Source organism: Hypanus sabinus, chromosome 5 (genome assembly GCF_030144855.1).
Source record: "Hypanus sabinus isolate sHypSab1 chromosome 5, sHypSab1.hap1, whole genome shotgun sequence".
Classification (NCBI taxonomy): Eukaryota; Metazoa; Chordata; class Chondrichthyes; order Myliobatiformes; family Dasyatidae; genus Hypanus; species Hypanus sabinus.
Genome location: NC_082710.1, coordinates 83499502 through 83571590, shown reverse-complemented (window position 1 = coordinate 83571590; position 72089 = coordinate 83499502).

Sequence of the window (72089 nt, the reverse complement as noted above, 5' to 3'; positions counted from 1 at the left end):
TCACAAGGCAAAAGTGATGGAATACTATGTGATGGAATATTATCCCACTTGCTCGAATTTGTGCATTTGCATTTACCCTGAAAACCCTGAGCATCATCAAGAATGAATCAGTCCATTCAATTGACACCCCATCCACCATAAGCAATTCTTTTCCTCCACTATTGGAAAACAATGATTGCATTGTGTATTATCTACAAAATACACTACAGTTACTCACCTATTTATTGCCTCTCAAACCCTTGACCTTTACCACAGAGTATTGTAAAATATTTAAGTCCATGAGAACCTGCAAATTCCCCTGTAAGATGCACAGCTATCCTGAATTGAAAGGCATCACTATTTTGCCATTGCTATCATGTATAAACCTTTAAACTTCTTACTAAGAGCACTGTAGGAATACTTCCACCAAAATAAAACACAACGCATTGAACCTGGTTAATCATAAACCTCTCAAGGCAGCTACCCATCACCTTCCTTGGTGCCCCTTCTCTTTCTTTTTATCCCATTGTCCACTGTCCTTTCCAGTAAGATTCCTGCTTCTTCAGCCCCTTACCTATTCCTCATATCACATTCCAGCTTCTCACTTCATCCCCCTCTCCCAACCCACCTACCTTCCCCTTCATCTGGTTTTGCCTATCATCTTCTAGCTTGTACTCCTTTCCCCTCCCCCCCTCCCCACTTTCTTATTCTGGCTTCTTCTCCCTTCCATTCTAGTCCTTATGAAGGGTCTCGGCCTGAAACATTGACTGCTTATTCCTTTCCATAGATGCTGCCTGACCTGCTGAGTTCCTCCGGTATTTTCTATGTGTTACCCAAGGCTTTTAGGGATCTCCAGATCTAGAAGAGTGAATTTAAAAAAAAAGGTTTACTCAAATGTGCTCGAATTAAATATGTTAAACCATTTTTCATTAAAGGACCATACTTTGTGAATCACAAAATTAACAATTGTTTCAACTTCAGATATAATTTGTTGTGAAGGATCTGGCACGTTAACATATTGGCTGTACAAGCAAACTGCTTAGCCTATTAACATTTTCTGAATGTTTTCACATACTTTTTTGAATCTGAGAGGAATTAAAATGCTCCATATCCATCAAACATCTGTTTCGATGTGAGTGGATAATATTCTCATCTCTCTTTCTCCAGTTTCATGTTTCACCCCAGAGATTTGACCACAAACATTGAAGCAAATATTTCAATAGAGTGTGACAGAGTTAAAAGAACCAATTTTTGATGAGATGTTAAAGCAGGGACCACTCCACACCCTCAGGTGACCATAAAAGCTGATGCTAGCTTAATGTGCAGCAGTTAGCAAACAGCATAACCAACTCTATTACCACTTTGCTCATTGTGAGAAGTTGTGCACAGGCTGACTACAATGCTTCTTAGTTTATAACAGTGAATACACTTCAAAAGAACTCCACTCACTGCAGAAGGCCTTCATCATTTGGGATCAGAGATGAAGATCAGAAAGGGCAAGAATAGCATAGCTGGGGGATCTGATGAAGTACTATGGACCTGAAATATTATCTGTTCCTCTCTTCACTGCTGCTGTCTGGCCTGTTCAATGCTTCTAGCATTTCCATTTTATCTCAGTTTTCCAACATCTGAAAGTTCAAAGTACGTTTATTATCAAAGTATGTATACCATATGCATAAACCTTGAATTCCATCTTCTTGCATGCAGCAACAAAACAAGAAAGCACAAAAGAAGCCATGAAAAGCCCTACATAACAAAGACCATCAACCATCCAATGTGTAAAAAAGAGCAAGTCATGTAAACAATAAAAAAACTTGAAAAGATAATATAAGACCGTAAGCCCATAACACATATGAGCAGAATTAGGCCATTCAGCCCATCAAGTCTGCTCTGTAATTCCGTCATGGCTGATCCCAGATCTCACTTAACCCCATACACCTGCCTTCTCACCATATCCTTTGATGCCCTGACCAATCAGGAAACTATCAACTTCCATTTTAAATATACCCACAGACTTGTCTTCCAGAGCAGTCTGTGGCAGAACATTCCACAGATTCTGTACCCTCTGGTGAAAAAAGTTCCTCCTTACGTCTATTTAAAAATTTTGCCCCTCAATTTTGAGGCTGTACCCTTTAGTTCTGGATATTCCCACCAGAGGAAACATCATCTCCACATCCACGCTATCTAGTCTTTAAACGTTAAGATTTCAATGAGATCTTCATGCATTCTTCTAAATTCCAGTGAGTACAGGCCCAAAGCTTCCAAATGTTCCTCATATGTTAACTCCTTTACTCCCAGAATGATCCTCATGAACCTCCTTAGGACTCTCTCTAATGACAACAGATCTGAGATATGGGGCCCAAAACTATTGACAATACTCCAAGTGCAGTTTGACTACTGTCTTATAAATGCTTAGCATTATTTCCTTGCTTTTATATTCTATTCCCCTTGAAATAAATGCCAACATTGCATTTGCCTTCTTTACCACAGTTAGCCTGTAAATTGACCTTCTGGGAGTCTTGCATGAGGGCTCCTAAGTCTTTCTCCACCTCTGACACTTGAATTTTCTCCCTATTTAGATAATATTGTTACTTTTACCAAAATGCATTATCATTATCATACATTTCCCAACACTACTCCATCTGCCACTTTTTTGCTCATTCTTCCAATTTGTCTAAATCCTGCTGTAATTGCATTGCTTCCTCAGCACTACCTACCCTCTACATATCTTCCTATTATTCTCAAACTTTGCCACAAAGCCATCAATTCCATTATCTAAATCACTGACAAACAATGTGAAAAGTAGCAATCCCCATACTGACCCCCGAGGAACACCACTAGACACTGGCAGTCAACTAGAAAAGGTCGCCTTTAATCCCACTCGCTGCCTCCTGCCTGTCAGCCATTCCTCTATCCATGCCAGTATCTTTTCTGAAATGCCAAAGGATCTTAATTTGTCAAGCAGCCTCCTGTGTAGCAACTTATCAGATCCCTTCTGAAAGTAACTGACATCCACCCTGCTTGTTACTTCCTCAAAGGACTCAAACATATTTGTCAGGTAAGATTTCCCATGACAGACACCAAACTAATACTTTATCATTAGTCTCCAAGTACCCCAAATCCTCATCCTTAAAAATAGGCTCCAACTCTTTCCCAAGCACTGAGGTTAGGTTAACTGGTCTATAATTTCCTTTCTTATGCCTTCTTCCCTTCTTAAAGAGTGGAATGACATTTGCAATATTCCAGTTCTCCAGAACCATGCCAGTATCAAGTGATTCTTGAAGGATCATGACCAATACATCCATTATCGCTTCAGCAATCTCTCTCAGGACTCTGGGATGTAGTCCATCTTGTCCAGGTGACTTATTCACCTCAAAACCTTTGAGTCTGCCCTGCACATTTTGATCTGTCATAGCAATGGCACACACTCTGGCTCCCTGACACTAATGGACCTCTGGCATACTACTAACATCTTCCCTAGTGAAACCTAATGCAAAGTACTTATTAAGTTCATCTGCAATAACTTTGTTCCCCATTTCTACCTCATCAGCATCATTTTCCAGTTGTCCAGAATCACCCTCCCTCTTTATATAACAGAAAAAAAACTTTTCATAACTTGCTTTATATTATTGGCTTGATTGCCCTCACATTTCATCTTTATCTTTCTTACTGCTTGTTTTTTGTTGTCTTTTGTTGGATTTTAAAAGCTTTCCAAATATACAACTTTCCATTCACTTTTGCTCACTCATATGCCCTTTCCTTGGCTTTTATGCAGCCTTTAACTTCCCTTGTCAGCTATAGCTGCTTACCTCTGCCATTTGAGAACTTCTTCTTCTGTGGGACATATCTATCCGGCAGTTTGTGAATTATTCCCAGAAACATCAGCCACCTCTGCTCTGCCATCACCACTGTCAATACTCCTCTAATCCACCTGGGCAAGTTCCTCTCTCATTCTCTCTCTGTCATTCCTTTTATTCCATTGTGATATTGATACATGTGCCTTATCTTTCTCTCAAATTGCAGAATGAACTTAATTATATTATGATCACTGCTTCCTAAGGCTTCCTTTACATTAAGCTCCCTAATAAGATCTGGGTTATTAAACAACACCCAGTCTAAGATAACCTTTTCCCAGTAGGCTCAAGCACAAGCTGCTCTAAAAAGCCATCCTAAAGGCATTCAACAAATTCCCTCTCTTACAATCCAACATCAACCTGATTTTCCCAATCCCCTTGCATATTGAAGTCTCCTATTACAATTGTGTCATTACCCTTATTACATGCCTTTTCCAGCTCCCTTTGCAATATCATCCCCTCATCTTGGCTACTATTTGGAGACGCATATATTATTCCCATAATGTTCTTTTTACCCTTGCAGTTTATTAACTCCACCCTCAAAGACTCAACTTTCTCTGACCCTATGTCACTCTTTCTAAAGATGTAATTCCATCTCTTCCCAACAGAACCACATCTCCACCTATGCCTTCCTGCCTGTCCTTTTGATACAAAGGAAATCCTTTGATGTTAAGCTCCAAACTATGGCCTTCTTTCAGCTACGACTCAGTGATGCTCACAACGTCATACTGACCAATCTCCAGCTGTGCCATGAGTTCATCCATCTTATTCTGAATACAAAGCACATTTAAATACAGCACCTTCAATCCTGCGTTCCTCACACTTCTATACAGAACATGAGCTGCAAAGTGGAAATTGAGTCACATCTATGGAGCCAGTTCAGCACTGAGGCAGTGGAACTGCTCCAGGATCCCGACGGCTGCAGACTACACAGCCTGTTCAATGTGGATGCAAGTGAAACTGGCTCAGGAGCCCGATGGCTTCAGGGCAAACACTGCTCTTGAACATGATGACATTGAGCCAAGACTCCTGCACCTACAGACTAATGAAGAGAAGAGAGGGAGACAGGTCAAATGCAGACAGTTCTTTATTTTATTTTCACCATGTTTATTTAAATTTCACCATTTTATTTTAATAACATTTCTCTTAATTTTACTAACACAAAATGTTTTAAACCCAGAGTTATAAGTGCTATCAGAACTAGTTATGTTGAAATGTCCTGCCATGGAGGAATTATCTTTTTTGTCTCAATGTCTCTCTGACTTGTAAAGAAGATATGCTGTGTTATTGGTAGTGATTTGTTCTTGTCACATGCACCCAGATACAGTGAAAAGTTTTTCCTGCATACTGTTAGAATATTACTCAGTGTTCTGAGGTTGAACAAGATAAAACCGTAACAATGCAGAATAAAGCGTAACAGCTACAGTGCAAGAAAACAATAAGGTGCAAGATCATAATGAGGTAGATTGTGATGTCAAGATTCCAATTTATTGCACTAGAGATCTATTTAATTGTCTACAGCAGTGTTATAGAAACTGTCTTTGAGCCCAATGGTACATGCTTTCAGACATTTGCATCTTCTACCTGATGGGAAGGGAGAGAATAGAGAATGTTTGGATTAATTTTATATATTGGTGAGACCTGACGCAGACTGGGAGACTGTTTTGCTGAACACCTATGCTCGGTCCACTAGAAAAAGCAGGATCTCCCAGTGGCCACACATTTTAATTCCACGTCCCATTCCCATTCTGATATGTCTATCCATGGCCTCCTATATTGTCAAAATGAATCCAAACTCAGGTTGGAGGAACAACACCTTATATACCAGCTGGGTAGCCTCCAACCTGATGGCATGAACATTGACTTCTCTAACTTTTGTTAATGCCCCTCCTCCCCTTCTTACCCCATCCCTGACAGATTTAGTTGTTTGCCTGTTCTCCATCTCCCTCTGGTGCTCTCCCCCCTCCTTTCTTTCTCTTGAGGCCTCCCGTCCCATGATCCTTTCCCTTCTCCAGCTTTGTATCACTTTCGCCAATCACCTTTCCAGCTCTTAGCTTCAACCCACCCCCTCCGGTCTTCTCATATCATTTCGCATTTCCCCCTCCCCCCACTACTTTCAAATCTCTTACTATCTTTCCTTTTGGTTAGTCCTGATGAAGGGTCTCAGCCCGAAATGCCGACAGCGCTTCTCCCTATAGATGCTGCCTAGCCTGCTGAGTTCCACCGCATTTTGTGTGTGTTGTTGCCTACAATTATTGTATTAATTCCAAAACTAAACCAGCCATCCCGACTTGTAGAAGCTTTTGTTTGATCATTCTGTGGATCAGCCACTCACCTATTTATATGATGGGACCTTGAAATTTTCCAGTGACTGCTGAATTAAGAATCTCAGAGTCATCCTTAATCAGATTGATTATCTTGCAATCAAAAATGTCTCAAAAAGAATAGGATTATTTATGATTTCACGAAGGCAAATTTGGAAATGCCTTCACTTGAAATAAGGATTGTTATATATGTGGGAATAAATGACTCATCTGAAAGGAGATAAATTTAGATATGAAGAAAACTTAGCAGTGCATTCAGGTTACTATAAGGATTCAAAGTAATTATTATGTGCATGAGTAAAGCAATAAAATGACTGATTTAAGTCCTGATGAAATGTGTTAGGCACAGGGAACAAAGCTGTAATGTACTAATGACTCTGCAAAGATGACCATGGTCTGCAAATCCCACACTTACTGGACCAGACACAGGGAGCTCATCCCATTGGCTCGCCGAACCCTTGATTACAGTAAGGAGCTCTCAACAATGCCTAGAGTACAGGCAGTATACAGAATAGTTTATTTTCGGCTTTGATATCAGATAAAGATTAAAGTTGTCATTAGTTTTAACAATCTCTGAAAAAAATAAAAAAATATAGGTAATACGTTGGTCAGAAGATGTTTTATATTACTGCAGCAATGCCATTGGGTATTTAATTTTCTGCAGCTCTTCTGTAAAATGCAGTGAGTTCTGCTAATTAAGCTTCACAGTCCAGTATTCTGGTTTCTGATAAGGAGTCAGTTGATCCACTTGGGAATTCTGTGTTGTCTTGATAACTTTCTATCCAGTGGGATGCCGTTGAGCATTCAAGAGAGATTGACGGCAGCAGATTTCCAGGTTTTGGGTTTTTGGGGAGCTGTTGGAAGAAGGATGTGCAGAGAAAAGCACAAGGGAAGTTGCTCGCAGAACCCCACCTGAAGGACAGGCACTGTTGTAATAAGTTCTTTGTATAGACAAATGGTTCCATGGAGGAAGTGGCAATACTGTACATCTGAGATAGCCAGTTAGTCATAACCAACTTCGAGCGAAGTTCAAACTGTGTCTGTTGTCTTTCACACAGACACCGCCATGGCTAATTAAAGTCCAGCTACCCAGCAATGAACAACGTTTATGTGCACATTATATTCCGATTTAACTAATGGGACTTTTTTTGCTGTTAACTATTGGTTCAAGTTGACATATCTGTAAATATACTTCCACTTTAAGTTTATGCCAGTGTAAGTTGCTGTTATTTCCTGGCAAATGATAGGGCAGCATTTACCAGCATTGCCAATAAATTCTATTCTCTCAATGGAACATTGGTGTCAGGAGTGGGATGCAAGACCGACGATGGGATTGAAGAGCTACAACGTAGGATAGAGTGCCTTAAGACCCGGGGATAAAACCCTTGTACCCACGAGCTGGGCTCATGAAGATCAGATCTGGAGGGAGGGCCTGTTAACCGAGCATTGTGCTTTCCCAAGGAACCCCTGATGGAGTGAGTGTACCCAGTCTCCCCAACCCATGGGATAGAGCGGTGCGCATCACTCGCCCCCGTCACGACCCGCACCTGAGAGCACAAGACACTGTAGCCATGGCGGATGGACACCATGACAGATGCTGCTGGAGCAACAGGAAGACCAAAGGGACTCCACAATTTGCGCCTCAGAGATCACCCTGCAGCTCCCCAGATACAACGGTACTCGCAGTGGGGAATGCTGGAGGTGGCAGTTGTCCAATTGTGACAGACATCTCCTGCAGCTGGTGAACCCCCGGGGGCTTCGCGGTGCCCAGGCAGATGGGGGGGCCAGCCATCTCGGAGTTGCAAGGATGTTGGGTAGGCTGCATGAATGCTTCTTCTGGCCTGGGTACAGGCAGGCCGTAGAACTATTCCTATACTGCTGGGACGCTTGCATGTCCTAGAAGAGGCCGGGTCACCAGCCTAGGGTGCCAGTGCAGCAGTATATGGTGTGGGCCCCAGTATGGGTCTGCTGCCCCTCTCAGAAGAAGGGACGATCCTCCAGGCTTGGAAGCCACTGGAAGGGGCCGGGGGAATTGCTCGACCGCATCTCAGTATATCGGGTGGTTGCCTGAACAGCGGAAAGCAATCGTGCTGCATCGGGATTGGCTGTTATCAGTCGGTTAATCACCACTGACCCAGCGAGGCTGAAGGAAGGGAGTGACACTCCGGGTGCCCTGCCTCTTCCCTCACACAAACAGGCGGCAGTTTCAACACCTACTGGGCATTTTGGATTTTGTTATGGACTATGGGATTGCCGGGGACAGCTGATCCATCAGTAGGGACAGTGTGCTGCTCTGAGGGAGCATGGTCGATGACCCGCTCCTACATTTCTAATGAGCAGCACTGTTTACTGTTCTTGTGTTAAAATGCTTTTGTGGGATTATGGTGGGAAGCTCCAGTTCATGTATTGTTACATTTTAGCTTGGGTTATATAGATATTTGCTTGTGTGTTTGTGGGTCACCCTGACTGTAACTGGGGTATGTGACGGTCACTTCCCCCTCTATATGAATCTGGTTGGGTTCACTCTCCGGGTCATGATGCCTGGTCTGTTTCGCATCAAGTCAACCATTATCACAATAAAACGGTTGTTGAGTTAACGAGCTTCCTAGCCTGTCATTACGGAGCAAATGCTTGCCGAATTGGCAAGCAATAACATTGCATTGGGCAGCATTCACTGTAAATGTTGTTCCTTCGGTGGAACATTCCGACTTTCCTGTTTGGCTGAACCCTGATCATATCAACCCTAGATGTGTGTTGCTTATTGAAGATGGCCGCCTCACTATTATCAATGCAATGCTGAGTCATGTGGCTGTTAGCCTGAGATAGTTTATGAGCCTAATTTGTTATGAACCACCGTGGGAGGGTTACATATATTATAATTAAATTATGTGTTCATAATTTATATAATTTCAATATAAATTATTTTAATATACAGCCAAATTAATCCAAATAATTAGTACATATCAGGTGAGCCAAATAATTAGTACAAAACATAGACAAAATGCTGGAGAAGCTCAGCAGGTCAGAAGTGAAATAAAGTCACCATTTCAAACCGAGATCCTTCAGGAAAGGAAGGGGTTGAAGCCAGTGTAAGAAGTTGGGGGAGGGGAAGGAGTACAAGCTGGCAGCTGATAGGTAGGACCAGTGAGGGGGAAAGTTTTTGGAAAGGAGAGGCTGTGAGGTAATAGGTGGAAGAGGTAAAGGTTTGATGAAGACAGAATCTAAAAGAGGACAGCAGAACATAGTTCTTTCTTTGAGGAGGAGGGGAACCAGAGGAAGGCAATGGTTAGGCCATGAGGATGGGGGGGGGGAGAAGAGAGGATAAATCAAATGGCTATTGATAAAAGAGAGAAGGGAGAATGGGGAAACAAAGGGGTGCCACAGTAATGTAGTAGGTAGCACAACACTATTACAGCTTAGTGCATCGGAGTTCAGAGTTCAATTCCGAAGTAAGGAGTTTGCATGTTCTCCCCATGACTACATGGGTTTCCTCCGGGTGCTCTGGTTTCCTCCCAGATTGCCAGATTCCCAGATAACCATTAATAGGTTAATTGGTCATTGTAAATTGTCCTGCGATTAGACTTCGGTTAATTAAGTGAGTTTCTGGGCTGTGCAGAAGGGCCTGTTAAGTTAAAAATAATAAATAAAATTTACCAGAATTTAGAGAAATTGTTGTTCCTGCCATTCAGCTGGATTGCATTAACGTGTATAGACATAAACACAGACCTTAGACATATGCATTGTACAGCACAATGCCAGCCTTTCAGCCCCTGATGTTCCGTCAACCTTTTAGTCTATTCTAAGATCAACATAACTCTTCCCTTTATTTTACTTTCATCTAGATATAGCAATATATTCAACTTCCTCTTCCCTTCATTTCCAAAGTTGCTATCAAAGACCAGATGCAGAGTGAAGCCCCTTGAACGAAAGAGTCATGGAGAAATAGAAAAGGCAAACATTCCCTTCAGTCTATTCCCAACACAGGCTATCAAGTACCTATTTTTATGCTAACCCTACACAGCCATATTATTCCTCCTGCATTGACATCTTTGTTCCCATTGCCCTCTAAAGTCTACTACTGATCTTCACACTAGAATGTTAGAGAAGTTTGGCATGTCACTGAACAAAAACTAACTTCTACAGAGGCACAATAATAAGTATTCTGACTGGTTGAATCAAATGTGTAGGAACATAAAAAGCTGCAGAGAGTACTGTGCTGAGCCGAATGCATCACAGGCACATCTCTTCCCACCATTGGAAGTATCTGCAGGAGGTGCTGGCCCAAGAAGGCCACATTCATTATCAAAGTTCCCTACCATCTGGGCGATATCATCTTCTCACAGCTACTCAGACAGGAGGTACAGAAGCCCGGCCTCCTACATTGTTGTGTTCATTATTGAGGGATAGTGCAGAGCACACCAGGATGCCAGCATACAGGATACACAAATGAACTTTATTGATAACCCTCCTTGTGATCTCCTCCCATTTGGGAATGGCTAGCCGAGTGTCCTTACATAAGCATAAAAAGTTGCCATAATTATAACTGTATTTATTTTTGTTTTAATAGTCGTTCACTCTCTTTGTTTTCCTCCTATTTTCACCAATTCATTTTTTAAAAAGTCTCATTTTGTGAATTGTTTTCAACATTAGATTTAGTGCTTTTTCAGAGTTCTAATGGAGGTCAGGGTAGATTACCTGAACACTCCAACAAAGTGAGAGGATTATTTTGCATCTTTATTCACTTGCCCTAAACTATTAGATTGTACAAGGGCACTTGGTGAGGGACAGTACCAATGGAGGCATGATCAGGTCCTGAAGACCATTGCTGAAGCCGTCAGCGCAGGAGTGGAGAGGGCGAAGTGGTCCCGACCCTCCAAGCAGACCATTGCCTTTGTCAGAGATGGGGGGCAGCCAATACCTGCCAAAAGAACATCGGCAGGTATCCTGACCTCTGCAAGAGACTGACAGCTGTTGGTGTACCTCGAAAGGCAACTGAGGTTCCCCGACCATATCGCAGCCACCACCCTGTGACCAGACATTGTCCTTGTGTCTGAGTCTACAAAGCAGGGGGTGATGCTGGAGCTGACAGTCCCATGGGAAGATCACTTGGAAGAGGCCTTTGAAAGGAAGCTATCTAAGTACGCAGCAACAACCAGCAGGCTGGATGGAGAGAGAGGTGTCCCCCAGTGGAAGTTGGTTGTAGGGGATTCGCAGCTCATTCCTTAGCCAGATCCTCCAGCATTTGGGTATCAAGGGAGAGAGGAAGCTATCCGCAGTACCACCAATGCAGCAGAGAGGGCCTCAAGGTGGCTGTGGCTCAAGAGAGTAGTTAGCCATCTGGACACAAGCTGGGGTCTGGTCAGCCCTGGCTGGGTCACCTGGAGGAGGGTGTATGATGTTGAAAGACCCGAAACACCCGATGATTCCAGGAACATCACTGATGATGTGTCCAGAAGCATCAGTAGATGTATTCACACAGCGACGGCTATGAAGTCTATCTATATGGTGGGACAGATAAATGACTGATCTGATATAGGTTCCAGGAAGTGTTGGAGTGGATAGGATAGCAAACACAGTATTCAAGGTGTTGTATCTAAATGCGCGTAGTTTAAGAAATAAGGTGGGATGATCTTGTTGCAATATTACAGATTGCCAGGTATGATGTTGTGGCCATTGTGACTGAAAGATGGTAGTAGTTGGGAGCTGAATGTCCAAGGTTACACATTGTATCAGAGGGATAGGAAGGTAGGCAGAGTGGGGTCGGATGGCTCTACTGGTGAAGAATGTTATCAAATTCGTAGAAGGATGTGCCATAGAACCAGAAGATGTTGAATCATTGTGGGTTGAGTTAAGAAACTGCAAGTGTAAAAGGACATTGATGGAAGTTATATACAAGCCTCCGAACAGTGGTTGGGAGGTGGACCACAGATTAAACAGGAAATAGAAAAGGTGAGTCAAAAGTTTACAGCAGAAAGAGTTGGATGCAGAGTTTTGCCAAGGAATTTTATTTCCTTTGACTGTAAATCCTCCAGGAAATAACATACTCCGGCTGGGATCAGCAGCAACAACGTGGAAAATATTTAAGTACAGGAAAGAAAGCCTCTCCCAAGCGACTGGGTAAAACTTTGATCTTTTGCATTACTACTTCTAGGAACTGCTTTCGCATTATCGCTTTAAGAACTTTTCAAGCTGCCGCACAGCAGCTGACTTCCAGTTAAGTTAATCGTTTGTTTACTTTTGGTTTTTTTACAGTGTTTAATAAATGTTTTATTTGTTATAAAGAAAACTGTCTAATTATATATTCATTGTTGCTGATTTGTAACAAATGGGGGCTCGTAGGATCTGAAACTTTTTTTGAGTTTAAATGCTTGTTAAATTTTGAATCGGTGTTTTGGAAAAGGGGAATACTCGATTCTTTTGTTTGATTGGCTTGTGAGTGGTATTCGGCAACAATGAATATTGATGACTTTCTGGCTTTGCCAAACACAGAGTTATTAGTGAAGGTGAACAAAAATGTTGTATTTGAGATTGCTTGTAGGTTGGAACTTAAAGGTATTTTGAGGTCTACATCAAAGACTCTAATACAGAGAAAAGTCACGTCACACTATAGACTTGGATGATTTTGATGAATCGGTTTTAGATTTGTTTCCAATGAATACTCTAGAGATGCAGTTACAAATCGAACAAATGAAGTTGGAACAAAGTAAAGCAGACTTGGAGCTTTGTAGGTTAGAAGCTGAAAATAAAAAAAAGGAATCTGAATTTGCGTTGGTGGAATTAAGGTCTGAGAATCAGTGTCCTGGTTCTAGGAAAACATTTGTTGTTAGTCAGGAAACTAAATTGGTGCCTCCATTTAGTGAAACAGAATAGAAAAATATTTTCAACATTTTGAAACTATTGCTCGGATGTCAGAGTGGCCGAAAGAGAAACGGTCAGTGTTGTTGCAGAGTGTAATTAAAGGCAAAGCACAACAGGCGTATATAGCTTTAACTGCTGAGCAAGCACTTGATTATGATATTTTAAAGCAGCAGATATTGAAGGCATATGAGACGGTCCCAGAAGTGTATAGAGAAAGATTCAGAAATTTGACGAAATCTGTGGAGAAAACGCCTGTGGAATTTGCCTACGATAAAGTTGTGTGTTTTCAGAGAGGGGTTTCCTCTAAAAATGTAAATGGGGACTATAATAAATTAAAAGAGCTGATTTTAATGGAGCAGTTTAAAAGGAGCATTCCTGATGAGGTAAGGACATATTTAAATGAGAGAGACACTGTTACATTGCAGGACTCTGCTAAATTAGCTGATGAGTATGCTTTAATTCATAAGAATAAATTTTCTTAGGGTTGAACTTTTAAAAGGGAAAAATAACACAGTGAATTAAGGTAAATCAGAAATTAAATCAGAAGTTAGTGAGAAAGGTAAGGAGGAAGCAAAACCTTTGAAGGAAAGACAATTTGGTCCCATTTGTAATTATTGTAAGAAACGTGGTCATTGAACAGCTAATTGTTTCCGATTGAAAAAGAAAGAAAAGGAAGCAGTCCCAGATGCTTGTGTGCAACATACTGAAACACCTGTAAATCCACAGGGTTTGATAAACACAAATTAGGTTTTGTTAGAGTCTGACCAAGTTAAAAGGGGATACGATCATTTTATAACTGAAGGGTTTGTATCCTTGAAAGAAGGATCTACTCCGGTGCCAATAAAAGTCCTTAGGGATACTGGAGCTTCTCAATCACGGATGTTAGACAGTGTGTTAAAGTTTAATGAAGAGACTGATACTGATGAGATAAATTATATACAAGGTGTTGGGAGTGCCCTTATGCCTGTACATCTGCATAAAGTGAATTTAAAGTCAGGGTTAGTTACAGGATTTGTTAAAGTGGGATTACAGTCTAGCTTACCTGTGAAGGATATTTCTTTATTATTAGGTAATGACTTGGCAGATGGAAAAGTTTTTCCTGAAGAGCATTTGACAATAAACTTAGAGGAACTACAGATGGATTCTAACACAGATTCTTCCTGTGTTGTGACTAGAGCTATGGCTTAAAAGATTGATGTGCAGAATGAGGTTGGTACTCATGACTGTTTAACTCAGGATTCAAGTTTTGAGGATGTGTCAGACAATCTCTTACCCTCATTGTTTGAACAAGATTCTTGGAGTAAGTCTGACCATGAAGATTTGTCTCTGTGTTGGAAGGAGATGATAACAGAGCAGAGTAGAGACCCTGAGATTATAAAATTAAAAGAACAAGCTCTACCAGATAGTGAAATTGAGAAGGTTCCAGTAGGATATTATTTTGAAAAAGGAGTGTTGATGAGGAAGTAGAGATTGCCTACAATTCCTGCAAGTGATGAATGGAATATTGCTTATCAGGTAGTTATTCCTAAAGTTTATCAAAATGAGATTTTAACTTTAGCTCATACAGTGCCCTTAGGTGGACATCAAGGGGTAAGGAAAACTGTGGATAAGATTTTAAAACATTTTTACTAGCCTGGTTTAAGAAAAGATGTGGCGATGTTTTGCAGAACATGTCATACTTGTCAAATTGTGGGTAAACCAAATCAAGTTACACCAGTGGCCCCACTGCAAAATATTCCAGCATTCGGTGAACTGTTTTCTAAAATTATTATAGATTGTGTAGGTCCATTACCAAAAACAAAAACTGATTATCAGTATTTGTTGACTATTATGTGCACTGCGTCTAGGTTTCTAGAGGCAGTACCACTTAGGAATATAACAGCTAAAATGGTAACAAAAGCTCTTATAAAATTCTTTACTTATTTTGGGTTGCCTAAGGAAATACCATCTGATCAAGACAGTAACTTTATGTCTGGATTGCTTCAACAGTTAGTTTATGAATTGGGAGCTAAGCAAATCACTTCATCTGCATACCATCCGGAATCACAAGGTGCCTTGGAGGGGTTTCAGTCTACCCTCAAGAATATGTTTAGGACATATTGTGTGCAAAATGATTGGGATGAGGGTATATTCTTACTTCTATTTGCAGTAAGGGAATCGGTTCAAAATCCTTGAGTTTCAGTCCATTTGAACATGTATTTGGGCATAGAGTTAGAGGACCTTTAGCCTTATTAAAAGAACAATGGATTAATAAAGAGGTACACACTAATTTGTTAGACTATGTTTTGAAATTTAAGGACAGATTACATAAAGCTTGTAGCTTCGCCAGGGAAAATTTAAAATTAGCTCAGGAGAAAATGAAAACCTGGTACGATAAAGAAGCTAGGATGAGGATGTTTAAACCTGGAGATAAGGTGGTGGTTCTTTTCGCAATGCAAATGAATCCTTTACAAGCTAGATTTCATAGTCCTTAAGAAATTGTGTCTAAAAACAATGATGTGGATTACGTGACTAAAAACTCCAGATCATAGAAGGTCAACACAACTTCGTCGTATAAATATGATAAAGCCATATTATGAGAAACAGTCTGCTACTATGACTGTTGTGGTCAATAATAATGAGTTTGATATCACTAGGAACATTATGGATAATTCATCTGAAACTAATTCTAAACCCAACATTATTTCTGTCAGGTTACCAAACTCAACCATTCTGGAAAATATTGATGAGAAATTAGCACATTTACAACCAGAACAGAAACAGCAAATGAAACGATTAATTTTTAAATATGAGGAGATGTTTCCAGACATTCCTAGGAGGACCACTGTAGCTTCACATGATGTAGATGTTGGAGATGCCAAACCTATTAAACGACATCCATATAGGATGAACATGGAAAAATGTGAACTTGCTGAGAAAGAAATTCAATATATGCTAGAGAATAATATTATTCGACCTTCTAACTTGAATTGGAGTTCACCTTGTGTTATGGTGCCTAAATCAAATGGCAGTATTAGGTTTTGTATGGACTATAGGAAGGTGAATGCTGTGACAAAAACAGATGCATATCCAATTCCTAGAGTAGATGATTGTGTAGATAAAGTGGGAAAAGCAAAGTTTCTTACAAAGATTGATTTATTGAAAGGGTATTGGTGTGTTCCATTAACAGATAAAGGTAGAGAGCTATCTGCATTTGTAACTCCATCTGGATTATATGAATATAATGTTCTTCCATTTGGGATGAAGAATGCCACAGGTACTTTCCAGCAGATGATTAACTCTGTGATTCAGGGATTAAATGATGCAGATGCTTATATTGACGATTTAGTTACAGGAAATGATACTTGGGTAGCACACATTATTGTGGTGGAGAAATTGTTTGAAAGGCTTTCCAAAGCTAACTTAACTATTAACTCAGCTAAAAGTGAATTCGGACATGCCACTGTGACTTACCTTGGTTATATTGTGGGTCAAGTTAAAGTAGCTCCTGCTCAGGCAAAAGTTCGGGCAATTTTAGAGATTCCCACTCCAACTGGGAAAAAAAAACTCTCAAAAGATTTTTGAGAATGGTGGGATATTATCGAAAATTTTGTAAGAATTTTATCATATGGCTCTTCCATTAACTAACCTCTTGAAGAAGAATGAAAAGTTTATGTGGACAGTGCCTTGTCAAGAAGCATTTGAGAAATTGAAAACTATGATATGTCAACAACCTGTGCTCAAGGCACCTGACTTTGAAAAACCTTTTTCATTAGCTGTAGATGCTAGTGATGAGGCTGCAGGAGCAGTATTATTGCAAAGAAATGAGGGTGATGAGGTTGATCATCCCATAACTTACTTTTCTAAGAAATGTAATAAGCATCAAAGGAACTATTTGACAATAGAGAAGGAATTGTTGTCACTTGTTTTAGACTTAGAACATTTTGACGTATTTGTTGGTACAACTCAAAAGCCACTTATTGTTTACGCTGATAATAATCTGTTAGTGTTTCTGAGTAAGATGAAAAACAACAACAGAAGGTTATTAAATTGGAATATAATGTTACAAGAGTACAATATTGTGATAACTCATATTAATGGTAAAGATTGCTGATTGTCTATCTCAATATTGAATGTACAATGTAATTTTTTAATATGGTGTGATGTTTTAACATTTGTAACCCTCCTGTGTAATAATTTGTAAGTTGATGTATGATAATACTATGTATACTGTGTATGTTGTAAATTTTATACATTTGTATTTTTTATTTGTAAATAGTTAATTGTTAAAATTTTGGTCTTGACGGACCAAAATTTTTTTTGGAGGGAGCTGTTATCTTGTATCTTGTACCTGTCACGCGACCGTGATGTAATTGAGGCTATGCTGGACATGAGGGGAAGGTCTTGTGATAGAGGAGTGACGTCATTTTCCTGCCAGTGAGAGGTCATATGATAGGTTTTTTTTTAACAGGGTATACAAGGAGAATCCTTCCCTGTGATGCAGGGCAATCGGTGGTTGATTTCACTAGTGACTCTGCATTGCTGCGTATTTTGATGTATGATGCAGTTTTATTTTAAAGTGAAGTTTTATTTTCTGCCTTAAGTCTCAAAGGTTATTGCCAGCAGTTCTGCTCCAATACTGCCAGTCCAGACCGTGGAGAGTGAAGATCTTAAAGGACTTCAGAAATCCCGAAGGATTGGAGAAGTTAATGTCGACGGTGAAACAGATTCAACCGTTGTTTAATCTTCGCATGAGGAATTAGTAACCTGTGTCCATGTTAACTCCTGCTTTGCCAAAAGAGAGCAGAAAGAGTTGGATGCAGAATTTTGCCAAGGAAAGGTCAGTGCCTTTAAGCCATTTCATTTCCTTCGACTGTAAATCCTCCGGGAAATAACATACTCCGGCTGAGATCAGCAGTAACAATGTGGAAAAGATTTAAGTACAGGAAAGAAAGCCTCTCCCAAGTGACCGGGTGAACCTTTGGACTTTCGCATTACTACTTCTAGGAACTGTTCCCGCATTATCGCCTTAAGTACTGACTTCCGGTTAAGTTAATCATTTGTTTACTTTTGTTTTTTTTTACAGTGTTTAATAAATGTTTTATTTGTTATAAAGAAAACTGTCTCAATTATATATTCATTGTTGCTGATTTGTAACATTACAGTGAGCAACTAAAAATATCAGCAGGGAAAAGATGAAATGTAGAAGCAGACTAGCAAATAATATCAAAGTGGATAGTAAAAATTATTTCAAGTATGTTAAAAATTAGAAGGAAATGTGAGTGCATATAGGATCACTAGAAAATGAGGCAGGAAAAATGGAGACAAGGAGATGGCTGATGAACTAAATGAGTATTTTATGTCCGTCTTCACTGTGGAAGACACTAGCAGTATGCATAATGTAGTGTGTGAAAGAAGAGAAGTGGGTACAGTTACTGTTACAAGAGAAAGGGTGCTCAAAAAGCTGAAAGACCTAAAGGTACATAAGTCACCCGGACCAGAGCATCTGCACCCTAGGGGTCTTAAATAGGTAGCATTAGAGATAGTGGTGGCATTAGAAACGATCTTTCAAAAATCATTGGCTCTGGCATGGTGCCAGAGGATTGGAAAATTGCAAATGTTACTCCACTCTTTAAGAAAGGAAGAAGGCAGCATAAAGGAAGTTATAGATCAGTTAGCCTGCCCTCCATAGTTGGCAAGGTGTTAGAGTCAATTGTTAAGGATGAGGTGATGGAGTACTTGGTGACACAGGAAAAGTACTTGGTGACAAAGTCAGCATAGTTTCCTTCAAGGAAAATCCTGCTTGATGAACCTGCTGGAATTCTTTGAGGAAATTACAAGCAGGATAGATAAAGGAGATGTAGTAGATGTTGTATATTTGGACTTTCAGAAGGCCTTTGACAAGGAGCCACTCATGAGGCTGCTTACCAAGTTAAGAGCCATGGTATTACAGGAAAGTTATTAGCATGGTTAGAGCATTGGCTGATTGGTCAGAGGCAGCGAGTGGGAATAAAAGGATCCTTTTCAGTTTGGCTGCCAGTAACCAGTGGTGTTCCACAGGGGTCAGTGTTGAGACCACTTCTTTTAATGCTCTATATAAATGATTTAAATGATAGATTAGGTGACTTGTTTCCAAGTTTGCAGATGAATATGAAGATTGGTGGAGAGGCAGGTAGTGTAGAGGAAACAAGTAGGATGCAGAAAGACTTAGACAAATTAGGAGAATGGCCAAGAAAGTGGCAAATGAAATACAATGTTGGAAAATACATGGTAATGCACTTTGGTTGTAGAAATAAATGTGCAGACTATTTTCTAAATGGGGAGAAAATCCAGGAATTTGAGATGCAGATCGACTGGCCAGTCCTTGTGGAAAACATTCTGAAAGTTAACTTGCAGGCTAAATTGCTGGTAAGGAAGGTAAATGCCATGTTCACATTCATTTCAAGAGATCTAGAATACAAGAGCAAAGATGTGATGTTGAGGATTCACCTTGAGTATTGTGAACAGTTTTGGGCCCCTCATCTTAGAAATGATGTGCTGGCATTGGAGAGTGTCCAGATGAAGATCACAAGGATGATTCTAGGAATGAGAGGATTATAATATGAAGGACATTTGATGACTCTGGGTCTGTACTCACTGAAATTCAGAAGGATAAGGGGGGATCTCATTGAAATCTTTCGAATGTGGAATGGCCTAGATAGAGTACATCTGGAAAGGCTATTTACCATGGTGGGGGAGTATAGGACAAGAGGGCACAGCATCAGGATAGAGGGGCGCCTTTTCAAAACAGATGCAGAGAAATTTCTTCAGCCAAAGGGAGGTGAATTTCTGGAATTTGTTGCAACAGTCAGCTGTGGAGGCCAGGTTGCTGGGTGTATTTAAGGGAGGGATTGATAGGTTCTTGATTGGACATGACATCAAAGGTTATTGAGAAAAGGCTGGGAACTGAGGTTCAAAGGTTTTAAAGGTACATTTAACATCAGAGAAATGTATACAATGATTTTTTCTTTGCAACCATCCACGAAAACAGAGGAGTGTACCCAAAGAATGAACAACAGTTAAATGTTAGAACTTCAAAGCCCCTCCCGCATGTAAGCGGCAGCAAGCAATGATCCCCCTCTCCCCACTGGCAAAACTAAGGCATTGGCACCCGCCACTGAGCACTCAAGCATTAGCAAGACAACGGCAAAGACAGACTTTCAGTACTCCAAAAACTACATTGTTCACCCAGCATTTGACATACCACAGGCTCTCGGTCTCCCTAATAAGGAAGAAAGAGGTTTCTCTGTTTCACAGTGAGAGGGGAGACATAACAAACCATTGGTTTATGATGTTAAAAGTCCATTGTGTCACTTTTTCTGAGTTCTGTGCCCAAAGATCTTGGGTCTCTTGGCACACAGCCTTAGATCTTCTATCTCCCCCAACACACTGGTCTTTCTCTTGGACACCGACTTCTGATCCCCCTGTCTCCAGAGCCATGAAAACTTGGTCTTCCAAAGGCAGTGGAGCTCTTAGGTTGAGCCCTTGGCATGCTGAACAACAGCCAGTTGTGAAACCCCGAGACTGGGTCCCATTCCCACAAAGAGCCGTAGTCAGTGTGTAACTTCAGGTCAGGATCTTCAAAAGAACCCTAAAAGGGAAGAACAGATGTATTAAAGATGGAAATAGAGCTGTTACTGAAGATGCAATCAAAGGAGTTGCCATTAGGTGCCATTAACCTTTGAAGAAGAGATTCAGAAGGATCAGCCATGATTGAATGGCTAAGCAGACTCAATGGGCCAGATGACCTAATTCTCCTCCTATCTCTTATGGATGGAGATTCTTGAACAGTGCATCCACCTCAGATAAATGTTCCTCATCATAAGTATCAGGACACTCTGTTTCTTTCTCTTTCTTCCATGGCCTTTGAAGGTGTACGAGCACACACCTGATCTGCCTGATTTCACCTTGTGATGTTCTGATCACAAACGATCATGTATGTGCTGCCAGACTATTGTTCCTTTGGTGAACTGGTCTGAAACCCAAACAGCTTCACCACTCCTGAGCAACGACAATGTTTTTGCTCCGTATCTGAGATCATGCATACTGTTTATTTTCTCACACTGTTGTGTCAAAATTTCTCAATTTGTCTAAGTGCAATAGGTGAAGTTGGAAAAGGGAAGAAAGGATGGGCAGGCTTGTTGTCAGTCTCCGGCCACTGACAGCTCTGATGGACTGTAGCCATTCATAAGTGATGTACAGTGATGAGGTCTAACAGTGCTTTGTCAGGGTCTTTAGACTTCAGAAGGAGACTGTTAACAATTTTCATTGCTCTTTCCACTTCTCCATTTGCTCATGGGTACTGTGGACTGCTTGTCTGGTATTTGAACTCAGACCCTAGCAAAGGTTTTGAACTTGTAGCAGTTGAATTGCAAACCATTGTCTGTCACAAGTGTCTATGGTATTCCACGGAGAGCAAATACAGCTTTCAGGTGCTGTATAACTGCTGCTGAGTATGTGGAGGACAGCTTGGGCACCTCAACTTTCTGTAAGTTGTAATCCACAGTGAGAAGATAATTGTTTCTTTTAGATCGAAAGCACCTGTGCCTGGAATTTGCCATGGAAAGTCTGGGAATTCTGTGGGACAGAGAGGTTCAACATTGTTTTTGTTCTGTATGCTTCAAGTTGCTTTACACAGTCTCCCAGTGGTGTGCTCAGACCATGACACCACACAGATTGCTTTGCTCTTAGGCGATATTTTTCGATGTTTTGATGTCCTTGGAAGATTTGACTGATGATTTTGATGTGTACAGAAGTAGGAATGATGAGTCTGGAGCACTTAAGCAGGAGATTATCATAAATGGTGAGTGTGTCTCTTTCAAGCCAGTAAGGTCTGAGTTTAGAAACATTGAAAAAGCACAATACAGCCTTTCGGCCCACAAAGCTATGCCAAACATATCACTACCTTAGAACTACCTAAGGTTTATCCATAGCCCTCTATTTTTCTAAGCTCCATGTAGCTTTCCAGGAGTCTTTTAAAAGACCCTATCGTTTCCGCCTCCACCACCGCCACCAACAGTCCATTCCATGCACTCACCACTCTCTGCATAATAACTTACCCATGACATCCCCTCTGTACCTACTTTCAAGCACCTTAAAACTATGCCCTCTTGTGCTAGCTCTTCAGCCCTGGGGAAAAGCCTCTGACTATCCACGTGATCAATGTCTCTGATTATCTTGCACACCTCTGTCAAGTCACCTCTCATCCTCTATCACTCCAAGGAAAAAAGGCTGAGTTCACTCAACCTGTTCTCATAAGGCATGCTCCCCAATCCAGACAATATCCTTGTAAATCTCCTCCGTACCCTTTCTATGGATTCCACGTCCTTCCTATAGTGAGGTGACCAGAATTGAGCACAGTACTCCAAGTGGTGTCTGACTAGGGTCCTATATAACTGCAATATTACCTCTCAGCTCTTGAACTCAATCCCACGATTGATGAAGCCCAAGGCACCATATGCCTTCTTAACCATAGAATCAAGCTGAGTAGCAGCTTTGAGTGTCCTATGGACTCAGACCCCCAAGATCCCTTTTGATCCTATATGCTGCCATCATATTTGACCTACCAAAATGAACCACTTCACACTTATCTGGGTTGAACTCCATCTGCCACTTCTCAGCCTAGTTTTGCATCTTATCAATGTCCCACTGTAACCTCTGACAGCCCTCCACTTCCTTATCCAGGCCATTTATAAAAATCACTAAGTGTAGGGGTCCTACAAACAGATCCCTGAGGCACACCACTGATCACCGGCCTCCATGACCTATCAACAACCACTCTTTGCCCTCTGTGGGCAAGCTAGCTCTGGATCCACAAAGCAATGCCCCCTTGGATCCTATGCCTCGTTACTTTCTCAATAAGCCTTGCATGGGATACCTTATCAAATGCCTTACTAAAATCTATATACACTACATCTATGGCTCTGCCTTCATTGACATGCTTAGTCACATCCTCAAAAAATTCAGTCGGGCTCATAACACACGACCTGCCTTTGACAAAGCCATGCTGACTATTCCTTATCATATTATGCCTCTCCAAATGTTCATAAATCCTGCCTCTCAGGATCTTCTCCATCAACTTATCAACCACTGAAGTAAGACTCGCTGGCCTATAGTTTCCTAGGCTATTCCTACTCCTTTTTTGAATAAAGGAATAACATCCACATCCTTCCAATCCTGGGAACCTCTCCTGTCCTCATTGATCATTACCAGAGGCTCAGCAATCTCCCCCCTCTCTTCCTGCAGCAGCCTGGGGTACATCCCGTTCTGTCCCGGTGACTTATCCAACTTGATGCTTTCCAAAAGCTTCAGCACATCCTCTTTCTCAATATCTACCTTCTCAAGCTTTTCAGTCCACTGCAAGCCTTCTCTACAATCACCAAGATCCTTTTCCGTAGTGACAGGATTCACTGAAACAAAATATTTATGAAGTACCTCTGCTATTTCCTCCAGTTCCATACACACTTTTCCATTGTCACACTTGATTGGTCCTATTCTTTCATGTCTTATGCTATTGTTCGTCACATACTTGTAGAATGCCTTGGGGGTTTTCGTAATCCTGTCTGCCAAGGCCTTCTCATGGCCCCTTCTGGCTCTCCTAATTTCATTCTTAAACTTCTTCTTGCTAGCCTTATAATCTTCTAGATTCATATCATTACCTAGTTTTTGAACCTTTTGTAAGCTCTTCTTCTTGACTAGATTTACAACAGCCTTTGTGCACCATGGATTTTGTACCCTACCATCCTTTCTATGTCTTATTGGAACATACCTACTCAGAATCCCATGCAAATATCCGCTAAACATTAGCCATATTTCTTCGGTACGCTTCCCTGAGAACATCTGTTTCCAATTTATGCTTCTAAGTTCCTGCCTGATAGCATCGTAGATCCCCTTACTCCAATTAAACCTTTCCCTAATTTGTCTGTTCCTGTCTCTCGCCAATGCTATGGTAAAGGAGATAGAATTGTGATTACTATCTCCAAAATGCTCTCCCACTGAGAGACCTGACACCTGACCAGGTTCATTTCCCAATACTAGATCAAGTACAGCCTCTCCTCTTGTAGGCTTCTCTACATACTGTGTTGTTACGTGGAACCAGCAATAATAGATGTGTAATGGAGTAAGGATATTATTGTAAAACAGCAGAATTTATTAGCACTCAAGCAGAAACATAGAAAACTAAGCAAGCGACTAACTTAATGAAGTTAACGGTGCTATGCATCTGTAGCTCCCAACTTAGAAACAGTTCTTACAGAGTCTAACTGAAGCACAGTCTCAGAACATCAGTTCAGAAAGATTCAGGGATTCACGGGGTAATTGAGAGGAGAGACTTTTAGTTTTGACTTGTAGTGAACAGATGATCTTGAAGACAGAGATTCAAAAACACAGCGAAGAAGTGAGTCTTGCAGACCTATGCCAGAAACGGCCACCGTACCTTTCCAAAGGTGATTTGGCAGGCAAACAGTACCTCTCGAACGCCAATCTCACAAAGCGGCCACCGTACCTTTACAGTGGAAGCGAGTTCACAATGTGGTCTGTTTCGAAGAGTCTACAAAGAGTCCACAAAAAGTGAGAATTTCACCAGGTAACTGACAGGAGAAGTCCCTTTTCCAGGACTGGTCACCACACATCTGAGATTTTGCAGGGGTTACCAAAATGGGTGCCAAAAATCCACATTTGGATTACGAAATGTCAGTCACCTCTGAAATGCACAGTGTTATCAACTACCCACTCCCTTCTGGGTTTGATTGAAACTTGCATTGTTCACTCTCACTAACAACTCTGCTGTCCAAACACAACAACTTTCCATCAAAGTGTGTCTCTGGAGCAATCGGTGCTGCTCTTCTTATACTCCTGGTGTAGGTCCTCACGTGATACTCACAGAAACAAATCACAGATTCCCAGTAGATCATGTACTGTCCCAGAAATTGAAACTGGTGTTCATAACAGTGTCAAGGAACCTTCCTGGACACACCAAACAAACTCCACTCCATCTAAGCCCCTCACTCGAGGGAGCTGCCAATAAATATTTGGGAAATTAAAATCTCCCACCACAACGACCCCATTATTATTACTCCTTTCCAGAGTCTGTCTCCCTATCTGCTCCTCAATGTCCCTGTTATAGGGTGATCTATAAAAAAAAACACCCAGTAGAGTTATTGACCCCTTCCTATTTCTAACTTCCACCCACAGAGACTCTGTGACTCTGTGACTCTGTGACTCTGTGACTTCCTCCTTTTCTGCAGCCGTGACACTATCTCTGATCAACAGTGCAGCACCCCCACCTCTTTTTCCTCCTCCCCCTATCCTTTTTGAAACATGTAAAGCCTACCACTTGAGGTAGCTGTTCCTGCCCCTGCACTGTCCAAGTCTCTGTAATGGCCACAACATCATAGCTCCAAGTACTGATCCGCAATCTCTCATCTGTTTTATTCATAATACTCCTCGCATTAAAATAGGCACATCTCAAAACATCGTACTGAGCACGTCTCTTCTCTATCACCTGCCTATCCTCCCTTTTGAACTGTCCCCAAGCTTTCCTTGTTTGTGAGCCAACCTCCCTTTCCTCCATCACTTCAGTTTGGTTACCACCTCCCAGAAATTCTAGTTTAAACTCTCCCCAATAGCCTTAGCAAAACTCTCCACCAGGATATTGGTCCCCCTCAGATTCAAGTGCAACCCGTCCTTTTTGGACAGGTCACCTGCACCAGAAGAGGTCCCAATGATCCAGAAATCTGAATCCCTGCCCCCTGCTCCAATCCCTCAGCCACGCATTTATCCTCCACCTCATTCCATTCCTATACTCACTGTCACATAGCAAAGGCAGTAATCCTGAGATTAATACCTTTGAGGCCCTACTTCTCAACTTCTATCCTAACTCCCTGTAGTCTTTTATCAGGACCTCCTCCCTTTTTCTGCCAATGTTATTGGTACCAATATGTACCCCAACCTCTGGCTGTTCTCCTTCCCACTTCAACATTTCGCAGATACGATCTGAAACATCTTGGACCCTGGCACCTAGGAGGCAAATTACCATCACTTTTCTTTCCTGTGTCCGCAGAATCGCCTATCTGACTCCCAAACTATAGAGTCCCCGATCACTGCTGCCATTCTCTTCCTTTCCCTACCCATCTGAGCCACAGGGCCAGACTCTGTGCCAGAGGCACGATCACTGTTGCTTCACCCAGGTAGGCTGTCCTCCCGAACAGTACTCAAGCAGGAATACTTATTGTTATGAGGGACAGCCACTGGAGTACTCTCTAGAACCTGCTTCCTGTCCTACCCTCTCCTGACTGTTACCCACTTCTCTGTCTCCTGTGGTCCTGGGGTGACTGTTTGCCTAAAGGTCCTCTCTATCACCAGCTCATTCTCCTTGACCAGATGAAGGTTATCGAGCTGCCTAACGCGGTCCCTTAGGAGCTGCAGCTTGACACACCTGGTGCAGATGTGGACATCGGGGGGCTGGGAGTCTCTAGGACCTCCCACATCTGACACCAAGTGCAGAAAAGCGGCCTCACACATATGCCCTGTCTTTATTTTAAACAGATAACCTATCCGACCTTGACCCTTTTTCGCCAAAGCCCTGTTGAGCCAAAGCCTTCCTACCATGTCTCCCACTACTCCGTCGCCCGCTCCTCCAATGCCCACTGTGTAAATCTGTCTTCCTTTAATACTCTTCCCGCTGTTCTCACTGGCTGACCTCCACATGCTTGTGCAGTCGTGCCCTGTTCAAACTGCTGAAGAAGTTGTAAGCTGCTTTTGGAACAGCTGGCCATTGACGACCTTGCTGCAGATTTGGTCTTTTTTCAACTCAGTGCAAATTTTGTCCAGTTTACTCTGTGATGTAGGAAATCTTTCATGTACCTGAGCTAAGTAGATGTTATATCATTCACGGAGGTGGAATAGCTTCTGTACACTCAGTTTTGCAAGGCATCATCAACAGAGCATCTGGTGTGAAAGATTTGCCAGGGACGTGTTCAATGTCATAGCACTGAACTCCTGCCAGTTTATCAAAATCTGGTTGCAGACTCCATCTGCGGAGTTTAGGGTCCATGCATACCTCCTAGTAGGTGTAGGGTCCATGTCAGGCTCTGGGTCCATGAATACCTGCTGCCCTAGAGGTAAAAGGTGAATCCGATGGAGAATTTTGATCGGGCCATTCCCACCTTCTGGCTTCACCAGGAAAGCTGGCACATTTGGCATCTGGCCCTCCATTACTTAAGGCATAGACAGCCCATAGTCAGCCAACTTATGCTTCCCTGGTAGTCCCAAATTTCTTATTAAAACTCTGTCTCCAGACATCATTTGAGAGAACCTAATCTTTTGATCATATCTCCTGTTTCCTTGATTGTGTTCGGTAGCAGAAATCGCTGCTAGCTCATAAGCCTTTTACAGTTCTTTCTTCATGTCAGACACATATCCGAGACACATCTTCTGCTGAAAGTCTTCCCTGCTGGCTCCAAAATAAACATCTACAGACAATCTTGCCTTGCACCTGAACATCAAATAGTATGGCAAGTATCTAGTAGTTTCATTTTGTGTACAGTTGTAACAGTGCACTAAATGCTCAATATGCTGACCCCATATTCTTTTTGTTGGTATCCAGGGTTCCAAGCATGTCTGGCAATGTCCGGTTGAACCTTTCAGGTTGAGGATCAACCTAAGGATGATAGGGTGTGGTCCGTGACTTCCCAACTCCAAGCATGCTCAGTAACTCATATATAAGCTGCTTCTCAAAATCCCTGCCCTGATCACAGTGTATCCTTCATCAGAGGCCAAAATGAACAAAATACTTTTCCCATAATACTTTGGCAGCTGTAGATGCTCTCTGATCCTTTGTGGAGAAGGATTGAGCATAAATGGTGCAGTCATCAGCGATGACCAGGACATTCGCAGTATTGCTGGAATCAGACTCTATGGAGAGGAAACTATTTATACTAGATCGAGTGGCCCCACTCTCTGTAGATAGGATAACGGAGCAACTCTCATAGGCAGAGTCTTCCTCTGAATACACCAAATGTATGACTTGCAATACTCTTCAACCTCAGGCTTCATTCAGGGCCAGTAGAACGTATCTCTGACCAATCCAGAGGTCTTGTCAATCCCCAAATGACCTGAATCATCATGGTGACTTCAACACAATCCACTGATGCTTCTTAGGTAGAACCAACCAACTGGGAACAGCCTGTCTGGAGGAGAAGTGCCCTTGTATAAAACCTGGTTCCTCAACTCCAGTTTGTCCCACTCCTTCATCAGTAGGAATCTGGTAGGGTGTATAATCTTTTCAAATTGGGCCATATCCCCTCTGCAATAGATAACTAAAAGGCACCTACACAAGAGTCATATCACTGGGCTGCTGCCAATTCCGCAGCACTCAAGTGAGGCAACAGCTTCATATCCAGAGTGGCCAAGTTGCATTAAGCTTGTGGAATGGCACAACCAGAAGCTCCCAGATGGTCCAGAGCTCCATCCTGCCATAGCCTTGTCTCTGATTTACCTGAGGTAGAAAGCTAGCATATTGATTTAATACTAGTGTCAGGAACACTCTCCCATTCTCCGTCCATTTCCAGCACCTCATCCAAACATCACCTCATCCCCATCAATGTTGCAGTTTTCCAGCTGATATTCCTGGCTGATATCATAAACAAACAATACCACCTACCAACAATAACCTGTTGCATCCAATTTTGCTGAGGTCAGGATACAAGATTGTTGTCAGTCCTCACTCTGAACTTGGCACCGTATGGATAGTCACTTAACTTATTCGCCATGGCCCATTTCAATGCCCTAAACTCCAATTTGTGTATCAGGGAGTTTTGACAGACTCCAGCTGATGAAAGCAACAGGTTTCAAACCTTTGCCCTGGTCCTGATATTGAACCCCCTAAACTCTCATAGCTACATATGACAACTAGGGGCTTGCAAAGGACAATGCAGGTATTTTAGTCTGCAGCTCTTTACATTTCACATCCCACCTTTCTCTGAAAGCTCTGAGGGGTGAACATACATGTTACCTTCTTTCATTTTCCTCCCTTTCTCCAAGGGAGGATAACCACACAGAAGCTGATTCTAATGGCGGCTTACTTTGGAGAAGTCCTTCACAAACCTCTCAAGGTACCCACAGAATCCAAGGAATGCGTGTAGAGCACACAAATTCTTGGACCTTGGCCATGTGTTCATCACCTCTAATTTGGATGGATCTGTAGCTACTCCATACTAATAGACTATGTGTCCAACATAGTTGACTGACACCTTACAGAACTGACTTTTGATCAGTGACAGATTAACCCTTTCAGCTTTAATATTGTACTCCTCCAGAGTGGACAGGAACACTCTAAGATCATACAGGTACACCAGTACCTCAAGCAAGTTCATGTCCCCAACAGTCTTCTTCATGACACCTTGGAAAGTAGCTGGTGCTCCTGATGTTCCCTGAGGTATTCTTTCAAACTGAAAGAATCCAGGTGGATGTATGAATGTCGTCTTCTCTTTGTCAGCCTCACTCATGTGGATCTGATAACACCCACTCCTTAGATCCAGCTCACTGAGCCATTTTGTTCTACTCAGGCAGGCCAGAGCATGCTTGATCCATGGAACAGTATACAGGTCAGGGATTGCATGTTGGTGCAGTGTCCTATAGTCAACACACATTCTTACTTTCCCATTTTTTTCCTCATCACCACTATGGGTGATGCATACAGACTATGTGATTCAGTGATAATGCCACAGTCCTTCAGTTTCAGCAGAAATTTCTGAAACTCCTCCAAATCTGCTGGTGCTAATCATCGAGTCCTTTCTCTGAAAGGGGTGTCCTCTGTCACTCAGATAGTGTGACAAGTACTCTTGGAGCAACCACCATCAAACTCATCAGTAAAAAAGACATCTCTGAACTTTAAGATCTTTTCTGTTAGTCCCTTTTATCATCTTTCAGGTATCTAGGAGCCACCAAAGTTGAATGACTTTGCTGTTAACTTTCCTGATCTAGGAGATTGTCTCTCTCCTGGTTTTCTCACCGGAATAGTAGACATTATGGTCAACAGGAAAAGATGTGCCATCAGCACCCCGTGCCTGAGGTTGATCCTGACAATCACTGTCATCCTGTATACATGAACAGCCAATGGTTTCTGCAGTTCAGGCCTCACCAGCACCCCAGCAGAATCAGAATCACCAGCATGTGAGCGGCATTTATTTCATCGGCATGTGACATGAAATTTGTTAACTTAGCAGCAGCAGTTCAATGCAATACATAATCTAGCAGAGAGAAAAAAATAATAATAAATATATAACTAAATCATTTACAGTATATGTGTATTGAATAGATTAAAAATTGTGTAAAAAACAGAAATACTATATATTAAAAAAGTGAGGTAGTGTCCAAAGGTTCAATGGCTATTTAGGAATCAGATGGCAGAGGGGAAGAAGATGATCCTGAATCGTTGACTGTGTGCCGTCAGGCTTCTGCACCTTCTACCTAATAGTAAAAGGGAGAAAAGGGCATGCCCTGGGTGCTGGAGGTCCTGAGTAATGGACACTGCCTTTCTGAGACACCGTTCCTTGAAGATGTCTTGGGCACATTGTAAGCTAGTACCCAAGACGGAGCCAACTATATTTATAACCCTCTGCAGCTTGTCTCAGTCCTGTGCAGTGATGCAGCCTGTCAGAATGCTCTCCATGGTACATCTATAGAAGTTTTTGAATGTACTTGTTGACATACCAAATCTCTTTAAACTCCTAATGTAAGTATAGCCACTCTCTTGTCTTCTTTATAACTTCATCAATATGTTGGGACCAGGTTAGATCCCCAGAGATCTTGACACCCAGGAACTTGAAACTCCTCACTCTCTCCACTTCTGATCCCTCTAGGGGGATTGGTATGTGTTACTTATCTTACCCTTCTGGAAGTCCACAATCAGCTCATTTGTCTTAACTGACGTTGAGTACCAGGTTGTTGCTGTGGCATCACTCCACTAGTTGGCATATCTCACTCCTGTACCACTCTTGTCACCACCTGAGATTCTACCAACAATGGTTGTATCATCAGGAAATTTATAGATGGTATTTGAGCTATGCCTAGCCACACAGTCATGGGTATATAGAGAGTAGTGCAGTGGGCTAAGCACACACCCCTGAGGTGCAGCAGTGTTGATCATCAGCGAGGAGGAGATATTATCACCAATTCACACAGATTGTGGTCTTCCAGTTAGGAAGTTGAGGATCCAATTGAACAGGGAGGTACAGAGGTCCAGGTTCTGCAAGTTCTCAATCAGAATTGTGGGAATGTTGATATTAAATGTTGAGCTATAGACGATGAACAGCATCCCGACATAGGTGTTTGTGTTGTCTAGATGGTCTAAAGCTATTGAGATTACATCTGCTGTTGACCTATTGTGGCAATAGGCAAATTGCAGTGGGTCCAGGTCCTTGCTGAGGCAGGAGTTCAGTCTAGTCATGAGGTTGGTCATGACTAGGCAGCTCATGTTATTCATCTTAGGCACTGTGTCACGTACCCTGCGACGTGTTAAAGAACCAGCAGAAATGGAAAACACTTGGAAGTCTGGTATTGCTAATAACTAATAGTTTATTAGTAACTACGCAATACAGTACTATAAAATCCAGATACCTTAAACAGGTTAGCAATGATATATATACTTAATTGTTGAAATAGAAAAATCAAGCTTTTTCAAGTCTAGGGGTAAATGAATCCAGTCTTACGATGATATGTAAGAAAGGTCAGTTCAAAGCATGAGATTGCAGTTGTTGGTAAGAGAGAGAGAGATTTGTAATCCAAAGGTATACGGTGTGAGAAGGCAATAATGTGGATATTCCAAAATAACAATAGCAGTAGGTTTTATCTCCGAAGTTGTTCCACTCCACACACAAAGTATCACTGACAGTGATCTTCAACGAATATCCTTTCAACACAAGTGGTACCACACCCGAATTCAGCTACGGGTCATCCCAAAGTGGAGGCTATAGGATACTCAAACAGAATCCACGTACGGATTATCACCAACAGTAGCTTATCACTGAGGTATCAACTTCAAGTGGTAAAACTACCAACCCAGGCCAGGATTATCACACACAGGTAGTTTCCACACAAGGTTACCCTAAACACACAACGTGATAGCCATTTAACCAGTTCCACGACATACAAAATAACTCCACCAGTGATTTGCCACAGAGGTGCCTTTCTTCAGTGAACTACCACACCCAGACAAAGGGTAAACACACAAGTGATATTCATAAAGGTTTCCCCCTCACCAGAGAACCCTCTCCTGGGGATTAACTACGTGACAGTCACAACTTCGTATTCAAATGGAACTCAAACTCACCCTTACAGGCTACAGAGGAAAGAGTCCAAACAGTGACCTCTTTGTCACTAGGTTTCTTCTGTTTCAAACCTTCCTCTCCCCTCTTCTCTTCCTTTAAAGTCATCAACTGCAATCATAACCAAGGTGACCATTCTTCTGTGGTAGAGTTATTGACCTAGGCCAGAGTTGGACACACAAATAACTCCCCACCAGTCACACCTTTTCTGCACTGCGAGAGCCACTGATCGATTCTCCTGAACGATCCTCCAAAAACCCACCTTCCTGTGGGCACAACAAGCTCATCCAGTCTCCAAAACTTTGTGTGTCTGGGTCCAGCAGCTGACATGGTTTTTACCTCCACATGTTGGACACCAGCTGTCCATCAACCTGCTCCGCCCTCTTCTCTCTGCAAGAGTTTTACAAGCAGGCAAGTGTCCTTGTGGAAAGGTAAACAAGCTTGTAGAGAAACCATAACATCAATCTTTTGAGCAGTTTCCGTCTCTCTCTCTCTCTCTCTCTCTCACTTAATAACAGCTCAAACAGTGTCCAAAAGCCAGTCCCACTCTCCCGACATTTTAAAGTGATAGTCCACAGAAAATATGAACCCTAGTGGTACGTAACAACTGGTATAATTCGTGTCATTTTGAAGCAAGTGGGAACTTCTACCTGTAGTAGTGAGAGGTTGAAAGTGTCCTTGAATACTCCCTCCAGTTGGTTGGGACAGGTTTTCAGAGCCTTACAAGGTACTCCATCCTTGTGTGGGTTCACTCTCTTTAAATATACAGCCCAACATCAGCCTCTGAGACGTAGATCACAAGGCCCTAAGGTGCAGCAGAGATCTTCACAACTGTATTTATATTTTCCCTTTCAAAGCAGGCATAGAAAGCATTGAGTTCATCTGGTAGTGAAGCATCGCTGACATTCATGATATTGGGTTTCACTTTGTAGGAAGTAAAGACTTGCAGACCCTGCCAGAGATGTCGTACAACTGATGTTGCCTCCAATCTTGTTCAAAATTGTCTCTTTGCCCGTGAAATAGCCCTCTGCAAGTCATACCTGGTTTTCTGGTACATGCCTGGGTTGCCAGACTTGAATACCACAGATCTAGCCTTCAGCAGGCAACATACTTCTTGGCTCATCCATAGCTTTTGGTTTGGGATTGTACAATAAGTCTATGTAGGCACACACTCATCCACTCAGGTTTTAATGAAGTCGTTACAACTGCAGCATATGCATCCAGGTTTGATGATGAATCCCTGAATACAGTCCAGTCCACCAATTCAAAGCAATCTTGTAGGCTCTCCTTTGCTTCCCTTATCCATACTTTCTTGGTCCTGACTACTCGTGCTGCAGTCTTCAGTCTCTGCCTTTACTCAGAGAGTAGATGTGCAACCAGGTGATCAGACTTCCTCGGACTTCCCGAAATGAGGGTGTGGAATAGCACGGTATGCATTCTTGATGGTGATGCAGCAATGGTCCAGGGTGTTGTTTCCTCTGGTATTGCAAGTGATCTGTTGATGGTAATAGTGACCCTTCTTCATGATCCTCCAGAGCATCCACCAGGAGGGCCTCAGCATCAGGCATTCCAGGGAGTTAGTGGTTTCCCGTCACTCTAGCTACTTCTCCAAGATATAACAAGACAGCATTGGACTGGGTGTACTGCTCAGTTCCTCATTGTCCTCATTAGGAGGAACTTGTACCTTCTCAAAAACAGCTGTAAACACTGGGTGAATGGAAAAAGTTTTTAAATAAATTCTCCCCATTTCTTTCCTTGCAGGCACCTGTAAACCTTTTCAGAATGGGAGCATTTGTTCCACAACTATGGAATCTTTACCCTTTTTAACTGAGTCCAGTCAGACCAACACTAAAGTATCAAGGGCCTTGAACTACTCCAACTTCTGCTTCCAAAACTCCCCCGGCTCCAGCGCTAAAGCCCCAAATTTCTAGGACACTGAGTAGCATCAATGGTAAGTGTGTCAAATACTAGTTGCAGAAGGATCTGTATAGAGATCCTGAGATCCTGTGTTGAGTATGGCTTAAGCATAATTACCGTCAATTCTGTACGGGTACACTGGAGCTTGAACTACTAAGTTTTCAAGAATAGAGTCTTCGCTGTGGTGTATTCCTTGATACATTGATTGGACCATGTTCTCCCTGAGTTGCCGGGGCATTCCCTTGCTGGATCTTTCTGAAATTTCCTACCTTCCTCCTCTGTTTAAGTAACCACTGGATCAGTTTCCAAAGGTTTTCCTGTCGATCACAGTCCCACTTGAAATGTCCACCCTCACCACAGTTGTAAAAGAAACTGCCAGATGCTTCCCTTGTCAAGATACCCTGGTCAGTAGCAACCCTCTGGTTAATACATTTTACCCTGCTGGTGGAGGCCTCCCATTCCTCTGTCGTGTTTTCATTCTCTCTTACTTCTCTGATCAGCTCAAGAAATGAGGGAGGGGGCCATGTCTTATGAGACATTCAGATGCTTAAAGCATCATGTCATGTGATACGCGCTTTTCACAACTTGCTCCAACTGTAGTCGATTTATCTCAGCCAGTTCAATGGCCCCTTTATGAAACAAGCAATTGCAGCAGTCTCTCTAGCCTAAAAGTGAAAGCAGAAAGTTTCTCCCCTTTCTCCTCAAATATGTGTCTAAACTTCATCATAAGCTCCAGTGGACTGTCCATTGAGCCAAAAATGTTTTCTAATGCTTGCATGTAACCCACAGATGTGACCCAATGCGTGCTCTGTCTTTAAGGATCTCACCACCTCAGCATCCAGACCTTTTAGACTCTAACAGTTGTTGTTTTTTCATATTATATCAGCACTGCCACTTATCCGGTAACTGAGATGTCTGTCTGCCCAAGTTTCATATTCCTCCTTCCCATTGGAGGTGGGTTGGATGCCCAAGAACTTTCTCAAGCTATAATAAATTTGACTCTCTGTAGGTACACTTTGGCATTTATCCACCAGGGATGTAATTGCTGAAACCAACTCAAAATTTTCAACACCCTCTGAAGACCCCATTAGACCTTTCACATCAGACCTTTCCACTCACTTCGCAGAACGAGAGCAACTTGGCCTTAAAGTCTCCACCCTCAGCTATACTCCTTCCTTCTCCAAAGGAAAGGGTGGTCAATGGACTCGCCTCTCCAGGTGCCCCGAACATACCAAGCAGCATAACTTCAGTTACTTCACTACTAGTCTGGACTAACACAACATCCTTACCTGCCAATTGATCAAACCACCATTCAACAAGTGTAACTTTCCCTAATATTTCAACTGAACTTAACACTCTAATCAGCAATTCATCAGGGCTGTGGATTATCCACCCCACTCAGAACACAACCATTAGCTGTGGGTAATGTCTTTGAATCACACCAAAGCTTAATCTCTGTGGCATCCATAATCAAGTATCTTTATCACTTTCCTCAACACTAGTTTAAACACAGGCTTAAACACACAAACTGTTTCATCAATTCTTAAAAGCAATTACACAGCATACAGTGAATCAATCCCAGACAACAGTCCCCAGAATGAAGCCCCCTCACTGGGCTTTTTTAGAAACTTGGCTCTTTAGCCAGCTCTGCTAACAGCCACTGGACTCAGCAATGAGAAAACCACCTTTCTCAAAAAAAAATCAACATCCAGGGTCAGTATGATCTGGGTCCCACCAAACAGGAAAGCTGGAACAGGAAAGCTGTTTGATTAACAGAACCCCAATTTGAGTGTAAATACTGCCCATATACAATTATCCACCAGCAAGAAATAACAGATCGTACACTGCATGCAATTATAAAGTAAGTGTATTTACTAATTTCAGCTTAATCAACCAGTAATAAGAGGAAATGAAAAAAAAATAAAAGGGCCCATTACAGTTAACCCAGTCTAAATGTGTACATTATTGGAGCTCATATTGCGTCTTCCAAAAGCTGGGTATAACCGTTACTCACGGCACTGAATTTTCATCTTCAATCACCAGTAGAACTCCCCATCTTGGACTCCTTCAAATTGCGCCTTGCTGTAGGATCAAATCCTGTATCCATCTCTCCAGATCTTTTCTTCTCTCCATCTCACACCAAAAGACCATGATCCCCACCAGTATCCATAACAAATCTCCCTCCACTCAGCTTTCTCTAGAACCGTCTCCCAATTCCACCATCCTTCCTGATCGGCTGACTATTCTTAAGTGTGATATTCCTAAATTGAATATCACAGCCCCTTATCTTTAACTGAAAACCAAACACTATCAATGGGATACACTGCAGCTGCAGAAAGCTACTAAATGAAATACCCTACAACAGTAGCAGTAAAAATCTTAATCAGGCCATTAACAAATATTTCTTATTTTTATGGATGGCTGTAGCAAGTGTTCCTTTCACACTGAGCTTGTTTCCCTGGCCCTATGAGCAATTTGTTTGTTATATTTCACTGTGTTTTTCACCAATTTGTGAACAGACATTTGTCCAACAGTTCTAACGGTTCCAGTCCACCCATGATTTCATCTGCTCTGTCACCCATGCAGTATATCAGTGTGCTTACTTGATGCTCTTCTGAAGTCTGAGTGAGATTGCTTGCAACCCTAAATCTTACATAATCATCTGAGCAATCTCTCAAAGTCCACTGGTTTAGAGAAATCAAATGGCTTGAGGGGCTCTGTTAGATAACTAGATGCAGGTTCTGCATGTATTTACTCCATTTTCCTGTTTCTTTGTTTCTTTATTATTTTATTTATTTGGACTTCAAAATTCTTCTTTTAACTCCCTGAGCATCTGACTGAATTCTCTAACTTCTTTGCTGTATCAGTGTCTCTGTGCAAATTCTCAGGCCAGTGGCCCACAGATTATTACAATGTATCCACCTTTGGGTGGATCTTGAAGGTGTTGCCTAGTAACACCAGCTCTCTCTCAACTCATGTGTACAGTTGATAAGTCTCTGGATATTTTCATAGATATATGTGAACAAGAACAGTCTTACTGTAAATTCTTTCTTGTTGGGGATCTCACTTGGTCTGTAGTATCGATTCATCACAATCAACTTCTTCTGACAATATGCTGTGTTCATTACTGAGGGAGAGTGCAGAGCACACCAGGATGCCAGCATACAGGATATTTAACTGAACTATACCTCCTTGTACTGTTTATGAGCTCCTCATAATGGCTAGCTGAGTGGCATAGGAATAGCACTATGAACTTCCACTGCACGCAGCACCTTCAACTGTCCGGCTCATGAATAGCTTTATTTATCACATGTATATCAAAACATCAAAACATACAGTGAAATGCGTTACTTGCATCAAATTAAATCAGCAAGGAATTTGCCAAGAGCCCACAAGTATCACTACACTTCCTGCAGCAAGATAGCCTTCCAACCACTCATTAATTGTGACCATGCATCTTTAGAATGTGAGAGGGAACTGGAACACTCAGAGGAAACCCAGGGAGTCATGGTAACATAATTTAAGAATTAAGAAAAGTCACAGATAATTTTTTAAAAAAAGGAAATGCTAGTGTTTGGAATGATGAACAAAAGCTTCATTTACCGAGGGTCATTAGAAGACTGGGGACAATAATCACTAGGATTATGAAGTGGGGGGGGGAGTTCTCTCCCCCGCTTCATACTTCATAGGGCAGAAAATAAAACATACAGAATGGTGGAGGAGCATTGTGTAGCGTGTTTGTTACTCTGAATTTCCAGTATCTGCAGAAAGTTTCTGTGCTTCAGCTTTCTTTAGTTTGAGTCACAGAGTCAGCAAGTACTGAAACAAGCCCATCGATTCGATTTGTTCATGCCGATCAAGGTGCCCAGTTAAGCTGGTGCAATTTGCCCCGTTTGTCTTGAATCCCTCCGAATTCTTCCTCTTCATGTACATATCCACACGCCTTTTCAATATCTTCATTGGACCTGCCTCGACTATTTTTCCTGACAGATCATTCCATATATGATAACCCTGTACATGAAGAAGATGCCCCTCAGGACCCTTTTAAATCTTTCCCCTCTCAACTTAAACCTATGCCCTCTAACTTGTGCTTCCTTTTCCTACAATAAAGACCCCATATGTTTTCACTTTGTCTATGTCTCTCTTTGTAATCCAACAGCCAGCAACAAACAAAATTCTGGGTGATCTCAGCAGCTTAAGCAGCATCTATGGAGAGGAATAAACAGCTGACAGGCCAAAGTCCTTCTTCAGGACAGAAGAGAAAGGCAGAAGAAGCCCGAAAATGAAGCTGCTGGGAGGGGATTGAATAAAACCTAGTAAATGATAGGTGAGACCAGGTGAGAGGAATGGGGAGTGGGTGGGATAGGAGGGGCTGAAGAAAAAAGTTGGGAGAAGATGGGTGGAGGAGATAAAGAGCTGAAGAAGGAGGAACCTGATAGGAGAATACAGTGGACCTTGGAATAAAGGGAAGGAGAGGGGGCACCAGACGGAGGTGACATGTAGGAGAGAAGAGAAAGGGTGACAGGGGAACCAGGATGGGGAATTAGAAAAAGAGAGAAGGGGGTGTGTGGAAAAATTACTGCAAATTAGAGAAATTGATGCACCTGTTAATCAAAGTTCTCTATGCTTCATGAGCTTCATCTAGTTTAAGTAATCATCTAAAAAACTAATGCAAAAAATTGAGCTTTGGGACCAATGCCTCCGTGAATACAGGCAAGTGTCATAATGTAAGTAAAAGTGTTGTGCACCCATTTCATGTCCGTACAATGGAAGTGAGTAATCCTATTTACCATTCCAGAGCCTGTTTATTATTCTTTGTGGAAACCCATTGTGCCCAAGTAACTGTCACATTTTCCTTACATTTGCCTAACAGTGACAGCATGTCAGAGGATGTGAAACAATTTGTGGATCCTGAGGTCTTGAGATGCTTTTGATGAGCAGCATTTTGTTTCCCTTAGGAAAAGGAAGGTTAAAAGATCTGAATCTATGCACAAAAACTTGAGTATTTGAAACAGGAGATACTGCTAAAACCCAGAGTATGTATCAGATGAACCCAACTTATTCTGGGCTCTATCAAAGAAGACAAAGCACATAAAAGATGTAAGCCTTTGCTGAAGATATACGAAATTGAGCAGTTGTAAAGATGCCTGAAGTCCCAAAACACCAATTTTAAGAACAGTTACTTCCTTTCAACTGTTTTGTTCTTGAACTAACCAGCAAAAACGCTAATCACTACAGTTTAGTATTTTTGATCACATTGCTCTATAATGCAACTTGCTTTACTTTTTCAAATTATTTTGCTCTTATTTTGTATTTTCTTGTAAAAATTATGTTTAATTCATTTTTTTCTCAGTAATGTTGCTCATATGATGCTATCTTTATTTATTTAGAGATACAGCATTGACAGGCTCTTCTGGTCCAGTGACCCACACCAACCAGCCTCTCACCTATTTAATGCTAACCTAATCACAGGATAATTTGCAATCACTAGTTAACTTGTATGTTTGGACTGTGGGAGGAAACTGGAGCAGCCAGAGGAAACCACGCAGTCACTGGCACAACATACAATTCCTTACAAATGCCATCAAAATTGAATTCTGAACTCCAATGCCCCAAACTGTAGTAGCTTTGTGCTAACAGCTGTGCTACCAATGGCACCCCATGTGTCTGTGACGCTGTAGCAAGGAAGTTCATCATCGGACCTGCGTATAAATGTACCTGTGCATATGACAATGAACTTGACTTTGATTTTGAATGTTGATCTGGCTACATCTGCAGCATTGCTAATGAAAGATGGTGCAAAGGCATGACAGAAGGTCCAGAAAAAATTTACATGGAATGAGGGACCACATTTACAAGAGTAGTTTAGAGTAGGTGGGTTACTTTTCATGACAGAAGAGAGAGTTGAAAGGATATTTGATAGCGATATAAAAAATGCTAAAAAGGTACAGAAAGTAGTATCAGGTTATTCCCTTTGGTGATGAGGGGTGAGGGCTGGGGTTGAGAAGGAGAATTAATAACACATAAGGATATACCTTTCTTTTACACTGCATGTGGTTGGAATCTGGAGTACACTGTGTTCATTTATGGCATGCACAGGTTCTATTGTGGTCTTCAAGAGTATAGGCACATAGTATAGGCATCTGTCAGTCTCAAGAGACCATGGAGTTGCGCCCTTGAAAAATCTAATCACGGTAGTCTGCAGCATCGATTGTGACTGAAGAGGCCCAGCAGGGAGTGACAGTCCTTGCCGCATATAGCACAACTGTGATAAGTGTCCTGTAGGTCTACCACTTGACATTTCTGCTTTCTGCGTATGCACCTCTCCTCAGCCATCTGCCTCAGCTTCTCTTCACCTCTTTCAAGACCTCGGTGGAGTTCCTGCCACCATCTGCCACCATCATCTGCTAGCTCTTCCCAACTATCCACGCTGATCTCCAGGTCTTTCAGGCCTCTCTTGCATATATCCTTGAAGCGTAGATGGGGCCATTCAGTTGGTTGATTGCCGAATGGCAGCTCCCCATATAGGATGTCTTTTGGTATTCTTCCATCCTCCATCCTGTGGACATGCCCCAGCCACCGCACTGTACGCTGTCTCAGAAGGGTCTGCATGCTAGGCAGTCTGGCCTGTTCAAGGACACTGTTGTTGGTAACTTTGTCCTTCCATGAGATCCGGAGGGTGCATCTGAAACAGTGCAGCTGAAAGGTGTTCAGCCTCTTTTTAGGTGAGCATATAGGTTCCATGTTTCATTTCCATAGAGGAGGGTGCCGAGAACACAAGCTCTGCAGACCTGTATCTTGATGTGCTTGAACAGCATGCTGTTGTTCCATACCCTCTTGGTGAGTCTAGACAGAGTCGTGGCAGCTTTCCCTATCCTTTTGTTGAGATCAGGCTCCAGAGACGGTGACTCTGATGGTCGATCCCTGGCCTTCAAGAGAGAATTGGACAAATATATGATGAAGTAAAATCTTGTCTGGCTACAGAGAAAGAGCAGTAGATACTGAGTTGACCTGGCAGAGAGCTAACATGAGCAAGATGTGCAAAATAGACATCTTCTGCACTGTGACCATTTACGATTCTCAGATATTATATGAAGTTGGATAATGTTAACATGATTTAAACATGATGGACAAAAGGTTTACTGAGGAAAACCCCAGAGGTTGCAGATTTCCAACTTATTTAAGTCAACAATGTAGACGATAGCTTTTTCTGATGGTTCTAGCTTCCTCATAATCTTATATATTTCAATAAGATTACCTTTTATTCATCTGCTGTCCAATAAGCAGAGGCTCAGCTTGTTCAAGGATAAACAGAGCCCCATATCAGTGAGATAAATGAGACTATTGAGCACAGTGTGAGTAGGGTCTCAGCCAGAAACGCGACACTTTATTCCTTTCCATAGATAATGAGCCCCTCCAGCAGCTTTTATGTATTGCCCTCCACATTCAAGATTATCAGAGTATAACCATTGTCTCCTGACTTCACCACTTATGTTTTTCCGTCTGTCATTCTATTCAAAAATATAGATAAACAGCTTATTTCATTCTGAGATTTTATTTTAATTACAGAAAGGTGATTGTTACATGAGAGGTATATATCAGGGTATGAAAATAACAAAAAGAAAATTACAAAAGCTTAAATCAACAAGAAAAACTGGAAGTGCTCTGTAGGCTGGGTAGCCCCTGTGGAAAGAGAAACAGAGTGATGGCCTCAGATTGATGATCCTACAGCAGAACTGGAAAAGTCAGCCAGCAAGTTGTTACCAAGTTTCAGAGAGTGTGGTTAATGGTGGAAGAATAAATAGGACAAAGGGAATATCTCTGATAGGGTCAGGCATGGGTTGTCCAGTTCTCCATGGAGTTTCTGGACTCAGAGACAGTTCAGTTAATATTCTTATCATCTAACATGCAGTCTGTATAAATTGATTTCTTTGTTCTATCCATCCCTTTGGCATATTCTGTACAAAATAAGTGTCATTTTATTAAAATAATTCTCTAATTTCAGCCAACAGTTCTAGAATTATTGTCTATTTGGAAGAAAAAAATCATCTAATCCTTTAATGTTGGGTATCCTATGCAGTCATAGTGATTTCAATTTCTGCATTGAAATTGGTTCTTCCACCCATTTGGTCCATTCTGACCAGGATTCCCATTTAAGCTAGACCAATTTACCCAGATTTGGCCCATTTCCTATCCATGTGCCCATCCAAGTACATTATAAATGTAGCTAATGCCTTCTGCTTTCAAATGCACATAGGTAAAATTGTCTTCAGAATAACATGTAAACAGTAGCCTCACATCACAAAACCTCAGATCCTCAGTTGCCTTCTATGTTAATTGATCTGAGATATAATCCTAGATATGTTCCACAAAACACAAATAGTTTTCTAAAAATAGCCATGTTTATTGATGCAGTCCCACATACCAAGTATATTTTGCCAGATTAACTATCCTATATAACTGATTTTACGGACTTCAATTCTTTAAACACAGTAGCAGACACATCTTTCTGCAGCACTGTAACTCTCATAGGAGTATACTTCCTTGGAACATGTCAGTGAACATACTGTTCTGAACCCGAACCCTGTATTCCTCTGAAATTTTAATGACAGATTGGAATGTTCCAAAGCTCTAAGGTCAAAGACCTGAAATAGGCTAGGTGGAAGGCAGAGGCCAGTAAGAATACCAATGCCAAATAATTATAATCCTGCATGTGAAGTTAAATGTTCACCATCTGCCTCTTTAACCGGTGAAGAAAAGTTACTTCTTTGTGCACAGTGACAGCATCCCACTACAAGAAGTGTGTGTGCAAGTGTAAAAACAGATCTTATTTCCATATTGAGAGCCATAATCACAATATAAAGTCATATAATGCCCTGAGCTTGTGAAGTATCTTATTTACATTGCCTCTAATTTTATTTCTGCTTTTCTATTTCTCTTATTTCTTCTTTCACCCTCTCTCTCATATTTCGCTGAAATCAATGTGGGGCGGGTGAGTGGCTATATGCTAATTGAAAATGCTGATATTCTGATGAAAGCTCATTAACTTGAAATATTCATTCTGACACTTCACAAATGCTGCCTGACCTACTGAGTATTCCCAGGATTTTTTTTTACATAATTGTATATGTTTTATCTGTGGTTTTGTTTTTGAATATGCTGATGACTCAAGGTTAAGGGCATAAAAAAGGGCCAGGAAAAGTATTAGAATTTACACAGATTTGATGTGGAGAGGCTATTTCCTCTTTTGATACCACTAAACCATGATTGTTGTTTAGGGTAAAGTCTGCTCAATTGATCCAGAAAACAGCTCTCTGGACAAGTCAAAGTTCTCATATCCCATCTGCTGTTCTGTGGCCCTGGCAATAAATACACACATATCATCTCTAGTTTGGTTCTTAGCACTACTTATAATGCCGATCCAAAGAAATGACCCTGATCTCTGAAAAATCTCAATCTTTTATTCGGCATTAATTAATTTGTTTTAATATATTAACTGTTGTGTATTTGATATTTCAATAATGTTTGAGTAATGTATATATACAGATTGATTAAGCATTCTTGTTCATTTAAATAATTTATTATAGGTTATATCCATAAATACTTGAATTGCATGCATCATCACACTACCACATAATATATGTATGTCTTGCTTAAAGTAAATTTGAAGTTAGACTCGTATTTTCAGACTCCCATGTCTTCCTTGAATTATTTTATGTTTTGTAACTTCAAAACATTAACATTGGTGATGAAGTATTTTTAAAATGAACTTGACTACTAACCTGTTAAAATACAGCAATTTGAACTAAAAAAAAGCAAGAAATAAATGCAGCCCAACACGTGCAGGGACATTTAGGTTTTTTTAAAAAAAAGGCCATAAAGGGAAGAAGACCAAGGTTCACAAACAATGAGTAATGGATGATAATAATCATTGAAAGAATCAAAAGACTGGATATATTGGAAAGATTGACGAGTTTGTTTATATAACAGGTCATGTAAACTGAACTATTGAGACAGTATTTTGAAGCAAATAAAATAGCTAATGAGAACCAAGTGCCAATTTTACTGAGTTCATTGAGATTAAAGGCATAAAGGTTGCTTTGAAGTTTTGCTGTTCTAACCATCAGAAATTAGCTTTGCTGATATTGTAAAATTGATAAAGGAACACTTAAAAGCATTGTCAACTACAGAACACTTTAGATTTCATAAACAGAATTGAAAAGAAGGGGATAAAAACACAAAATGCTGGCAGAACTCAGCAGGCCAGACAGCATCTATGGGAGGAGGTAGTGACAACGTTTTGATCCGAAACACTTTATCATCCCTCCTGATGAAGGGTTTCGGCCTGAAACTTTGTCACTACCTCCCCCCATAGATGTTGTCTGGCCTGCTGAGTTCTGCCAGCATTTTGTGTTTTTATTTATTTCCAGCATCTGCAGAGTCACTCGTGTTGCCTTTGAAAAGAAGGGGAATCCATTTCAGTGTTTGTGGCTGAATTGAAGAGATTGCCTAAGCATTGTTGGTTCAATAATGGACTTAATGATACACTAAGAGATTGCTTAGTTCATCGAATCTTAAAAGAAAGCATTCAAAAATGGCTGCTAAGTGAAGCACAGCTTACATTTAAAAGAGCAGTTGAAATAGTTGTTTCCATGGAAACCACAAACAGAGGTGCAATTGAATTTCAGTCAAGAATGAAAGTAAGTGTGAACAAAATTGCAATATTGAAACAGAAATGGAAACCGACCAGGCCAATCAAATTACATTACTGTTGTGGCAGGGGCTCACATATGCCAAATAAATGTAGGTGAAAGTAGTAGAAAATGCAACACACTAGGGCACATACAAAGAGCATGTTGGGCAGACAAATATAAATGGACTGCACAGGAAAGGCAGAAAGCCAAAATGTCAAGTTGCAGTTTCAGAAAGAGCACTAATCTGCATGCTATTGATGAAACATCTGATAATGATGAGAGCGACACAGGACTGGGTAGCCATGAGATTTACAGTGTGAAAAATAACAACAGACAAACAATGCCATAAGTGAACAATAAATTAAGTAAAATGGAAGTGGACATAATTCACCTGTTTCAGTCATTCCCCAACATATCCGAGAAAGCTTCTGATATGTTAATCATGCAGTTACTTCTGAACTATGGCTTGGTTTTAAGCTGGAAGAGAGTTCAAGTATCAGAAAAGTTGCAAGCATTCTGTTTTAGTGAGAATAAATAACCAGACTCTCATCTGCATGCATTAAGGTTATTCTATGAACTTCAGATGGGATACAAAAAGCTGCTTGTAATAGTAGATGCAAAGACCAAAGCTCAATTGGATGAACGGAAAGCCAAAAAGAAAGGAGTCAAAGGAGATACAAAAAAGTAGAGGAGTCCTGAAGAGATGTAGTGGATGTGCAATCCAAGATGACATAATAGCCACAGCTTTACACATCATTCTTACACATCTGGAGAAGGATGCTTATGTGAGAATGTTGTTCTTGGACTACAGTTCAGCATTCAACACCATAATTCCCTCCAGACTCAACAAGAAGCCTTAACTCTGCCTTGTATAGCTGGATCCTGGACTTCCTGTCAGATTGCTGGCAGGTGGTAAAAGTGGGCTTCCTCACCTCTGCCTCTCTGACCCTCAACAGAGGTGCCCCTCAAGGCTGTGTCCTAAGCTCCCTCCTTTACCTTTTGTATACCCATGACTGCGCTGCCACCCACAGCTTCAATTTGCTAATTAAGTTTGCTGATGACACTACACTGATTGGCTTGATCTCAAATAATAATGAGGCAGGCTGCAGAGAAGAAGTTAGCACCCTGACAGAGTGGTGTCAAGAAAAACAACCTCTCCCTCAATGTCACAAAAACAAAGGAGCTGGTTGTGGGCCACTAGAGTTAAGGAGACAGGTTAAAGCCTATTGACATCAATGGATCTGAGGTTGAAAGGGTGAACAGCTTTAAGTTCCTTGGCATGCAAATCACCAAGGATCTCACGTGGTCTGTACACACCAGCTGTGAGGTGAAAAAGGCACAACAGTGCCTCTTTCACTTCAGACAATTGAAGAAGCTTGGTGTGGGTCCCCAGATCCTAAGAACTTCCTGCAGGGGCACAATTGAGAGCATCCTGACTGGCTGCATCACTGCCTGGTATGGGAACTGTACTTCCCTTAAACGCAGGATTCTGTAGAGAGTGGTGTGGACAGCCCAGTACATCTGTAGATGTGAACTTCCCACTATTCAGGACATTAACAAAGACAGGTGTGTAAAAAGGGCCCAAAGTATGACTGCGGAACAGAGTCACCCCAACCACAAACTGTTCCAAGTGCTACAATCCGGGACACAGTACCACAGCATAAAAGCCAGGACCAACAGGCTCTGGGACAACTTCTTCCACCAGGCCATCAGACTGATTAATTCATGCTGATACAATTGTGTCTCTATGTTATATTGACTATCTTGTTGTACATACTATTTATTATAAATTGCTCATTGCATATTTAGATGGAGATGTATCGTAACGATTTTTACTCATGTATATGAAGGATGTAAGAAATAAAGTCAATTCAATTCAATTCAATTCAAGAGATCAGATCTGTGTAATCAAGTCTGGTAATCCAGGACTATAGAAGAATGTCAGGGCTGATTTACTCAAGAGCAAAAGAACAATTCTGACTGAGGTTGCACATCAATTCTGACAGGGTTTTCAGGCCATTACTTCCTACAATGCAAAATGTAACATCACGAATGACAATAAAGCTTCACTCCTAGATGAACTAAATGCCTTTTAGAACTATGAGCACACATGCAGCATCAGGTGACCCTGTGATGTCTGCCTTGGGGGCTGATGTCAGAACATCTTTCAAAGCGACAGATCCGGATGGTATATCTGGTAAGTATCTGAAAATCTAAACCAACAAACTAGCAGGTGTGTTCAAAGACATTTTCAATCTCTCATTGCTACAATGAGAAGTTCCCACCTGCTTCAAAAAGGCAACAAACATACCAGTTCCCAAGATGAGTGGGGTGAGCTGCCTTAACAACTATTGTCCAGTACTACTCACATCTGTGGTTATGAACTACCTTGAGAGGTTGGTTATACCTAAGTAAGGAATTGGACCCACTGCAATTCGCCTATTGCACAGTAGGCAAATCTCATTGGCTCTTCATGAAGCCTTGGTTCACCTGGACAAAACTAATAATTTACATCAGGCTGCTCTTTATTGACTACAGGAGAGCATTTACCACAATAATTCCTACAGTTCTGATCAGAAAGTTTCAAAACCGGAGACCCTCATGCAGCTGGATATGTGACTTCCTCACTGGAAGATCACAGTCTGTACAGATTTGAAAGAATATCTCCCCCTTGCTGATAATCAACACAGGCGCACATCAAGGGTATGTGCTTTGCCCACTGCTCTAAACTCTCTATCACCATGACTGTATGGCTAAGCACAGCTCAAATGCTATCTATAAATATGCTGACAACACAACTATAGTTGCTAGAACTTCAGATGGTGATCAGAAGGCATACAGGAGTGAACTAGATCAACGGGTTTAGTGGTGGACTTCCGAACGGAAAGGGCACAGGAACACACACCGGTCTATATCAAGGGATCAGTAGTGGAAAGGGTGAACAACTTCAAGTTCTTGGGTGTGAGCATCTCTCAGGATCTGGCCTGGGGCTGACATTTTGATGCAGTTACAAAGAAAGTATGAGAGTAGCTATATTTCATTGGGAGTTTGTGGAGGCATTTCAGGACATACTGTGTACATTTCTCTGATATTAACTTTGACATTTGAAGCTTTGAACATAAGTGCCGTTAAACAGAAAATCCTATGACAAAATAGGGATATGCTCAGTCCCTCACAGTTAAACCCCCCCTCCCCCCACTATCGAGCACACCTACACAAAACATTGTTGCAGGAAAGCAGTATCCATCATCAGGCACTCCTCCCACCTAAGTCATGATCTCTTCTCACTGCCACTACCAGGCTCTTGATCAAAGGAGATAATTTCACTCAACTTTACTTGCCCCAAAATTGAAATGTTTCCATAATCTATAGACTCACATTCAAAAACTTTTCATCTCATGTTCTAAATATTTATTGTTTATTTATTATTACTATTTCTTTTTTTTTGTATTTGCTCAGTTTATTGTCTTTTGTACATTGGTTGAACATCCAAGTTTGTGGGGATTTTCATTGATTCCATTATAGTTATTATTCTATTATGGATATATTGAGTACACCCTCAAGAAAATAAATCTCAGGGTTGTATATGATGACATATATGTACTTTGATAATAAATTTACTTTGAACTTTGAAGGTTTGACATGTTGTGCATTCAGAATCTTCTTTCTCAACACCACAGTGTACTGTGTCATTATTCGCGTTACTATTTCCTTTCTGTTAGTCTTGTTATTCGCCACTGGCCTCACTCATTAACAAGGCATTTTTGCACATAGAACTCCCCCTAGCTGAATTTTTATAAAATTTATTTTTTTATTGAAGTTCATCATCAAACAAACATTTCCATAAGATGTATTTCAGACATGGTACATATATATCATATAATCATATATGTCACAAATCTCCACAAAGTATTTATCTGAGTATACACTTATAGAAAAGAGTGGAAAGAAAAAAACAAGCAAAAGGAAAGAACTATGTACAAGTAGGGAGTGATCTTTTTTTTACAACAGATTCATTGATTTGTGAGAATAAAATCAGGCCTATGAGGCATTATGTAGTTAAACCATTTTTTCCAGTATGAATCAAATTGTTCCAGTTTATGATTAACAGATGCTGTTATCTTCTCCATTTTGTAAATGTCCATTGTAATTTCCATCCGTGTATTTAAAGTTGGGCTCTCCTGTGATAACCATTTCCTAGTAAGAGTCTTTTTACCAGCCACCAACAGTATATTCATTAAATATTTATCTCTTTTCAACCATTCCTGAGGTATATATCCAAAATATATGGTCTTACTCTCCAAGGGTAATTCACATTTAAAGATGTTTTGCAGGGCATTGTGTATCCCCCTCCAATAGTTTTTGATAACAGGGCAGTCCCAAAAAATATGATAATGATTTACATTTTGATTTCCACAATTTCTCCAGCAAACTGGGAGGTTACATTCATAATGGGATTTCTGAGAGAGTGTAGTAAAATATCTAATCAAATTTTTCCATCCGAACTCCCTCCATTTCTGTGAACTGGTACACTTCCATTGATATCTCCATATTGTTGTCCATTCTTCCTCAGATATAATTATCCCTCCTTCCTTCTCCCATTTTGTTTTAATGTATGAAGTCGAATGTGTTTTAAGATTTGACAACCTCTCATACATGCTTGAAATGATTCTTCTACCATTATCAGAATTATATGCTTTTTTAAAGAGCTCTATCAAGCATGTATTTGCCTTGGTTACACTTTTAAGCATCTTATTAACATTTTGTCACATCTGTAAATACCAATAAAAATTTGTTTTTCTAATAAGTGTTTCTCTTTAAGCATTTCAAAACTGAACAGAGTTCCTTCTTTCATTATGTTGCAAAGAACTGTTATTCCTTTAACTGTCCGGTCCTTAAATCTAGCATCCAACTTATTTGGTGTAAAATCCAAGTCATATGCACTCCATTTAAGAATTGCAATATTTCCCTCTAGATTATATTCTTTTATAGTAGTTTTCCATATTTAAGAGTCAATTTCACCCATGGGTTATCAATAGTATTTATATACCTTTGCAGGTTGTTATCAGCCAAAATTGCTTGTATGGGGATGGGAAGTACCATCTCCTCGATGTTTTTCCATTGAGCATCATATGATGGGTTGCACCAACATATCACAGCTCTCAACTGTGCTGCAAAATAATAATCTCTAAGAGAAGGTAGGCCCCATCCCCCCTTTTCCTTTGCTAGTTGCAAAGTTTTGAGATGAACTCTAGGCCTTTTACCCTGCCAAATATACCTTGATAGTATCTTGTTCCATTCATTGAATTGATTTTGATTAATCTCTATTGGCAGGGTCTGAAAGAAACATAACAGTCCGGGCAGTATATTAATTTTTATAGACTCAATCCTTGAACTGAGACTGAAAAAAGGAATCAGGTTCCATCTCGCCACATCTTCCTTAATTTTTTTATATAAAGGCTGATTATTACATTCTGATAATCTTGCCAAATCTTTGGCATAATGATGCACAAATATTTGAAAGACTCTGTGTGCCATGCCCAGGGGTATCGACTTTCAATTTCTTTTGGTGGGCTATAGTAATATGAAAGTAATTGGGTTTTATCTATGTTGATCTTGTATCTTGATAATTGACCATATTGTTCAAAGGATTGCATCAATTTAGGTAAAGAGTATGTTGGTTGCTCTAGAGAGATCAAAATGTCATCTGCATAACAAGCCAATTTATGCTCTGTCCCTCTAATAGTAATTCCCCCGATATCTTCATTTTGTCTGATGTATTGACCTAATGATTCCAGATATAACGCAAAGAGTAGTGGTGACCATGCACAACTTTGTCTCGTGCCCCTTTCTAGGGTAAGACTATTTGATAAATATCCATTGATTTTAATCTTAGCAGTAGGATTGTCATATAGTGTCTGTATAGTTTTAATAATTGTGTCTTGGAAACCAAATCTATGTAAAACTCTGTAAAGAAAATTCCAATTAACCGAATCAAATGCTTTTTCAGCATCCACACTATTGCTTTGATTTTATTTTTTTGTATATGATCCATATTGTGAAGTGTCCTTCGTATATTGTCTTGTGTCTGGCGTTGTCGTATAAAACCTGTCTGATCGTTACGTATCAGTATGGGTAGAAACTCCTCTAATCGTTTGGCCATGATGGAGGTAAATAACCTATAACCTACATTAAAAATGGATATTGGTCTAAATGACCCGCATTCCATTTTATCCTTCTTTCAGTATAGCTGAGATTATCGCTTCCTTCCAACTGGGTGGCATTTGTGCCTTTTTTAGAGCCCAGTTCAGTGTGGGAGTAAAACATTTTTAATTTTTTTGTACCCGTCTGATCCCGGTGACTTGCTTAATTTAAGCCTACTAATTGCAGCTTTTAATTCAACTTCAATTATGTCAGCAGTCGTCGTTCTATTTTGTTCTTCGCTTGAAGTGGGTAACTCTCGAGAATTCAAGAAGGTGCCAATTTGGGTTATGCTTCCCCCTGGAACTTTGGAATATAGAGTTTTGTAAAACATTTCAAAAGTTTCTTGAATTTCACTTAGCTTATTTTTTATCATTTTCGTTCTTGGGTCCCTAATTCTATGAATTGTATTATCTGCTATTTTTTTTTCAGTTTCCACACCAGCAATTTCATAGATTTTGATCCACTTTCATAATGTCTCTGTTTCAGAAACATTAAGTTTTTCCTGATTTCTAGTGTAGCCAAATTATTTATTTCATTCCTAATTCTTTTAATTTCCCCTAATGTATCCTGTGCCAAATTCAATTTGTGTTTTTTCTCTAGTTCCTTCAGCCTATTTTGTAATTCCTCTAATGTTTTATTCCTTATTTTTTCTTATATGAAGATATCGCTATAATTTTCCTTCTTAAGACCACCTTCAGACTATCCCAAAAAATGGGAGGTAAAACCTCTCCATTTACATTAAATCTCAAGTAGAGACCAATTTCTTTTTTAATTTGTTCCTTAAAGTACGGATCATTGAGTAGACTTGAATTTAGTTTCCAAATAGTATTCTTTGGTTACAGGTCAAAATCAACAGATTGTAGCGACGTGCTACACACAGCACTGAAATAACGACACATAGTCGGTAAGTCATTTCGAGATTAGTTTATTCAAACTTTGCTGTGCTGGCATTTAATCCCTAGCGCCCGCCCTCTCCAGGTGGAAATGACGTCAGAGGTGCATTACCAAAGTCTCCCTCCGCGCGCTGGCTACTTGTGAGCCGGTTTGCCTGTGCAAAAAGTGGGTCGCCACATAAACCCCCCCCCACAAAACCGGTGATACACCCCGCCAATGTCCACAGTCTAGATCAGCCTCCTCTGTTTGGGATGTCTGCCTGATGTGCGCCGTGGTGCCTGAACTTCGACCGGCTGCGCCAAGTCCACATGGGCTGGTTTGAGTCAGTCCACTGCGAAAACCTCCTCTCTCCCCCCAATGTCCAGAATGTACGTGGACCCATTGTTGTTGCTCACCTTGAATGGCCCCTCGTACGGCCGCTGAGGCGGTGCCTGATGTCCGCCCCTTCATACAAACACAAACTTACAGTCCTGCAGGTCTTTGGGTACATGGGTTGGGGTCCGTCCGTGCTGTGAAGTTGGTACAGGGGCCAGGTTGCCGAGCCTTTCGCGTAGCCTGTCCAGGACTGCTGCGGTTTCTTCCTCCTGCCCCCTTGGGGCTGGTAAGAACTCTCCCGGGATGGCCAAGGGTGCACTGTATACCAAATTGGCCGACAAGGCATTCAGATCCTCTTTGGGCGCTGTACGAATTCCAAGCAGGACTCAGAGAAGCTCATCCACCCAGTTAGGTCCTCTCAGGCGGGCCATGACAGCCAACTTCAAGTGACGGTGGAAGCATTCCACTAGTCCGTTCGACTGTGGGTGGTAGGCAGTTGTGTGGTGCAGCTGCATTCCCAACAGGCTGGCCGCAGCTGACTACAGGCTGGAGGTGAACTGGGCGCCTCTGTTGGAGGTAATGTGGACCTGTACCCCGAAGCGTGCTACCCAGGTTGCAATCAGTGCTCGGGTGCAGGAATTGGCAGATGTGTCGGTGAGCGGGACCGCCTCTGGTCACCTCGTGAACCGGTCTACCATTGTTAGGAGGTACCGCGCTCCTCAGGACACTGGTAGGGGGCCCACGATAGCCACATGAATGTGGTCGAACCTCCGGCGGGTGGGTTTGAACTGCTGCGGCGGGGTTTAGTGTGCTGCTGCACCTTGGCTGTTTGGCACTGCATGCACGTTCTGGCCCATTCACTGACCTGCTAGCAAAGTCTGTGCCATGCGAACTTGCTGGAGACTGTGGTCCTGTAGCTGGGCATCTCTGCCTCTGCCTGCTGCGCCTCTGCCAGTGCTGCATAGACCACCCCCAGGGACAGGCCTGGACAGCTGGTCTGGAGAGTGCGTCAACCACAACGTTGTCCTTTCCCGAGACATGCTAAGATTCCCTTTTGCTATCTCTGACTGAAGCCTCAAAGAGCTAAAGCCTCCAGAGATACCAGTCCCTGTGACAATGGCTGATGTGCTTGCCTCTGCCTTCCTTTAGATACATAGATACTTTATTGATCCCAAAGTAAATTGCAGTGTCACAGTAGCACTACAAATGCACAGACATACAAATAGTAGAAGTAAGAAAGAATAAAAAATAAATTACCTTAAAAATAAGATGCACAAGATTTCCAAGTTCACACCAATAAAACAGTAGTGCAAGAATTACCATAATGTTGAAACAGTAATAGGTGCAGATAGGTTGGTAGAATTGCGCAGGGTGTCCGTGATAGCAGGGTGTGGTAAACAGAGGTTAGTAACAGTCTAACAGGAGAGGGACATCACTTCCTCAGGTATAGGTTGGCCTACTGAGCAAGGGGAAGAATGACTTCATAATGCTCTTTGGAGCAGCACAGTCATCTTAGTGAATTACTGAAAGTGCTCCTCTGTTCAGCCAAGCTGGTATGCAGAGGGTAAGAAACATTTTCCAGAAATGCCAGGATTTTTTGTAGAGTCCTTTGTACTTTCAAAGCTGCCAGTGTGTCCAATTTCACTCCTATAACAGAGTCAGCCTTTCTAATCAGTTTATTGAGCCTGTTGGCATTACCTGTGTTGATGCCATTGCCCCAGCACACCAGCACAGAGAAGATTAATTTTCTCTTGCTAATGAATCCCACATGCCATTTAGTCACTGGTCAAAGCTTTTTTTCACTGTAGTGACCTAGTGCTGCCTTTTGTACTTGAGCAGTGGACCTGATTGAAATTCTCTCCTCTCAAAACTTCCGATGTCCAGATTGGCCACTGGTCTAAACTATTTTTCCACCTGCTCACTAATGCAAATATCTAATCAGTCAATAATGTGGCAGCAACTCAATATATTAAAGCATGCAGATATGGTCAAGAGTTTCTGTTGTTATTCAGGCTTAACATCAGAATGGGAAATAAATCTGATCTAAATCACTGACCATGATTATCTCAGAAACTGCTGATCTCCTGGGATTTTCATGTACAACAAACTCAAGGGTTCACAGAGAATAGTGAGCAAAACAAAAAAAAACAGTGAGTGTCAGCCCTGTAGCCTTGTTAATGTGAGAGTTCAGAGGAGAATGGCCAGGCTTGTTCAAGCTGACAGGGAGATGACATTAATTCAAATAACAATACATAACAGCACTATATTTCTTTAATATCTCAATATCTTTACAAATACAATGCAAATACAAATTTGCTATTGCATTTAATAGCAATATTCCCTTTGAACTTTTAATAGTATTCATACACACAATTCTCTAACTTATTTGGGACATCACTTATTTAGGTGATCACTCAGAGGAGATTGTAAAAGAGATCAGTCCTGTGGTGGTTACCTGATGAAATACTAGTTTCTCCATAACCTTAACCTGCACTTTCTCTGTAACTGTAACACTATATTCTGCCTTCTGTAATTGCTTTTCCCTTTTACTGTCTTAATGGTCTGATGTGAAAAAAAATCATCTGTATGCAATGCATGCTAAGCAAAGTTTTTCACTGAAACTTGGATACATTCAGAGGCCCTTTATTAGGTGCACCTGTAAACCTGGTCATTAATGCAAATATCCGATCAGCCAATCATGTGGCAGCAACTCAATGCATAAAGGTATGCAGACATGATCAAGAGGTTCAGCTGGTTGTGGTGTCTTCCCATAAAAGGAAAGTGAAAGTCATGATTAAAAAGTCTATTTGGTCACAGTGACAAAAAAAAGTTGGATAAGGAGAAGAAGACATGTCTATTAAATTCAGAGGATAGTAGGAACTCAATGTGGAAATGTGTTTAAAAGGAGGAAAGAAGCTATAATTACATGTTTACATATTGGACATGGTAGGTTAAATAACACCTTGTTCTGAATTAATATACATGATATAAACATATGTAGGAAGTGAATTTGCAAGAAACAGTGCAGCATGTACTGTTTGAAGGAAACATCTCATTGCTAAATTGCAATCTTTGGAAGAGACACAGTTTAATGTGGCAAGTTTGTTAGGATATTACTGCCATCATAATGTACAGTATATAGTGCAAATTTGACTTTCTGAAAATTATAAGACTTTTGATATTACTTGAGTTTAGTAACGTGAATTTAGTAAGTATACTGACTGTCTCTTTGTTCTACATTCCAACCCAGCAGTTGGGGAGGGGGGTGGGGTTGGAAGAAGAAGATTTTACTCTCTATATCATATGTATAAAGCAAACAAAAGTCCATAAGACATAGGAGCAGAATTAGGCCATTTGATCCATCGAGTCTGCTTTGCCATTCAATAATGGCTGATCCTTTTTTTTTTCTTCTCAACCCAATCTTCCGGCCTTCTCCCCATAACCTTTGATGGAATGGCTAATCAAGAACCTATCAATCTCTGCCTTAAATGCACAAAATGATCTGGCCTCCACAGCTGCATGTGGCAACAGATTCCACAAATTCACCACCCTTTGGTTAAAGAAATTTCTCTGTATGTCTGCTTTGAATGGCTGCCCCTCTATCCTGCTGTGCTCTCTCTCTTTTCATATGCAAAATATTTTATTGCAAATTCAGTGCTATATATACAACCAGTGACTAACACAATTACTACACTATAAATTAAACTATTAAACGAAAATGTTTCCATCTTTTCAAATGAAGGCAATAGCACCCCACGAAGCCCAACGGACCCGGAACGCCTGTATAGTTGTCGTGGACAGCATGTGTTGCATGTTCCTTCTCTATATTTACCCGGCCAATGTGTCTGACCTTTTTTTTTTCTTCCCTTTTGTCCTAGGCATTCCCACCATGGGAAACATCCTTTCCACATCTACTCTGCCCTGGCCTTTCAACAGTTGAAAGGTTTCATTGAGATACACCCCATCCTTTTGAATTCTAGTGACTACAGACCCAGAGCCATCAGAAGTTCCTTGTATGATAAGCCTTTCATTCCTGGAATCATCCTTGTGAACCTCCACTGGACTCTCTACAATGCCAGCACATCTTTTCTAAAATGCGGAGCTCTAAACTGTTCACAATACTCAAGGTGAGGCCTTACCAGTGTCTTAAAGCCTCAGCATCACATCCTTGCTCTTGTATTCGAGACCTCTTGAAATAAATGCTAACATGGCATTTGCCTTCCATGATCATTTTATGCAGCCAAATTTGCTTTTAATATCTTTATTTTATTTATTTATGTTATCTATTTTGAAGTAGGTTTGTTACATGAATTGTTTTTCACTTCCATTTCAATGAATTGGTTGATCACACAATGGTGTTCATACATGTCAGCCCAGATCAGAGATGACTGCCGATTGCATAAAGCAAGTGAAATCAGCAATCAACCCTGATCTGGGCAAACATTTACGTGCCTGGTGGCACCTAATGAATTAGCTTGTCTATTTCGGCTTTTTTCTTAAAGATGTGCTGGGTGTGCTCTGCCTACCGCTGCACACCTGCATGCTTTGCGGCCCGGAGATTGGGAACCACTATTCTAAATGATAGATCAGTGTGTTTCAATACAGCAGATACCTGACTATTAACATTTCCAAGGGACATAGGTGATAAATCAAAGTTGCAAGAGAATATTTTTACAACATAGAACATAGAATAGTACAGCACGTTACAGGCACTTCGGACCACAATGTTGTGCCGACCCTCAAACCCTGCCTCCCATATAACCCTCCCACCTTAAATTCCTCCGTATACCTGTCTAGTAGTCTCTTAAACTTCACTAGTGTATCTGCCTCCACCACTGACTCAGGCAGTGCATTCCATGCACCAACTACTCTCTGAGTGAAAAAACTTCCTCTAATATCCCCCTTGAATTTCCCTCCCCTTACCTTAAAGCCATGTCCTCTTGTACTGAGCAGTGGTGCCCTGGGGAAGAGGCGCTGGCTGTCCACTCTATCTATTCCTCTTAATATCTAGTACACCTCTATCATGTCTCCTCTCATCCTCTTTCTCTCCAAAGAGTAAAGCCCTAGCTCCCTTAATCTCTGCTCATAATGCATACTCTCTAAACCAGGCAGCATCCTGGTAAATCACCTTTGTACCCTTTCCAATACTTCCACATCCTTCCTATAGTGAGGCAAACAGAACTGGACACAGTACTCCAAGTGTGGCCTGACCAGAGTTTTATAGAGCTGCATCATTACATCGTGTCTCTTAAACTCTCTCCCTCGACTTATGAAAGCTAACACCCCATAAGCTTTCTTAATTACCCTATCTACCTGCGAGGCAACTTTCAGGGATCTGTGTACCCCCAGATCCCTCTGCTCCTCCACACTACCAAGTATCCTGCCATTTACTTTGTACTCTGCCTTGGAGTTTATCCTTCCAAAGTATACCACCTCACACTTCACCGGGTTGAACTCCATCTGCCACCTCTCAGCCCACTTCTGCATCCTATCAATGTCTCTCTGCAATTGTCAACAATCCTCTACACTATCTACAACACCACCAACCTTTGTGTCGTCTGCAAACTTGCAAACCCACTTTTCTACCCCCACATCCAGGTGGTTAATAAAAATCATGAAAAGTAGAGGTCCCAGAACAGATCCTTGTGGGACACCACTAGTCAGAACCCTCCAATCTGAATGTACTCCCTCCACCACACCCCTCTGCCTTCTGCTGGCAAGCCAATTCTGAATCCACCTGGCCAAACTTCCCTGGATCCCGTGCCTTCTGACTTTCTGAATAAGCCTACCATGTGGTATCTCGTCAAATGCCTTACTAAAATCCATGTAGATCACATCCACTACACTACCCTCATCTATATGCCTGGTCACCTCCTCAAAGAACTCTATCAGGCTTGTTAGGCACGATCTGCCCTTCACAAAGCCATGCTGACTGTCCCTGATCAGACCATGATTCTCTAAATGCCCATAGATCCTATCTCTAAGAATCTTTTCCAACAACTTTCTCACCACAGACGTAAGGCTCACTGGTCTATAATTACCCGAACTATCCCTACTACCTTTTTTGAACAAGGGGACAACATTCGCCTCCCTCCAATCCTCTGGTATGATTCCCGTGGACAATGAGGACATAAAGATCCTAGCCAGAGGCTGAGAAATCTCTTCTCTCGCCTCATGGAGCAGCCTGGGGAATATTCCGTCAGGCCTCGGGGACTTATTCATCCTAATGTATTTTAACAACTTCAACAGCTCCTCTCCCTTAATATCAACATGCTCCAGAACATCAACCTCACTCATGTTGTCCTCAGCTTAATCAAGTTCCCTCTTATTTGTGAATACCGAGGAGAAGTATTCATTGAGGACCTCGCTCTCTTCCACAGCCTCCAGGCACATCTTCCCACTTTTATCTCTAATCCATCCTACCTTTACTCCTGTCATCCTTTTGTTCTTCACACAATTGAAGAATGCCTTGGGGTTTTCCTTTACCCTACTCGCCAAGGCCTTCTCATGCCCCCTTCTTGCTCTTCTCAGCCCCTTCTTAAGCTCCTTTTTTGCTACCTTATATTCCTCAATAGACCCATCTGATCCTTGCTGCCTAAACCTCACGTATATTGCCTTGTTCCACCTGACTAGATTTTCCACCTCAGTTGTCACCCATGGTTCCTTCACCCTACCATTCTTTATCTTCCTCACTGGGACAAATTTATCCCTAACATCCTGCAAAAGATCCTTAAACATCGACCACATGTCCATAGTACATTTCCCTGCGAAAATATCATCCGAATTCACACCCGCAAGTTCCAGCCTTATAGCCTCATAATTTGCCCTTCCCCAATAAAAAATTTTCCTGTCCTCTCTGATTCTCTCCTTTTCCATGATAATGCTAAAGGCCAGGGAGCGGTGATCACTGTCCCCCAGATGCTCACCCACTGAGTGATCTGTGACCTGACCCAGTTCGTTACCTAATACTAGATCTAGTATGGCATTCCCCCTAGTCGGCCTGTCAACATACTGTGACAGGAATCCATCCTGGGCACACTTAACAAACTCTGCACCATCTAAACCCTTGGAACTAAACAAGTGCCAACCAATATAAGGGAAGTTAAAGTGACCCATGATAACAACCCTGTTATTTTTGTACCTTTCCAAAATCTGCCTCCCAATCTGCTCCTCGGTATCTCTGCTGCTACCAGGGGGCCTATAGAATACCCCCAGTAGAGGTCCTGTTCTTGACCTTGAGGTCCTTTTCTTCAACCTTCTGCCTCGTTCCCGAAACTCACACTTCAGGACCTCATCCCTCTTCCTGCCTGTGTCATTGGTTCCAACATATATCACGACTTCTGGTTGCTTTACTTCTCGTAACAGGAGACATCCTGGATCCTGGCGCCCAGAAAGCAACAAACCATGTGGGTGTCCTTTTCACGTCCACAAAATCTCCTGTCTGCTCCCCTGACTACAGAGTCTCCAAGACGACAGCTCTCCTCTTCTCCATCCCATCCTTCTGCACCACAGGGTCAGACTCAGTGCCAGAGGCCCTGCCACCATGGCTCACACCTGGTTGGTCATCCTCGCCAACAACATCCAGGACGGTAAAATTATTCAGGGGAATGGCTACAGGGGTGCTCTGCACTACCTGTCTACTCTCCTTCACTTTCCCCCCTCGGACTGTCACCCAACGACCTGCTTCCGGCAGCCTAGGTGTGACTACCTCCCTGTAGCTCTCAGCTATGACTGCCTCATTCTCAAAGGTCATCCAGCTGCTGCTCCAGATTCCTCACACAGTCTTCCAGATTGCCGAGCCGCAAGCACTTCTGGCAGATGTGACTCTGCAGGAGAGGGGAGTCCCATCAAGACTGATACATCTCACAGGAGAGGCACATCACCATCTCAGGAGGCATTGCAAAGACTAACTGGGAACAAACTCGTCCTCAGCCTCTTCTTGTCAAAGCCTCAAATCTCCACTCCTTCACTCACCCACTCACTCACTGGCCACTTTTTTTTGTTACGTCAGTGTGGATTTGGAAGTAATAAGGACAATCAAACCCCAATAAAGGAAAATTCCAACACCTTCCCTACCATTTTGCTTTGATCAGTGTGAAGACCATCCTATATACAATTGTTCAAACACTTCTTTCAGCTCACAACACATTATAAATGCTTATTTAAAAGCTTTCTAGTTCCACATTACATGCTGGGACATGAAGAGATCGGCCAGTTTTTTATATGATCATGTTAAAAATGTTGCCTTTCACAGTGGCTTCATTGGGGTTGATTTTGAACTCAATCTGTTCTTCAGTTTGGTTTAAAAAAATTCATGAATTCTGTGCAGGAACTGAAACGCACAAGCACTAAGCTTCCAGTGTTTCTCTGCAATCCTTCCTTCTGCTCACAATCTGTCTTAAGTGTTCATTTAAAAGCTTTTTGGTTCCTTGTCAAATGCTGGGATATGAATTCTGGTCAGTCTGTGTGTGTTAAGGCTCTACATTTCCCTTTTTCAGTACAATGACTGTAACAGTATGATAACGAGTCCTGTTTCACCCTTTACAATTGTACATTTTCTGCTTACAGGCTAGAATACATTATGTTGCATTTTCTCTGTACTTTCTATCAGATAATAATTACTTTCTCAAAGACAGTGCTTGATATGGACTTAGACTAACCTCTGTACAAGGACCTCTGTACAAGGTCAAAACTGAATTAAATGCTTTTGGGCTTCCAAACTTGCCACATAAAATATTTAATGAATTAATTGACATATTTGAATACTTCACATTTCTTACTTTGAACATACATCCTCATCAATTTTTTTTGAATGAAAGCACATAGATATTTTGAACCAAAGCAAAATGTATATTGACAAATACAGAGATATGGAGAGTTGCTAGAGCATATGCAACTTTTTCATTTCACCCACAGTCTAATACACTGCAAATGTGCTAGAAAGCTATGTCATATCCTTAGTTGCAGTTGTAGAGTCATATAGTCATAGGCATACAGCACAGACGTGGGCCAATAAGCCCACCATGCTGACCATATTGGTCATCTACAATAACATTTGCATGCATCATCCATATACATCAATGCCTCACCCAAGTATTGATCCAAATTTCTCTAAAAATAGAATTCTGATTCCACTACCTCTTCTGCAATGAATTCCAAATATTAATGACAATCTATGAAAAAAATTCTCTCAAACATCTTCAAAGCCCCACCTCTTCACCTTACACAAGTGCCCTCCAGCTTATTACCATGGTGATAAAAGATACTGACACTGACCATATCTATACTTGTTATAATTATATATTTGTCCTTCCCCCAACCTAACCAAATCTCCCGCCATGACTTAGGTCCTTCATTCTTTGTATTCTTTCTTATGTAACTACATCCATCTGATAGTGTGATGGGAATATCTGCGCACTATATTTTAAGTGTTTTTAAGATTGTAGCACAACATCCAAACTAATATATACTATGGAAACAAGTGTTATAAAGTGTTATATGAAGCTCAGTCTAGGAAGGCGTGCATACTATACACCTTCTTCACTTTCTATCGGTGTTTGGTCAGTGCTGCTTTCCAGGGTGTGCTCAGTGAGACCCTTCAGTGTTCACTTGGCGGAAGCTGAACCAGATCCTATAAATCTACAGTTAGCCATTCATGGAATTTGGTGATACTATTTTATTTATTTGTGACTGCTTTGTTCTAAAATTTTAGCCATGTGTGCTATGTGCTATTGATAATATGTTTTATACCTTGGTCAGGAGGAATGCTCTTTAGTTTAGCTATATTCATGTATGGTTGAATGCTAATTAAACTTCAGCTTGAACTTTAACTGTTTTGTCACTTCCAGTTGAATCCCAAGGTTCTTCTGTTCCTGAGCTTTCCTTAGCATTCTACCATTTTTGCTTTAACTTTCCAGAATTCATCATCTTAATTGAATTCCATCTGTCAATGCTCTACACAACTTTCTATCTGATCTATACTCTGCTGGAATCTTGGACAACCTTAAGTATCCTTTTGACTAATATTTCTATCATCTGCCTTAATTGTACCTTGTGCCTCAATATTTAATTCTCCTGTGAAGAGCCTCGGGATGTTTTGCTACATTAAAAGTGTGATATAAATGCAAATTGTTGCTGAATCCAGACTGGCTGCACAGTTGCACTGAAAGAACTGCAAATTACACAAAATGTTCAATCTCCAAGTTATATCTAATAGCTGATGAGTTAAAGTTTGACAGATGTTATTTTCTTCCCTTCTGGGAATGAATTGGGATATCAATCAATTAACTACACACTTGTAAATGAAATTTGATCTCATTATGTTAAACAATGTAGCCTCCTACCTCATAAGTAAGCTGTTGCCATTTTACAGTAATGATCATCACATTGATTAATCCATTATGATACAACTTAAATGAACATCCAGCATTATTTACTCTCTGTATAGACTATGCACTGACATTTAGAAAAATACATGTGGACTAAGATGAACTCGAGGCAGGTCTGAGTGAACACTGGGCAGACACGGAACTCGAGGCAGGTCTGAGTGAACACTGGGTAGACCCAGAACTCGAGGCAGGTCTGAGTGAACACTGGGTAGACCCAGAACTCGAGGCAGGTCTGAGTGAACACTGGGCAGACACGGAACTCGAGGCAGGTCTGAGTGAACACTAGGCAGACACGGAACTCGAGGCAGGTCTGAGTGAACACTGGGCAGACACGGAACTCGAGGCAGGTCTGAGTGAACACTGGGTAGACCCAGAACTCGAGGAAGGTCTGAGTGAACACTGGGCAGACACGGAACTCGAGGCAGGTCTGAGTGAACACTGGGCAGACACGGAACTCGAGGCAGGTCTGAGTGAACACTGGGTAGACCCAGAACTCGAGGCAGGTCTGAGTGAACACTGGGTAGACCCAGAACTCGAGGCAGGTCTGAGTGAACACTGGGCAGACACGGAACTCGAGGCAGGTCTGAGTGAACACTAGGCAGACACGGAACTCGAGGCAGGTCTGAGTGAACACTGGGCAGACACGGAACTCGAGGCAGGTCTGAGTGAACACTGGGTAGACCCAGAACTCGAGGAAGGTCTGAGTGAACACTGGGCAGACACGGAACTCGAGGCAGGTCTGAGTGAACACTGGGCAGACACGGAACTCGAGGCAGGTCTGAGTGAACACTGGGTAGACCCAGAACTCGAGGCAGGTCTGAGTGAACACTGGGCAGACACGGAACTCGAGGCAGGTCTGAGTGAACACTAGGCAGACACGGAACTCAAGGCAGGTCTGAGTGAACACTGGGCAGACCCGGAACTCGAGGAAGGTCTGAGTGAACACTGGGCAGACACGGAACTCGAGGCAGGTCTGAGTGAACACTGGGCAGACACGGAACTCGAGGCAGGTCTGAGTGAACACTGGGCAGACACGGAACTCGAGGCAGGTCTGAGTGAACACTGGGCAGACACGGAACTCGAGGTAGGTCTGAGTGAACACTGGGCAGACACGGAACTCGAGGCAGGTCTGAGTGAACACTGGGCAGACCTGGAACTCAAGGCATAGCACTTCCCTTGGAGAAGTGGCATGAATTGAATTGAAAATACACGTGGACTAAGACGTTAACTGTCCTGTGCTATCACCAGTGGGATCATCAGTTGACCTGCCACCTGTCTTCAGGAGTTTCGGCCCGCTTATGATCAAGACTCCCTCGAGGTGGTGGGCCAGCAGTAGTAAAGCACCACCTCCCATTGATAAGCTTAAAAACTTGGCATCTGCCTCTATCAGAGTTGTTTGTCACTTCCATCCAACAGATAGTCTAGTCTTCAGGTGTCTATGCAGCTACTGAAGGGTTTACAAAAGATGGATACACTGTCCAACTATCTGCCCCTCTGGACGTACTTGGTCCGCAACCATGATGATCCTGTCTCTGCTGCCTCAGCTACAGCCCTGCTGGTTGACTTGATCTCTCTCCTAGTAAAACCAAGGTCACACAGCTGCTTCTGGAAAGTGAATGCAATAAAGTCATGGCAACCTACTTCGAATGGATAGCATGAGACCTTCCACCCTCTGTCTCTGCACTCTGATCGTAATTCTGCATACTTGGTTAACTTGTGCTCATGGGCTTCATCGATGTTGTCCTCCCAGGGGACGGTGAGTTCACCAATAACCACTTCTCTACTGGTGTCAGACTAGACCAGGGGTGGGCAAACTTTTTGACTTGTGGGCCACAAAGGGTTCTAAAATTTGACGGGGGGCCGGACCAGGAGCAGATGGACGGAGTGTTTTGGTAATACACCTCATAAGAGAAAATAAAATATCATGGGATATGTAGAAAACATGTGCTTTAATTTCAATTGAAAATGAACAAATGCATTACAACAAAATATCTGTCTTTGAAGTCCCATGGTATTTAGCTATTTATTGAAATGACTTTTAAAACACTGAAAATTAAATGAATAAAATACAGCTTTTTTAATAGTAACAGTTATTATTTTAAAGCACTGAAAATTCTGTTATCCTTCAAGATATTATCATCATCAATCTCCTCCTGACTGTCTTTATTTCAAAAACGGTAGGAGATGCAGGTCTACCTGTCCTGCTCCTTCTTATTCAATTGTCCCCTGTGCCAAAACTCAACAACGACCAGCACAAGGACAGAACAGTGACAGCGCGCCAGTATGCGGAGCGCGTTATTTGATCTGGAGCGCATTTTTTATTTTGAGAACGTACGTGCACCTGCGCACTACTCATGTCCATCACTTAACAGAAATGACATGTAACATGTAAGGCTTATTGAAAAAAATATTTTCAAATGCATTTTTTACATAACACAATGAAGAAACTTATTTTTAATTTCAGTGGGAACAGTGTTGTTGGTCTCCCTTTTTAGCCAGCGCATCGAAGTCTGGATTTAGTTTTGTTGTGGCAATTCTCAGGATGGATCTGAGGTGTTTGTCAGTTAACCTGGATCTGTGGCTGTCTTTGTTGATGTTCATGACGCTGAACGCCTGTTCACACAAATAGGTCGAGCCGAACAAAGAGTAAAGCGCAAATGTGGAGTAATACGCTGCTCCTCAACAAAGGTCAATGTGTAGCGGTGTGCTACATGCAGGGCTAAAATTACGACACGGAGTCGGTAACTGCAGTCGAAGGAAAAAACTTTGTTCAAAATCCCCAGCCTCACTTTTAAGCCTCCCTCAACCTGCCCCCCCCCCCCCCCCGTGGCGCAGAGGCTTCAAAGCTCTGTGCTCGCAAATCCCCGCAGGCTATCTCCCTTAGCCGGAACGCTGGCTAATTGTGAGCCGGTTCGGATGTGCCAGGAAATGGGTCGCCACAAATGTATATAGAGTGCGTCATCTATTGGGAAAACGCCAGAATTGCGGGGAAAAAACATTAACAAGGTTTATTAATATAATTTCATCAAGTTCTGCGGGCCAGATTAAAAAGCTTAACGGGCCGCATATGGCCCGCGGGCTATAGTTTGCCCATGCCTGGACTAGACAATTATATCTGGATGCAATGTGGTGAAAACTATTTGCTCCGGGAAACAGCCTTTCCCATCCAGGTCGGCCTTGACACACCAATCATTGGCTGAAGAAAGTATGCTTGATCGTGGGCCTGCGCTGTACACCCTTGACTTGGAGCCTTCTTTCACAAATGATATGTTCTGTGCAGCATCGGGCATGAGATAAGTTGTGCTGCAGTACACGCTGCTCAACCACTTCTGTTACAACTTTGAGAACTCTGTTATGTCTCCAAGTGTACATGTCGCTGGAAAGATTGACTCTGCATGTACTCAAAATATGCTGAAGTGTTCCCTTCTCACCACAAGCAGCACACCTGTCTGTCTTAACTTCATACCAGGTGCTGAGGTTGGCAGGTGTTGGGAGCAGGTAGTACACTGCTCTATATAGAAAAGAAATGCGGAGTGGTTCCATCTGCCACAGGACATTCCAAGATAGATGTCGTTGTTCAACACTTTCCCACCAGGTCCAAGCCACCTTTTTGGTCAGGCTAGCTGCTTTAGCTAAACTCTTCTCCTCTTCTACCTCTCGTATTTCATGTGTTACAAGCTCAGGACGTTCCTTACCTGTAGACGATGACCACCACTTGTGGGTTGTCCAGCCAAGTCCCTGGCAGCCTAGCTGGGTAGCCCCAACCGTCTCCTTGTATTTCAGTCTAGACTCTGCCTCATCGACTGCTGCCCGGGCTGACCACTTCCTGCCTGATCTCACATCCAGCTGGGTGTTCTTGATGACAGGGTTTTTTGAGTCTCGAAGCATCAAGAATGATCTTACCTTGGCTACCTTGACCTCTTCAACAAGGGATTGCCCTGGGATGGTAAGCTTTGTCTGGCTACTCTGGATTGCAATATTAGTGAGGCTGCTCGGTACTCCAAGCCACTTCTTCAAATACTTGTTGATCTTCCGTTCCATTGCCTCAACATGGGACAATGCCACTTCATAGACAGTTAGTGGCCACACTATCCGTGGCATCAGTCCATACTGCAAGCACCACAACTTCAACTTGCCAGGGAAGCCACACTTGTCAACAGACATCAGACCTCAGACCTCTGTTCTCCTGTCTCTTGAACCCTCTTGGTGTCCCTCAGCTCCTCTGTGCACCATCGCCCGAGGCTCTCAACTGGTTGGTCCTGAATGGATGGAATCTGCTCTCCACAAAGGGTGAAATGAAAGTCAACCAGCTTTCCTTTCCTAAGAACAAGGCTCCTTGACTTCTTGGTCTTGAACTTCATTCTTCCCCAATCCATTGGCTCCTTGAGTCTAGATAGTACACTTTCCACTGCCTCCATGCTAGGACCCAAAAGGGTGAGATCGTCCATGAACGGTTGTATTGGTGGTAATTCCCCTCTGCCATCAAGTGTGACACCTGGTCCCACTGGTTCTGCAGCCCTCACAATGACCTCCATGGATAACACAAAAAGGATTGGTGAAATCACACATCCCATTGGGATAACAACATCCAAGCTCTGCCACCTAGTTGTAAACTGCTGAGTGGAAAATCTCATCTGGAAATCATTGTAGTACTGCATAATGAAGTTCCTCACCTTAGCAGGAATCCATAGGAATTCCATCGCAAACTCAATCAGGACATGGGGAACGGAACCATACGCATATGCAAGATCAAGCCAAACTACAGCCAGATTTTTGACTCCTGGATGGTATGCCATATCATACTAGTATGTTCAAGGCATCCCAGGAAGCCTGATATTCCTGCCTTCTGCACAGATGTATTTACCAATCAATTCTCTATCAAAAATGAAGATATTCTTTCTGCTAGAATGCCAAACATAATCTTCCCCTCTACATTCAGGAGTGAAATTGATCGGAACTGATTCAATGTAATAGAAATCTTTTCCTTCGGGATGTATACTCCTTCAGCCTCACTGCATGACAAAGGTACAACACCTTGTCTCCACACCACCTTTAACAATTTCCACAAGTATTTCCTCAGCTCTTCACACTTCTTGAACACCTTATATGGCTCTCCATTAGGTCCTGGCACTGAACCTGACCTTGTCTTTTTGATGAACCGCTCGACTTCTGCCAGTTTGGGTTCTGACAGATCGAACTTCACTCCTGGCTCGGTAGGCTTCACAAACCCTGAAACATCATGCAAAGGAGCCTCCCGCTGTTCACCTGCTTGCCAGGTGATCCCCAAGTTCTTGTTGAGAGATGTTAAGCTGCCTGCTCTTATTTTGTTCAAACAATCTCTTTGTGAACTGGTGAGGGTTCTCAAAGAATGCCTTTCCAGCCTTCTCTCTCTTCTTTCTCTTTTTACGCTGTGACTCTGCATGACGGAGCGATGCTAACTTTATTCAAAACTGCTCTCGGAGATCAGCAAGCCCTGGCTTGTCACCCTCACTTGCTACCTTCCACCTCTGTCTCAACGATCTAAGCTCTCTCCTCAACCTACTAATCTCCTTCTGGCACCTGCCTGGTGTCTGTGTAGGCTTTGCTTTCTTCAACTCAACTAAACCAAACCTGTACTTCCCAACATTATAAATCATATCACCCATCACTTCCAACTTTCTCATTGATGTCCCCTGAGAGTGTTCTCCAGCATCATAATGATATCCTCATCAAATACACGCCAAGCCTTCTGATCTGCCATTGCTGGCCACTTGACCTTCCTCTTCCTCTCTACCTCCTCACCACCGCCAGCATGTGAAGGATCTACCTGGGTACTGTGGTCTAAAACCTGACCTGGGTTATCTCTCATCTGACCTGGAGTATGATGACTCTGTCCAGAGTGAATTTCTGTGGCTTGTGTATCAGTGTTTGAAAAGATATAATATAGTTTGGAGACATTGGAAGCATAGGAAGATTATATAACTCAGAAATATTGCATTTGACTCTGAGATATAGCATATAACCTAGCAAGAAAAGCATAACATGGGAGACCTTATAAACCTTGTTGACCCAGAGAACCACAAATCTTGAATACAGGTTGGAGAAGCTCAGAACGTCCACTGGATCCATATTAGAGGGGTGATTCTGACATTGTACACTCACGGAAGACTGGACCCAAGTGCAAGGAACAGTAGGATCCCAGGAAGAAACAGAATCAAGAGGTAAAGCATCAGAGTCAGAGTCACAGAGGAGCAAATGAGTAACACTATGAGAATTCATCCCTGGCAACACAATGACCCCACAATTAACTTGACAAGATTAACCTGAAAACACAAGAAATTAACAACTCTCACACACAAAATGCTGGTGGAACACAGCAAGCCAGGCAGCATCTATAGAGAGAAGCACTGTCAATGTTTCGGGCCAAGACCCTTTGTCAGGACTAACTGAAAGGAAAGATAGTAAGAGATTTGAAAGGGGAGGGGGAGGGGAAAATGTGAAATGATAGGAGAAGACCGGAGGGGGTGGGGTGAAGTTCAGAGCTAGAAAGGTGATTGGCAAAAGGCAAAACTGGAGAAGGAAAAGGATTATGGGATGGGAGGCCTAGAGAGAAAGAAAGGGGGAGGGGAGCACCTTATATTCCGTCTGGGTAGCCTCCAACCTGATGGCATGAACACTGACTTCTCTAACTTCCGTTAATGCCCCTCCTTCCCTTCTTACCGCATCCCTGATATTTTTAGCTTTTCTCTCCCCTCCTCTTTTTTTCTCTCTTGCCCATCACTCTGCCTGTTCTTCATCTCCCTCTGGTGCTCGGTCTTGGCCCGAAACATTGACAGTGCTTCCCCCTATAGATGCTGCCTGGCCTGCTGTGTTCCACCAGCATTTTGTGTGTGTTGCTTGAATTTCCAGCATCTGCAGCTTTCCTCATGTTAACTTAACAACTCTAGTTACTATATCGATTAATTAATACAGTTGCTCCAAACTCTACAAGCTTAATGCTCTACGGCAAGCCACAGGGCTCATGACAGTTACCACTCCGAGATGTTGCCATAAAATTAAATTTCACATCAAGTGCAAGAGAAAAGTGATTCATAATGTGACCACTGAACTTTTGAGTCTGTTTTATCATTATATAAGGTAAAGGCTCAGGTACATGTAGCTGTTTACATGATATTCCCATGTCCAGTTAACAAAAATATATTTGTTTAGGCAAAGAACTGACTACTGGAAGAATTTTGTGAGTTGAGTAGCATGTGGTGAGGAAATGGAATTGTCTATGAATCTGATCAAGAACCTGAATCAAGACTCACTAGAGTTTAGAAGAATGAGTCGGGATCTCATTGAAAATCTATCGAATATGGAAAGGCCTAGATTGAGTTGACATGGAGAGGCTGATTCCTATAGTCAGGGAGTCTAAGACCAGAGGGTACAGGCTTAGAATACAAAGACATCCCTTTTGAACAGAGATGAGGAGGAATTTCTTCAGTCAGACAATGGTGAGTCTGTGTAATTCCTTGCCACAGACCACTGTAGATGCCAAGTAGTTAGGTATACATGAAGTGGAGGTTGATAAGCTCTTTGATGAATATGGAATATGGTAATGGAAAGAAGGAAGGAGAATGGCATTGAGAGGGTTAAAACTCAGTTATGATTGAATGGCAGAGCAATCTTAATGAGCCAAAAGGCTTAATTATGTTCCTATATCTTATGGTCTTTTGCTTTTATGGACTTTGGTGAGCCAGAACATTGATAATTGTTTCCCTTCAAAGATCCTGCTTAATCCAACAAGATCTTCCAGCATTTGCATTTCTTTTTCTCCATGATTCCAGCATTTGCAGTCTCTCCTGCCTATGTTTGTTTAATATTTAGAGTTAAACATTGACCAAGCATTAGCTAATTCAAAGGCAAAATCGTCTGCTCCATCATCAGATTACTGAATGGTCCATGAACTCATGAGCACCATCTCACTATTTCTGTATTGCACAGTACTGCTGCCAGAAAACAAATTTTACAACATATTGCAAATAATAAACCTGATTCTGATTCTTCTGATGTTGGAAGGACTAAAGTTATATGGAAAATGTTAACATTTTTCAGCTGGTTAGGAAGGCCCATATGGCACACCAATAATCTTTGGAGAAGGATATGTTGGATTAAGGTGTAAAATATTTATTTTTATTGTATTTCTTTGTAGTTTAACTCAGAATGAGATAAAACACATTCTATTGATAAGATGTAACCTATAAAAATGCCAAAGTCAAGCAGTATGATACCTGCTACAGAAAAACTAAGAAATTTCCAGAAAATACAGAATCAGCTAGAGTAGAACATTCATTGAACAATTACATATTCGATAATTTTATCTTTTATTTATTTTTTCTTTCTTAGTTTGTTTTTTGTTCTTGTAACACTTATTTAAATGACAATAACCAGCAAATCTTATGCCTCATACTTGACTTCTGATGAACCTCTTGATCAATATCAATAAGGGTCACCATGGTAGCAATGCATAAAACCAATGTAGCACCCATCTTTTCATGTGTGACTAGTCGCCACATTCTGAGAAAATCAAATTACACTAGGTGCTAGTAGGCCATTAGAAGATCCTAGTACTGGAAGGAGGCAGTGAATAGAAACCACACACTTCTGGAAATAATGTTTGTTTATAAGAAAATAATTGTACAAAATATTTACATGAGAAAGAACAATTCAAAATTCCAACATTCAGTTTGGGTCCCAAGTCTTAGATATCAAACCAAAACAAATACCTTTTTAATTTGAATCAGTGAGATTCCTTTATTACTCTAATCTCCCCAACTAATTAGATCAGATGTTATTCCCTATTTAAAAGTTTGCAGACAGAACTTTTCTTTTTACTTACCTCGAGTTAGTTAGAAAACCAAATATAATTCCTATTCTCAAGCATTATGGTTAACTTCAGTTTCAGTTCCACCAGTATATCTACAAGTTTAAATTCAAAAATTATATACAGTATACATAACCATATAACAATTACAACAGGGAAACAGGCCATCTCAGCCCTTCTAGTCCGTGCCATACACTAGTTTAACTTTCATGGCAATTCTCCAAAATCACAACCTTTAAACAAAGTAAATCCCATTCAGTAACTTAGCAAAATCTTGCAGAATAAACAGTTCTTGCAGAAAATCAAATTCAGATTCTTTGAATGAAAATGAACTTGTACATCCAACCATATTAAATCCTCTGTGTCATTACATGTTTCGTTCCCACACTGGTTCATTGAATCTTGGGTAGCTCGCCATCTTCTTTCTTGGTTCAATGAAATGAAATAGTTGATCAGAAGGTCAGTTCACAAACT